Raw genomic sequence first — 72,089 nt, 5'->3', positions numbered from 1 at the left:
AGTTCACGTTTTTCGACGCAAAATGCGGGCTGCATTGTCTGAGGCAAACTGGAGAGAGCTGGAGCTATGGTGCATGAAATGGAGCATGCAAACTTAAGATTAACAGGCCCAACTACTGAAGATGAAAACATGGTGAGAGCTCCACTTCTCTGTCTCTTTGGTCTGACGAAAATGCATGCTGAAACAGTCTATAAAAGAGGAAAATTTGAGAGAAGAGTATTCAGCGTGATCTTATGCACGACTTCTCTCATCTTGTTTACCTTACTCTTGGTCCAATGAAGCCCGACTTGTACCCAAGCACTTGAGCGACTTTGGGGCAAGCAAAGGGTGAGGATATTGAAGACTTATGGACTGATATAGGCTGTAATAACCAGTCATAAACAGGGCAGCCCACTATTATGATCCATTTTTATGAGCAAACATGGGTTTTTTATGGTTGTAATGGAGGGAAATGACCTCTTTTCTTCAAGACATTGTTCATAGATGATCAAAAGTGCTTCTTCTTGAGTTTATGCACTCATTTTGAACTTGATTATGGGCTGGAATTTTCTGTTTTAAAACAGGGCTGAAGCTAAAATTATACTTTTTCAATTCATTTCATGTATCTTTGGCCCAAATCTTGGATACATTTGAATCTATCATCAATATCCTTGAACCAAAGGGCTGAAATCCATCTATGTACTTGAAATAAATGCCATTAGAGCTTGCATTTGACATTCATAAATGAATTGAGAATCTGAAAATATCCTTTATGATAAGATGTATGTATCTAGAGGCATTTGATGTAATCAAGTTAATCTTATTCCTTCTGTTCATGTATGCTAAGTACATAGTGAAAAGGCTTGAACTCTTCTTCTGTACCTAAATCATTTCTAAATCCCGGATCTTATTAAACTCCAACCCATTTTCCTTTCCCGAATCTTGAATCCTAAACTCTTCTTCTGCACTAAAAGCCCTGGTGGTAGACCTTCAACTCTTAATGTGACGACAGTGGTGAACCCGACGTGAAGGTCCGCTGTGGAAGAAGAAGTCCAATGGGAGAATCATCAAGTTCAGGAGGAGATGCTTTGCAACAGTTGGTTCGTCTCATGCAAGAGAGCCAACAACAACAACTGCAATTTCAGTAGTAGTTGCAATTGCAACAACAACGGAGACAAGAAGAAGAGCGGATTGATGCTGTTGCCATTAAGGCGCTAGAAGCAGTTGGGCATGAGCTCAAGCAATTTAATGGACAAAATGTGTCCTCTTTTATCCACCTCTACACTGACAAGATGGTCTTCTTTGGAGTTCCTCAACATGCCTGGAGCCGTTACTTTGCTCGCCTGGCTGTGCATGGTCTCCAGGACCGAATTCATGGTTTTTTTCTAAAAGATGCTGGATGGACTGTGTTCAAGAAGGCTCTTCGAGAATAATTTTTCCTTGAAGACTCTGGCCTTATGACAAAGAAAGTCTTCACCGAATGGGTCGAAAGGTCCAATAAGTGTCTAATCGCTGCTGCTCTTCATCGAGAATTTGAAAGCAAATTTGCCCAACTAGATCCTGATGACCAACAAGGTATGGAAAGTCAAAAGATTGAATTTTTTTTAAAGGCTACAGATTCTTCTCTTCAGGAGAAATTGACTGTCCGACTTGAAGACCCTAACTCTGAGTCCGGATTGAAGACTGCTTGGAGTGATATCACTGAAGCAGTTAATATGATTGCTCGAAGAAAGCGATTGCGTTTAAGATGGGGATCAACCCCCCCAACAACTGAATCTATGAAGGAGCCTGTTCCAGTTTCTCGTCCTCCTGTCTCTATGACCGAGCAATCAAGAAATTTTGCTGTTCCTTCTCCAAAGAAGGATGTCATGGACGAGCTAATTAAAAGCATGCGGGATCTCCATCTTAATTTGACAGAAATTAATTCTAAAGTAGAAAGGCTTGATGTAAAAGTAGAAGAAAGGGGTCGGTCAACTGCCCAAAGGCCTGCACGAGAAGGCTTCAAAAGACGCTGCATTTGGTGTGATAGCCTTCAGCATGACAAGAGGGAGTGCGGTGCATTCCGTGAAGCTGAAGCACAAAAATTAGTCCTTTGGAAGGATGGTAAAATTCATGCAATCGAAACCATGCTTCCTCTTGAGCCAAAATTCGGCAACGGTGGTATGAAGAGAAGATTGGAGGATTTGGCAACAAGAATGGCCTATGCAGCTGTTGATGCTGCAACTTATGGGTTGCAAATTGAGCCAATTAATGAAATTGTTAAAGCATGTAAAACTGTTGCAAAATCTAAAGTGTGAACGCAGGCCTTGGAACGCATGGAGCAAGGCAAGGCAATTAAGGATGATTTAACCACTGCCAGTCAATGTATTCGAGGAAGAACTAGATGGTTTGAGCCTGTGGATTCATTTTTAGATTTTGCCCGGTTAGCTGAAATTAATAATCAAGAAGCCATGATAGAAGAAAAGAGAAGAAGAGGTGAAGATGATGCCGGTCCTTCTTCTTCAGGACCGACTAAACGCATAACAAGAAGTAAACCAGACCAATAGAAGCCTGCTGGAAATCCGCCGCCACCAGAATATGACATGGGAGATGCCCCTCAAGCAAAGAAGACTGAAGGAAAAAGAAAAAGCAAACATCCCAGTTATAAGTTGCAGTCTGACATAGAGACCACAACGGATCTTAAACATATCCTAGAAGAAAGGATTCTTGGAAGTAGAATTGAATTTACATTAGGTGAAATTCTTGGTATTGCAAAACGAGGATTTCATGATGTGATAATTGATGTAATTAAACGAAAAAGACAATATGTTGGTGAGGAAACTGAAGAATCTGTACATGGTTTTTTGCAAGTACTTCATGTGTATTTGCAAGATGAAGAGAATTTGAAAACTCAAGGGATTTGATTGGAGGCAATCAAAGAATTGATTGCAGCCATAGAAGCCAAAGATGAAGACATTTATGAAGCAGAAATTGAAGAAGCCATAATGGTGGGAACTTCCCAATCTAAAGTACAGCCCATGCGTAAGAAAGAGACTCTTCTTCACAATATGCAAGAAGAAAGTAAAACTCACTTTATTCCTAGTAGTCACTATTCCCGTACCCATTGAGCAAGGGCGACTACTGAAACTGTTGTTAAAATCGGTGAGAAAGAAACTCCATGCATTGCCCTTATAGACCATGGATCGGAAATTAATGTTATGTCAAGAAGTCTCTACGAGAATGGTGGATGGCCCATTGATGTGGACCCAGGATGGTGTATGAAGGCAGCCAATAACTCTTCTGGCAATCTTTATGCAGCATGTCCTTATGTACAAGTTACTATTGTAATGTAAAAGATGAATTTCATTTCTTTGTTCAAGATTCCTGTAGTTATCCTATCATTCTTGGACAACCATTCATTTTCGAGTCTCGTTTAGAGACAAAGGCTCTTGATGATGGTTCATCATATGCTCGGATAAGAAGCAAGGATAATAATAAAGCTGTTCAATTCCTAACTGTCTGTGTTAATCACCATCGGAATAGGGATCGATTGAGAGATCATCCTATTCCTCCTAATGCCCGAGAATTTAAGGGTTTTCAGGTAGCGCTGCTATAAGTGGAGGCTATGGCAGTGCATCATGTCACAAAAAATTGCCTCCACATACGAAGGAGGCAAGGTCAAAAGCTGATTTGCTGGTTTTTTTAGCCAATGGTGTGGGCTGTTATAAACAGTTTTCAGCCATGAACAGGGCTGAAAGAAAGTATTTAAGTCATATGGAGCAAGAGCTGAAGAAAATTGATGTTTTACCTAAAGATGAAGGAATTTCAGGACTATTTTATGGGCTGAATTATAATGATACAATGGCTGAAATTTATACAGTCGTTCATGCAGAAAATCAAGCTGAAACTCAGTCCATACAGGTATGTACATTGGATATGTATGACATAATTCAAGAATTTGCAGATTATGAAGCTTTTGGACAGCCAAACAAGGATGAATCAAGAATAGAAACAAAGTATAAAATAGTTGATAAGAAGGTCAAGCCGGTAGCTACTCCTCTACCACCTGAAAGCGAAGGACTGGCAGAAAGGGTATCCAAACAACCAAGCCTTCGTGATCCTAAAGATATTGGTCACCAGTTTACAGCAGAAAGTCTACAAAAGCTGAAAATTGGTGAAGAATCTTTTCTCTTGTCGATTGAAAAGAAAATCTTCATGCAGATGTTAAAGAACCATGGTAAAGCCTTTTCATTTCAGCCACATGAAATTGGCTATGGATCCGAACATTGTGGCACCAATGGTAATTTTTACAGTCCCACATATGCATTGGAATGTTAAACCAATTCCGGTTCCAAGGGCTCATTTGCCTAAATTATTAGAGCTTTTAAATGAAAAGATAAAAATGAGAATATTGGAGCCATCTTCAGCTCCATATTCCAACCGATGGTTTACCATACCTAAGAAGAATGGATCTTTATGATTCATTCAAGATCTGCAACCCGTTAATAAAGTCACTATAAGATATGTTGGATCATGACCAATTGTGGATGAGTTTGCCAAAGCATTTGCAGGAAGGGCAATCTATTCCATGGGATACTTATATTCACGCTACGACCAATTTTAGCTTGCTTTGGAAAGCCGTGACATTACCATAATGAAGACGTCTCTTGGCCTAGTCCGCATGTGTACTCTACCTCAAGGGGCTACGAATTTAGTAGCTCACATGATGAATGCTAGGCATAAAGTATTGAGGGATTATATTCCTCAATTGACTCTTCCTTTTCTTGATGATGTTCCAATCAAAGGATGTGAAGTTCATGAGAAAAATGAAGGACTCAATGAACTTGGATGTCAAAAGTTTGTTTTTGATCATATTAATGATTGTGCTCAAATCTTGTCTAAATTAGAAGAAGTTCATCCTACTCTTTCAGGAGCTAAATCTGTTTTTGGAGTTGAAGAAGTCCTTGTGGGCGGACATATGTGTGGTCCATATGGCCCGAAGCCTTCTCCATCCAAAATAGATACTATCGGCAAAATGCAAGAAGAATATACAAATGTTTCAGAGGTGAGAAGATTTCTTGGTGCATGTGTCTTCTACCTTAATTGGATTCCACATTTTGCCCATGTTGCTGAAAGTCTTTATCAACTTCTGAGAAAGGGCCAAAGGTTTCTATGGACAAAAGAACACACTCAGGCTATTCGAAAACTCAAGAAAATGCTGATTTCAGCCCCCACTTTAAAGAGGGCTAACTACTCTAATGGATAGCCCATTATACTCACAGTGGACACAAGTCCTATTGGAATAGGATGGGCAGTTGGACAAGATGACCTTGAAGGCAACAGATATGTAATTCGTTTTGGAGCAAAGGTTCTTAATGAACGACAAAGAAGGTATGCTCAAATTAAAAGAGAGCTTTGGGGAGTAGTAACTGCATTAAAATGTGACAGGGAGTACTTCATGGGCGCACATGTTATAGTTGAGACAGATTGCCTTCCACTCTTGGGCATGATCGCCAACTGTTCCACTCCTGACATAGCCATGCTAAGATGGATAGCCTATATTAAATCCTTAAATCCTGATTTGAAACATATTGCAGGTAGAGATAATCCAGTTGCTGACATGCTTTCACGTGCGAGATATATGGATGAAGAAGAAATGATGGATGAAGAAGAATCAGAGTTTATAAATGATGTTGTTAATGCAGGTACAACAAAAATTACAGCAAGAACAACAGGTTCAGCTGTTAAAACAACTTTTACATCAGCAAGGAATGATGAATCAACCAAAGAAGGACAATGGATAGCTAGTAAACATCATATTCCATGTTTTGTTATGGTTTGTTCACACTTTAAAGAAGAATATTATGCAGATGATTGGCTAAAAATTGGCCAATTTTTGAGTACTATGACAAAGAAGGAAGGTTGGACTAATGAAGAGTTCAAGAGAATTAAGAGAAAAGCCTATGGTTTTTTTCTTAAAGATGGTTACCTTTGGAGGCATGCGAAAAAGAAAGGAAGGGCGCCTGTTCGTGTCTTAGGAGATAAAAAGACACAAAGACAGGTCATGCATGAATTCCATGAAAGCCTATTGGCTGGTCATAGAGGCATATGGGGTACTTTTGCTAAAATAAAAGAGAAATTTTGGTGGCAAAACATGTATAAAGACATTGAGCATTTTGTTGAGTATTGTCATGTTTGTCAAATGTATTCTATGGTAAAGCATAGAGATGGGCTTCAGCCTACCTATCCTTTATCCATCCACTATAGATGGGTTATTGATTTAAGTAACCATGCCTACAGGAATTTGGAACATGAGATATCTAGTACTTGCTAGAGAAGATCTCACAAATCAAGTGGAAGGAAAGGCCTTGACAACAAAATCCACTCATGCTGTTTGTAGATTTTTACTTGAAGAAGTATTTTGCAGGTATGGATGTGTTGCTAAAGTAACTGCTGATAGAGGAGAATTGGATGCCGATGAGGCTCGCCATTTCTTTGCTCAATTGGGAATTAAGCTATCTCTTACCTCAGCCTACAATCCTGAAGGCAATGGTAAGAGTGAAAGAGGTCATCAACCAATTCTTAAAGCTTTAGCAAAATCATGCAAAGGAAAGTTGAGGGAATGGCCTAAAATGCTACCATTCACATTATGGGATGATAGAACAACCCATAGTGCAGTGACACGATATATGCCAGCTGAACTCATGTATGGACAGCCACCTATTATGCCTATTGAGGAATCCATTGTCACATGGAGTAACTTGCCTTGGGATGAAGGCATGAACAGGGAAGAATTGCTGTCTTTATGCATAAGGCAACTTGAAAGAAGGCCAGAAGATGTTAAAATAGCCATTGAAAGGCTAAAAATAGCAAGATTAAAGAATAAGAAGAGGTTTGACAAGCACCATCGACTCCGTCCCAAGAGCTACTCAAGAGAATGACTGGGTTCTTGTTTATGATAGCAGCCTGGACAATCAACATACTGCTCATAGGAAGTTAGCCAAGCGATGGTTTGGACCATATGTTGTAAAAGTAGTACATCATAATGCTACTTACTCTTTGGCTGAAATGGATGGGACCATAATAAAGACTCCAATAGTTGGGAAACGAATCAAACTCTTCAGACGAAGAGAATCTTCAACTTATGAACTTGATGACTTAGATATAAGCCCTCTACTTGAAGACTTGCAGGAAGAAAAAGACCTAGAGAATGAAGATGATGAAGAAGACCCTCCTTAACTTGTAATCTTATGAAATGGCACATGCCGGAGGATGTGCAGGTTAGGAGGGGGTGAATGTCAAAGAGTTTACTATTCATGATATAAATCATGGGATTCTTATGAACACAAAAGAGTTTCACTGGAAGTTATATGAGATATTTGCATACAAAATTCAGGCATTATCCAATAACCACCTTAATTATACAAGTTCTTTTGTATTTAGCATATAATTTTCACTTATACCATGTACATTTATGAAAAATAAGTCTATGGGAACCTACAACTTGGACATCTGGAAGTAATTGACAGTCTGCAGGATAAATCACATTAATTCAGGTACAAAAATACGGTCAGAACCCAAGAATGATGCCAAAAACTGTCAAAAGTCCACTAGGTCCACATGGGACCAGAAGTAACTGACTTAAGTGACCAGGAAGTGACCTAGGCTGGTCAAAAAGTGACCAAGGACTGAGCAGAGAGCAGCCCACATTTTTTGGCGCAAAATGCGAGCTGCACTGTCTGAGGCAAACTGGAGAGAGCTGGAGCTATCATGCATGAAATGGAGTATGCAAACTGAAGATTAACAGGCCCAACTACTGAAGATGTAAACATGGTGAGAGCTCCACTTCTCTGCCTCTTTGGTCTGACAAAAATGTATGCTGAAATAGTCTATAAAAGAGAGAAATCTGAGAGAAGAGTATTCAGCCTGCTCTTATGCACGACTTCTCTCATCTTGTTTACCTTACTCTTGGTCCAATGAAGCCCGACTTGTACCCAAGTACTTGAGTGACTTTGGGGCAAGCAAAGGGTGAGGATATTGAAGACTTATGGACTGATATGGGTTGTAATAACCAGTCATAAAGAGGGCAGCCCACTGTTATGATCCATTTTTATGAGTAAACATGGGTTTTTTATGGTTGTAATGGAGGGAAATGGCCTCTTTTCTTCAGGACATTGTTCATAGATGATCAAAAGTGCTTCTTCTTGAGTTTATGCACTCATTTTGAACTTGATTATGGGCTGGAATTTTTTGTTTTAAAATAGGAATGAAGCTAAAATTATACTTTTTCAATTCATTTCATGTATCTTTGGCCCAAATCTTGGATGCATTTGAATCTATCATCAATATACTTGAATCAAAGGGCTGAAATCCATCTATGTACTTGAAATAAATGCCATTAGAGCTTGTATTTGATATTCATAAATGAATTGAGAATCTAAAAATATCCTTTATGATAAGATGTATGTATCTAGAGGCATTTGATGTAATCAAGTTAATCTTATTCCTTCTATTCATGTATGCTAAGTACATAGTGAAAAGGCTTGAACTCTTCTTCCGTACCTAAATCATTTCTAAATCCCAGATCTTATTAAACTCCAATCCATTTTCCTTTCCCGAATCTTGAATCCTAAACTCTTCTTCTACACTAAAAGCCCCGGTGGTAGACCTTCAACTCTTAACGCGACGACAACGCAGGTGGCCTCTAAAGCTAAGCCGGGGCCAAAAGCGTAATTTCAAATGAAAGGCACCTCAAAAACTCTAAAAACTCTTGTAAAAGAGCGCCAGGCTCCCTCTTGTGCCACTTGTAAAAGAATAGACGTGTATAGGCTTAGGGCATGAAGCAATAAGAGGGATTTAGAAAAAGGGACCTTGCCATAATGGCCGGTCATGTAAAAAGGGATGGGCATCCATGGGGTTTTAGGGTTTGTATATATAAAATTCAAAAAGTGAATGGAAGCTCATTCTTTGGAGTACAAGATGAACCTTGTGATGATGTTCAAGGAAACGCAGAAGAAGACAATAATGTGATTGTCGATGATATTGATGAAGTTATTGAGCAATATAGCAACACATCTGATAGCGGGATAGACTTATTTGTTTCGTTACCTCTTGGTAACATAGACCTAGAAGTAGATAGTTTAGCAAGGGCTGATCTCATTGAAGATGAGATGCATTCACTGTAACATACTTAATTTGCTTATTGATTCAATATATGTGTATTCCTAATTCTACACTTTTTATCATGCGCACACGTGCATAGTCAAGAATCGATAGTCAATTTTAAAGTAAGCATTGAATTTTCCATAATAAAAAGGAAGTATCTTTTATCATCTTCAAGTACATAGAGAAATTACGAGATACATATTGCAATGCTTGCTACTAATTGTAAGGTTTTTGTCGCTTGCCGCTAATTACTTATATCAGGCTTGTCAACTGGAGGAATTGCCATTCATTAGAAAGCAATGAAAAAGTAATTATTAACTCTATTTTTTTAATTCAATGATTCAATGTGTATTCTTAATTCTATGGGTTTTATCATGCACACATGTGCATACTCAAGAATCAATTTCAGGTGGTTAAATAATTATTAACTTTGGTTTTTCAATTATGTGAATTGCTAATTTTAGGTGGTTAAATAATTGTGCGTCTGCTAGCGTGTCTATATTAGTGTCTATTTGCGCGGATATATAGACGCAAAATTCGCATTTATTTACACGCAGGTTTACACACATTTATAGACGCTCTGATAGCTGCGCTCAACTTTGCACGTCTAACGTGTGCGTCTATGCCTCGTTTCTGTTGTAGTGTTCCCTTTTCACTCTCGCTTCTTTTCTCTCTTCCTTTCTCAAGTCCCTTCTTCTCTCTATTTCTTTCCCTCCCCACTCTCACTCTAACGCGTCTCATTACAATCAAAATCAAAGATAGAAAATCAAAAACTTATAAAACAAGGACATTGGAAGACCCTCTCTCCCCACCTCTCTTTGTGTCTCTCTTTCCCCTCCCCCTTTATTTTTCTATCATTCCATTCTCTCTAGTTCTATTATTGTTTCCATATTTCTCTCTCCCTCTCTCTCACTCTCTATTGGTTGTTCTCCATATCTCCCTTCCTTCATATCTCATTTCTTTCTTCCTCTCTTTCTTTGTTATCTTTCCCCCTTTCTCTCTCTCGTTCTCTCATTCTCTCCCTTCCTTCTTCTCCCTCCCTCATTTCCTCTCTTTCTCTCATTTTCAATACATTTCATTATAAAGAAGAAAAAAAAAGAAGGAAACACAAAAACAAAGCAAGATGAGGCAAGGCGCTTACCTCTAAGGCTCAAAGATGAAATCTTTTTTCCCTCCTCTTCGTGGTGTCCCTTCTTTCTCCCTTGCACACTTTTCCCTCTTCTTCACATAAGACGGCAGCGGATGTGGTGATGATGATTGTGAGGAGCTCTCCTTCTCTCTCTCACTCTCTCCCTCTCCCTCTCCCTCTCTCTCTCAAGGCCGCGATCTCTCCTGCTCTCTCTTTTGCTCTCTCACGAAAATGTTTGCCATGCTTAGGTTTTTGGCGTTTTTTTAATCAAACCAGTGTTACTATTTGTGACGCTATTAGTGTCGCTAATTTGAATCAGTGATGATAATAGAAACACAAATAGCAATGCCACTATTTCATGTCACAAGTCATTGTCGTCATGCTATTGCCCCATTCTCTTGTAGTGATATATGAAATGCATTATTATCACCATCATGAGAAAGCATCTCTTTGTTTATCTATTGGTCAAAGCTATTACCTACAATTTTATTTTCCAAGGTTCCTTTCTCTCAACAATTTGGGTTTGAATCCTCTTTCCTAAGTACAATCCTAACTTTTCTTTCCTCTCATAACTACATGTACTCATACTCATGATTTGTTTACAAATAGTGGTTTTCTTCTTTCTTATCTTTACTCATCGATCTTATGAGGTAAGTTTGAGGAAAAAAGCTTAATTCTCTCAAGTTTATAAAAAATTTATTATAAGCCTAAGAGATTTACAAAGGCTTTCGACATATAAGATCATGATGTCTCGTACCAAGGAAATTGGTGCATTACCATGCCATTGGATGCCTATAGACCATCTTAATTGCCACTCGATTGTTTGTAAATTGTTATCGTGTTTACGGATAGTCACTGTCACAAGTCACTATTTCGTGTCACAAGTCACTGTCGTCATGCTATTGCCCCATTCTCTTGTGGTGATATATGAAATGCATTATTATCACCATCATGAGAAAGCATCTCTTTGTTTATCTATTGGTCAAAGCTATTACCTACAAATTTTTTTTCCAAAGTTCCTTTCTATCATCAATTTGGGTTTGAATCCTCTTTCCTAAGTACAATCCTAACTTTTCTTTCCTCTCATAACTACATGTACTCATACTCATGATTTGTTTACAAATAGTGGTTTTCTTCTTTCTTATCTTTACTCATCAATCTTATGAGGTAAGTTTGAGGAAAAAGGCTTAATTCTCTCAAGTTTACCAAAAAAAATTTATAAGCCTAAGACATTTACAAAGCCTTAGTACAAAGGCTTTTGACATATAAGATCATGATGTCTCCTTCCAAGGAAATTGGTGCATTACCATGCCATTGGATGCCTATAGACCTTCTTAATTGCCACTGGATTGTTTGTAAATTGTTATCGTCTTTACGCATAGTCACTGTCATAAGTCACTATTTCGTGTCACAAGTCATTGTCGTCATGCTATTGCCCCATTCTCTTGTAGTGATGTATGAAATGCAGTATTATCACCATCATGAGAAAGCATCTATTTGTTTATCTAATAGTCAAAGCTATTACCTATAATGTTGTTTTCCAAGGTTCCTTTCTCGTATTAATTTGGGTTTAAATCCTCTTTCCTAAGTACAATCCTAACTTTTCTTTCCTCTCATAACTACATGTACTCATACTCATGATTTGTTTACAAATAGTGGTTTTCTTCTTTCTTATCTTTACTCATCGATCTTATGAGGTAAGTTTTAGGAAAAAAAATTAATTCTCTCCAGTTTATAAAAATTTTATTATAAGCCTAAGAGATTTACAAAGCCTTAGTACAAAGGCTTTCGACATATAAGATCATGATGTCTCCTACCAAGGAAATTGGTGCATTACCATGCCATTGGATGCCTATAGACCTTCTTAATTTCCACTCGATTGTTTGTAAATTGTTATCGTGTTTATGGATAGTCACTGTCACAAGTCACTATTTTGTGTGATGAGTCACTGTCGTCATGCTATTGCCCCATTCTCTTGTAGTGATATATGAAATGCATTATTATCACCATCATGAGAAAGCATCTCTTTGTTTATCTATTGGTCATAGCTATTACCTACAATTTTGTATTTCAAGGTTCCTTTCTCTCATCAGTTTGGGTTTGAATCCTCTTTCCTAAGTACAATCCTAACTTTTATTTCCTCTCATAACTACATGTAGTCATACTCATGATTTGTTTACAAATAGTGGTTTTCTTCTTTCTTATCTTTACTCATCGATCTTATGAGGTAAGTTTGAGGAAAAAAGCTTAATTCTCTCAAGTTTACCAAAATTTTATTATAAGCCTAAGACATTTACAAAGCCTTAGTACAAAGGCTTTCGACATATAAGATCATGATGTCTCCTACCAAGGAAATCGGTGCATTACCATGCCATTGGATGCCTATAGACCATCTTAATTGCCACTCGATTGTTTGTAAATTGTTATCGTGTTTACGCATAGTCACTGTCACAAGTCACTATTTCGTGTCACAAGTCATTGTCGTCATGCTATTGCCCCATTTTCTTGTAGTGATATATGAAATGCATTATTATCACCATCATGAGAAAGCATCTCTTTGTTTATCTATTGGTCAAAGCTATTACCTACAATTTTGTTTTCCAAGGTTCCTTTCGCTCATCAATTTGGGTTTGAATCCTCTTTCCTAATTACAATCCTAACTTTTCTTTCCTCTCATAACTACATGTACTCATACTCATGATTTGTTTACAAATAGTGGTTTTCTTCTTTCTTATCTTTACTCATCGATTTTCTGAGGTAAGTTTGAGGAAAAAGGCTTAATTCTCTCAAGTTTATAAAAATTTTATTATAAGCCTAAGAGATTTACAAAGCCTTAGTACAAAGGCTTTCGACATATAAGATCATGATGTCTCCTACCAAGGAAATTGGTGCATTACCATGCCATTGGATGCCTATAGACCTTCTTAACTGCCACTCGATTGTTTGTAAATTGTTATCATGTTTACAGATAGTCACTGTCACAAGTCACTATTTCGTGTCACAAGTCACTATCGTCATACTATTGCCCCATTCTCTTGTAGTGATATATGAAATGCATTATTATCACCATCATGAGAAAGCATCTCTTTGTTTATCTATTGGCCAAAGCTATTACCTACAATTTTGTTTTCCAAGGTTCGTTTCTCTCATTAATTTGGGTTTGAATCCTCTTTCCTAAGTACAATCCTAACTTTTATTTCCTCTCATAACTACATGTACTCATACTCATGATTTGTTTACAAATAGTGGTTTTCTTCTTTCTTATCTTTACTCATCGGTCTTATGAGGTAAGTTTGAGGAAAAAAGCTTAATTCTCTCAAGTTTATAAAAAATTTATTATAAGCCTAAGACATTTACAAAGCCTTAGTACAAAGTCTTTCGACATATAAGATCATGATGTCTCCTACCAAGGAAATTGATGCATTACCATGCCATTGGATGTCTATAGACCTTCTTAATTGCCACTCGATTGTTTGTAAATTGTTATCGTGTTTACGGATAGTATTTAAGAATAAAAGGATGCCTAACATATTGATGCCACCTACTAAGTTGGGAACAATCCCTCATGAGTCATTATTGACCAATGCTTATATTGATCACTACTCTCATTAATTGTAGTGGACCTCCTTTGATTCAAATGGCCCTTTTCTTCTCCAATCATATGGCATAATAGCCAACATTTATTTCAAAGTGTGAAAAGATTTTATTTAAATCTCAAAAGTAATAAACTCAAGTTTTTAAAAGAAAAGCTTACTTTTTAAAAAATGAGCCAAATTTATCTGTTTTGTTCATTGCCTCGCCATGAAGAAGGGCAAAAATCTACTTGGCTAGAGTCACCGCAGTGTTTCTCGGCCAACCAATGATTGGAAGGTGGTCCCCTATTTTTCCCATTGTGACTTTTAACTTTCCCATCGATTGACTAAACACCATCAAATGTTGCAAAATGATCCACCTAATGAATCCAACAACTCGAATACTAATTATAGACAATATTATGACACATAAAAGAATGGAAAAAGTTAATACATCTCGAAAAAACAACAAAAATCAATGTGAACGAGACCATTTTATGGCATTATATCATATTTAAAAAAGCATATTTTTTAATACCCTTTGAACGCAAGTTATATAGATAATTTCTTATAGGCACAACCCTTGATCAGCATTTGGCATTTGTGCACCTTTCTAGGAGAAGGGGGGGGGGGGATTGTAGAGGGGGCAAATTGCAAGACGTTAAATTCAAAGGAGGAATTGGATGGAAGATACAAGGTAAGGTAATTTACCCTATCTTAGAGATATTTTGGAATGAAAGTAACATTATATAGACCTCCCTCCACCTTGAAAAAATTTTTAAACTTTCTAGAGGCAATAACTTGGATTGTAGAAGTTTGAAATGGTCACAACCACCCCACACTACAAGCCTGTATCTAGCCCATAGCTTAGCTCACCTCAACCACAAAGTTACTTTCTAACTGTTGTCCATTGTTGATTATCTACTTGGGGGATGCTTGGAGGAGTTAAAGTGCCAAATATGCATGGCTCTTTGTTTCTTGTACATGGGACAAAATCACTCAAAGTGGTATCTCCTTTGCAGGCTATATCTCTTATATTGTGCACGAATTAGGGTGAGAACATGACATCTCACTGACTATTATAATCATGATTCACACCCTTATATTTGCCAAGGTTGATGCCTTCTTAGCACTTTGATCTTCCTATCACTCACTATTCTCTCTCCCATGACTACTTTTTGTTGTTGGACACAATATGCCCACATGGTTGCATCATTGGAATTGAATGGTGGCTATTCATGCCATCCTTAATGATTATGATGCAACCTAAACCTTGTGGGGAGTAAGGAAGACCAAAACATTATGTGAGCATAGGTTGATAGGGCATTTTCATCCTATAGCACTTGAGCTTGCTTATCCACAACCTCTAGGTAGCGACATGATAGTAAAGATAATATCTTTGTAGTGATGATCACGCATGTAATGCTTTTTATACACCTTATGTTCACATCGGAATTGCAAGAGTTTTCTCAAGTGTATTCGTCACTCTAGCAATTCAAGTCTACTATTTGAACGACGCAATAATCGGTAAAGTGCCAAAAGTGTCGACATTTCAAAACCTTATGCCGCTATACTCTCTCTTGTCGATGGGAGGTGAAGTCCGGTTGGTACCGCAAAACATACGGAGGTGGCCGTATGTTTTGGTGTCCCGAGGCTTCTTATGCAGTACTCCACTTTGCGGTAGAGAGAATGATGGTTCGAAAGGACAAAACAATGGAAAGACGATCAAGGCAGCGATAACCAATGGAGTCAGCTGAAAGGGTTGAGTAGAGACCCTGCAAAGGCGCACAAAGACAGAGACACAGACACAGAGAGAGAGCGCTACTACTCTAAAAGGGCAGGTGCTGGCTCATCCCTTCCCATTCGTTGGCTTAATACTCTCTCTCTCTCTCTCTCTCTCACTCTCTCTCTCTCTCTTTCTCTGTGTCTGTGCGCGCGCGTGCTATATCATGGCTAGCTTCTCTCGCTTCCCTACCATTGCCAGCGTTGGCGAGCTCAAGGTGGACTGGCTCGAGACGCGTCAGCACACCACATCAAGCTCGATGTACCAGGTGACCAGCAGAGCTCCATCTTGCACGTAGAGTCAATCTCAATGTACAATCAAAGTGTCATAGCTTCTTCAAGGTGATTCGATATTGTCACGAGCTAGAAGTGGTTCGAGGTGACTCAGATGATGTAAATCTCATTATGATTTGTTAAGCGATTTTACATGTGGAAATCTCCTCAATGAAGTAAGTAGATGGCAAACCTCATTGGTATTTTCCATGTGAAAATGATGTTCAATCATTGACTAGGGCTAGAGTAGCTTACACTCGCTGCTAAATTCTATAATCATTCAACATGAGAAAAATTTTCAACTACGACCACGTTTATATACTAGGCTTGTCAATTTTATGTACATAATGTGTAAGCTATATGTAATATTCCCACCCGTGAATATTGACTTCCCGCACACTGCGTAAACCTTGTGCAAAGGTTATCTCACATATTGAAATTGCCGGCAGTGTAACCTGTGACCTGCACGCAAGAAATCGGGACCTCCGCATTGGCAAGGCAAACCCGAGAGTTCAAACCATCAAATCACACGTAAACACCCTCTTGGGAGGGGCAAATTGAATATTATCAAGGCAAATTTTTTTATTTTTATCCCTTTTCCCCAGCCGATGCACGATTGGAGGAGAGGGAGTGTGGGGGGATGGGACGTAGTGGAGTCGTGGGCTGCATGGGGAAGGGGGAACCCATGCAAGGGGCCACGTGGTGGAGCCCTTCTCTCCCCCCCCATGCCTATATAAACACCCGCTAAGGTGTTGAAGGGGGAGGAGGAAAAGAAAAAGGGACTGTTGCCGTCGCCGTGCTGAGGAGGAGGAGAAGGATTGCGAAGAGGGGCCTGAGGTCGCCGCCTGCTCAAGCCGGCAGTCACCGTGCTGCATCCGAGGAGGGATAGGCTGTCGTGTTGACGAACGCCGCCGTGCTGCTAGGATATGCCATTGCTGCCACGAGCCGCCACCAAGTTGCCGATGCAGTCGCTGCCCTGCCTAGTTCATGAGCCGCCATCGACCTATCATAAACCCCCCACCTATCGTCGATAATACTCCCTTCCCTCAATCATTACCTTAATCCCACGTTATCTGAGAAGAACAGAAGCTTCTCTAAGAAGCTTCTAAGGGATAAGGCCTTTGGGTCTTGTTCCTGCATGCCTTCCCGGTTTTAAAACCGGACTTCTAAAAGCTCCATTCCCACAAGCCTTCCCATAAGCCCCAATCCCACAAGCTCCCGGGTTCTCAAAGATCTGCATTTCGGTGAAGGAATCTCCTGCGTACGAGGGAGAAGGCACATCTTGAGGCTGTTCGGAGAACGCATAGAAGCAAGTATAATCTGCGGAGTTCAAGTCATCAACGATGGCTCCCAAGAAGTCGCAAGGCGCACCTGCGGGAGGTTCTTCCCCGAACTTACACGTGGATATCACCGCGGATCCACAAATCTAGGTTCCGTGAATATATTTCCACATGAAGAGATGTTTTAAATACGCTTAATTCCATAGGGAAATTCATTCTACGTTATCATTAATTCATGGGTAGTGATAAAAGTACATTCGATAAATTATAGATAAAGGATCTGTGCATATCATGCATCTACAAAGTTATGAATGAAAAGCACTTACTCTCCCTATGAACTTAGTCGCAAATTGCCTTGTTGTGCATTTTCAAAGTGAAAGCCAATTGCCTTGCCGTGCATTTTCAAAGTGAAAGCCACATATGGCCTAGGGTTAAAGAGGAAATTGTTAAGTGCATTGGTCATGTAGGAAAGGAGTATTTTGCATTTAGTCAATAACTCCCTTCGTTATGATTCGCGTGAGAGATTTGTTAACTTCTGTTGCACGGCATGAAAAAGAACCCCGATCTTATAAGTTGCATGGAAAAAGATGCTTGGAAATGGACTAAATCAACACTTGCCTTAGTGTTGCATGAACTTCATTCACGATGTTGTTGTATCTAAGGGTCGCATTTACACATTCGCAAATTTCATTTCATCAAGTTGCATTTAGGAATGATTGCATGGCTTATAAAAGCATGAAATTCAATTACTTAGACAAAAGGTTGTAGGCGTTATTCCTCGATGTAAATCCTAGTAGGCCCTATGTAAGTTATTCTTCAAATTATCATGCTTTTGACTTTAGCAAAAAGGGATAGGGCTATTGCGGATCTTATGATGCGTAGAAGTAATGAATTGCATGTTTACATGTATTGTAACATTTTGCAACTATTTTTCTACTTTAGATCAAGTTTATCATCTCTAGGAAAGAATTGTCCTTGTCATAAGACAAGTAGGTCAATTTACCCAAGTCATTTGTGGTATCATGACTGTTAGGGTTCGTATAGGCATAACTAGCCGATTTAATAAAAACCTCAAGTACTAGCTAGGGCTTGGCACGTTGAAATGCAGCCAAGTATCGTACATGGACGCCAAGTCGAAGCCCTCAAACCCAAAGGTCCTACCCACATTCCCGGAATGTTGAGTCAATTGGATGCTCATGCAAATAATGATCTAGGGTTTCTACCCTAAGGATCATTCGACCTAATGCTAGAACTTGGATTGAGATGGAATCCCTAGGACCGAACGTTGTCGGCCTAGTGCAATTAGGATTGGGTTGGTTAAGAAGACACCCCAAACCCTACTTCTTGTCTAATCATAATTCCTTGACCAGAAAACACCGTTCAATGGGTGAAATGATCCCTTGGAATAGATGCGACACTTGTGCAACAAGTTGCAACGTCGCATGGCCTTGTGGTTTGTTCCCAAGAGAGTTTTGCCATTCCTTGGAATGAGGTTGGCAAGTTCTTGCGCAAGTTAACTTGCAAGAGGATGAGTAGTCATCCTGTTACATCACCCTTATTGGGAAAAATTGCCAAGTTAAGGGAAGTTAGGTATTTGCTTGGAAGCAAATGATCAATTAATGAATTGGAGCGACATGGTCGCCAGGATTTACTGTTAATAAAACCTAAGGTATTGGTTAAGTTGGGTTAACAGGGTATGGCCCTAACCCAAGGACAAAAGGGTGAATAAACAAACCCTTGGGGATCTTTCCAAGTCGCAATTAATCCCGGATCAAATGCTGGATGCATTCGGAGAGAAGGATTCACTCCTTAATAGTTGGCCAAATTAAACGACCATTGGAATTGATTGTGCTTGTAATAGTTTAAAAAGCACTGTTTGCATTGTTAGCTCAAGGAACTAAAGGATGAAAAGATATCTAAATGCTTCAGGTTGAAGGCCTGAAGGGAGTGGCAGCTTCAGTTACCCCCGACTGCCTGCCTGACCCTAACCAAGGGGGTTGTTGACCGCGCCGGGAACGTGGACCGAACCCGCCGCGAGAGGTCTTTCCATTGAGCTCTACTTGGAGCAGGAGGACGCTTGGGTGCTAGGGGGGGCTCTGGCCGTAAATCCCTCGCCTTCCGTGTCCTGCACAAGAGGCTAACGTGACTCGGGATTGGATCTCGAGGCCCGCATACTAGTCAACGGGCAGAAGCTTGGAATAGTGATCCCTAGCAGATTACTGGATAAGCCTTCGGGCAGATTATGGACAAGCCTACGAGCGGAACTCCTTGTATTTCAAAAATAAAATGACGAAATGATAATAAAGAAGTTGTTTGATATTGTTTTTCTATGTCACGTGATAAGATTACGTGAAGGAACCAGTGCTTAACAGGGTTAATTAAAGAAGCTGGTTGTTATATGTCAAATTAATGTGTTAGATAATTACATAACTAAAACAAACCGAGGAAAGTGCGGAGTATGGGCCATGGGTCCGTCCTACTGCTGGGTGGTCCCGGTTAGCCGGGAACTTTCCTCAAAAATCTCGAGGAACAGCGGGATGATCATCATCATTAGAACGAATAACGAGAACGATGACCTAGAGTTACATCTTACCCATATTTACGTTGTTTTAGGGGAACGGAATGGGACTATGCCTTATGGCAGAGAGGTTGAGCCTTGCATCCCTCTCGTTTCCCATTCTCTTTGAACCAAGTGCAGCGTGAATCCGCTTCGGACCTGGCGTTTCTGCGTAAAGTAGTTCGCTCGGGTCTGACGCTAGTTGCTGCTAGCTAATGACCAAACAGGAAAACCCAAACTTAGGTCGATCCTAAGTGGGAACGGCCAGGATACTTCCGCTACGTGGCAGACACGGGAAGACCTAGATTGCAAAACCCGTAACATTCCATGGGAGTGCCGGGCGGAGTTTTCTAGACATCCTTTCCGATGGACTGCTAAGACGTGTCCTGAATGATTCTAGTGGACACGTTACAGTTGGTATCAGAGCCGACCAACAACGGAAGTGTTTTTGTAAGATCTCAATAAAATAAAGTAAAGAAATTGTTGCTGTCCAAACATTTCCTCATCTTCAATACTGTCTTGCAGAACTATGAAGCGTGGAATAAGTTTTTGGTGTTCCGGATCATGTTTATGATTGCAATGCATTCTCCGCATTATAGGCAGAGAGTTGAAATGATGAACATCCTGGAACAGATTTATAATCCATCACCTTTATATATAGAACGAAGATGGACTGGGTGTTCAGGAATCTACTACATAGCTGCCCACCGGTTCGCTTATCTACAAACCAACCTAAAGAGGATCAAGTGGTTGGAAGACTTGAAAGTCGTGAAGCTGTTCATTTTTGTGGAAGCTCACGTAAATTCGACTTTGCATATTCAAGGTCGGAGGGTTGAATTGAACTCATATGTATATGAGGAAGTAACCCGTGTAATCCCAGCCGACAGGATTAAGGTGTTGGGCCGCCATGGGAAGTATGGATTTCAGCGGAAAGGATATCCTGAACTTCCAATGAATTATCGATTCCTAAAGATCCATGACCCAAAACCCTACTATTACACAGTTCCTGTAGACAAATGCAATACAACGTTGTTCTCCCCAAACTAAATGTAATGATTGGATTATCATCACACGAGATGTTGTATAAGGCTACGCCCATGTAAATATAAATAAGGACTCTTTTTTATGAATACCCGACTGTGCATCAGGGTTGTTACAAAAAGTTAAGTAGCTTCATGACTTACGAGATAGCTGAATTAAAGATAAGCTAATGTCAATTATCATACAATAACATTAAGAAAACTTTTACCCAGGCACAACCCCAGGTACAGGTTTCAAATTCGCCCCCTACATCAAGTACTGCTGTGATCCAGGAGAAGAAGTTCCTCCTCAAACAGATAAAGCCACCCGAGTTTGACGGGAGAGGCAGATTCGTCCAGTCTGATGCTGAAATTTGGATTGAATCTATGGAGGATTACTTCGAAGCAGCTGGTACTACACCTACCAATCAGGCCATGCTCGCCAAATTAAAACTCACCGGTGAAGCTAGACTATGGTGGAAACAATGGTGCAGGGATCAAGGGACTTCAGAGGGGTCCGTTACTTGGGAGAAGTTAAAGCAAGCCGTGCAGGGGAGATATTTGCCACCTGCATTTCGTACACAGAAAATGAATGAGTTCTATGAGCTAAAACAGTTAGGACTCACCCTTGACGCATACTACTCTAAATTTGTCTCACTCTTAAAGTATGCGCCACAAATGGACACGACGCAGCAAGTGTCCAAATTTTGCGCGGGCTTAAATCCACCTATAAATACCCGTCTCGAATCTATGCGACCATCAGATCTTCAGGATGCACTCATTCGAGCGGCACCTATAATTCGGGAAGTGCAAGCTAGACCAAGGGGTATTAAGAATTGGTCTTATAGTGACCCGAACAGAGGAACATGCAGACCCCAAGTGAAGAGAGTTCAAGGTCACAATCAGGGACAAAGGAAGAAAACAAGGACAAATAACGTCAACAACTTTGTTCCTACTCACAGTAATGGCCGAAACCTCCGATGTTTCCACTGCAACGAACTCGGTCACTTCAAAAGGCAATGTCCCAAGCTCAGCGAGGGACACCGTCAAGGTGCAGGCCGCGGTCAAGGAGCCGCCACCCATGGAAGAGGAAGAACTGCCTGCATTACCAATAGGCAAAGATGTGAAGTAGAAGAAGAGGAAGATCCGACTATGGAAGCGGAATTCAAAAGAGCGACAGTCCATGCCGCTTTACACAAGAAGGGGCCGAATCGCCAGTTCTCGGTGATTCAAACACCGTCGGACTATCAAGGTAAAGGTTTTAAAACCTTGATTGATTGTGGCAGTACACATTCCTTTATCTCACCAGCGTGTGCTAAAAGATTAGGAATAGCCACAGTAGAAGCACCTACCCTACTGGTGGAATTGGCAAACGGCCGTGAGGTAACTTGTACCAAGCAAACTGCTATGGAAGAGTTCCTTCTGGGAGGAAAGAAAACCTCAGTCAAATTCAGAGTCATGAATTTAGGTATCCATGAGTGTCTACTCGGGATGGATTGGCTTAAGCCTAATGACGCTCACATCCACTGTGGAAAGGGTTAAGTTTCCTTTCGAAACTCTGAAAGAGAGTTTGTTACAACTCAAGGTGAGGCGGGAGTGCCAAGAATCCAGTTAGCCAAAGTATCGCGGATCATAAAAGGGGTTAGAAAAGGATTACCTGTTTACCTGATCAAACTCAACAAATTAGATCAAAGGCAAGAGTCTCATGAGGGACCCTCTTGGCTAAAGGAATACGCTGACGTATTCCCTGAGGAATTAACTGAACTTCCACCTCCAAGAGAAGTTGATCATGAAATAAGGCTAATGCCTGGAGCTGCACCAATTGCAAAGAGACCTTATAGAATGTCCATACCGGAAGCTATTGAGTTGAAGGAACAACTCAAGCAACTGTTAGATCAGGGTTACATCTGGCCTAGCAACTCACCATGGGGTGCTCCAGTACTATTCCAGAAAAAGAAAGATGGGACACTTCGACTATGTATTGATTACCGTGGGTTGAATCAATCAACAGTCAAGAATAAGTATCCTATTCCTAGAATAGATGAGCTTCTTGATCGCCTTCAAGGTGCAAAGATCTTCTCCAAAATTGATCTCAAGTCAGGTTACTATCAAATAAGGATCAAGCAGCCAAAGTCAGAGATGTGCTTGAATGGCCAATACCAGTATCCGTCAAAGAAATACGTAGTTTTCTTGGCTTGACAGGATGGTATAGAGTCTTTATCAAAAACTATGCTTTGATTGCAGCACCTCTTACCGACTTACTAAAGAAGCAGACTTCTATTACATGGTCAACTCCCGAACAAAATAGCTTCGACCAATTGAAGCAATGTTTGGTATCAGCACCTATTCTAAAACTTCCTGACCTCAAGAAGGAGTTCGAGGTAGTAATTGATGCCAGCATTCTTGCCTTGGGGTGTGTACTTATGCAGGAAGGTCATCCAGTAGCATATTCTTCAAGGAAATTGAAGAGTCATGAAAAGAATTATGCCACGCATGATCTGGAGTTATTAGCTGTCATCCATGCTCTAAAGCTTTGGAGACACTACCTGTTGGGTAACAAGTTTACTCTAGTAACCGATCATAAGAGTCTCAAATGGATTTTTACCTAGAACGAGCTCAACATGAGGCAATGTCGATGGATTGAAGTATTGGACGAATATGATTTTGAAATCAAGTATCGACCAGGGAAAGAGAATGTAGTTGCCGATGCACTCAGTCGCAAGGCATTCCTAAATTCCCTAATCTTGCAGAATCCATCAACGGCCAGATCTCTGGCTACAAAGGTATCTATGCCGAGCAACCCTATACTCGAACTAGCTAGAGAGGAAGCATGCCATGATTTGGCCTACCAAACCATGATAAAAGAAATATCTACCAAGGAGCATAGTCTGAAGTCACAAGCTAAGTATCAGGAATTTTCCATTGATAATGGACTTATCTACTACAGAACAAGGCTGTGTATACCAACAAGCCAGTCACTTAAGCAGAAGATATTATGGGAAGCTCATGATTCCCCTTTCGCAGGACATCCTGGCTATGCAAAAACTCTTAATGCAGTTAGGAAGAGCTACCATTGGGAGAGGCTCAAAGGTGACGTTCTCAAATATGTCACTGAATGTTTGTCTTGCCAACGTATCAAGGCTGAACATGTCATGATGCCAGGGAAATTGCAACCACTTGACATTCCCCAAATGAAATGGGAATTCATCAGTATGGATTTTGTGGTGGGCTTACCCCAAGTCCAAGGAGGATACAACTCCATTATGGTTGTAGTTGACATGCTTACTAAGGTTGCACACCTGATTCCAGTAAAGACAAACTATAAAGCCTCCGACATTGCAAGAGTGTTTATCAAAGAGATATTCAAGCTACATGGGTTACCTAGAAGGATCATTAGCGATCGAGACTCTCTCTTCACTTCACACTTCTGGAGAGCTATCTTTGAAGCTATTGGAACTCAACTCTGTTTTAGCACTGCCTACCATCCCCAAACGGATGGACAAACAGAGCGAGTAAATCAAATCATTGAGGATATGCTTAGGGCATACTGCTGTCAAGAGCCGAAGAGATGGATTCAGTACTTGCCGTTAGTAGAATTTGCCTACAATGCTTCTTACCAGCAGAGCATTCAAATGACCCCTTTCCAGGCATTGTATGGTCATGATTGTCGAAGTCCCCTAAACTTTTCTGATCCAACCCTAAGAGTTGAAGCTTCAAGACAAATGTTGGAAGACATGGATGACCAAATAAGGTCAATAAGACAAGATATACAAGCAGCCAAAGATAGACAAAAGGCATATGCGGATTTGAAACGCCAAGAGAGGGTCTTCGGAGAAGGAGACATGGTCTTCATTCGTGTACGCCCTAAAAAGAGTTCTCTATCTCTAGGAGAATGCAAGAAGCTAAGTCCAAGGTATTGTGGGCCGTATAAAATCCTCAAATGCCTGGGACCCAATGCTTATAAATTGCAACTTCTGGATAACCTAAAAGTTCACAATGTATTCCATATTAGTCTCTTAAAAAAATATGTACCCAACCCTAATCATGTACTTGATGACCAACAAATTGTAATGCCTAGTCAAGGAGTCCTTGAACTAAGACCGGAAAAGATTTTAGATGTCAGGGAGAGACAGTTAAGATCTAGAACCTTGAAAGAATGCCTCGTCCAGTGGAAAGATTATCCCGAAGAGGATGCTACCTGGATGGATGAAAGCTCTCTCAATCTTCAATATCCTCAGTTTATCTCGAGATGAGGACATCTCGATTCTTCTAAGGGGGAGAGAATGTAATATTCCCACCCGTGAATATTGACTTCCCGCACACTGCGTAAACCTTGTGCAAAGGTTATCTCACATATTGAAATTGCCGGCAGTGTAACCTGTGACCTGCACGCAAGAAATCGCGACCTCCGCATTGGCAAGGCAAACCCGAGAGTTCAAACCCTCAAATCACACGTAAACACCCTCTTGGGAGGGGCAAATTGAATATTATCAAGGCAAATTTTTTTATTTTTATCCCTTTTCCCCAGCCGATGCACGGCTTGAGGAGAGCGAGTGTGGGGGGATGGGACGTAGTGGAGTCGTGGGCTGCATGGGGAAGGGGGAACCCATGCAAGGGGCCACGTGGTGGAGCCCTTCTCTCCCCCCCATGCCTATATAAACACCCGCTAAGGTGTTGAAGGGGGAGGAGGAAAAAAAAAGGGACTGCTGCCATCGCTATGCTGAGGAGGAGGAGAAGGATTGCGAAGAGGGGCCTGAGGTCGCCGCCTGCTCAAGCCGGCAGTCACCGTGCTACATCCGAGGAGGGATAGGCTGTCGTGTTGACGAACGCCGCCGTGCTGCTAGGATATGCCATTGCTGCCACGAGCCGCCACCAAGTTGCCGATGCAGTCGCTGCCCTGCCTAGTTCATGAGCCGCCATCGACCTATCATAAACCCCCCACCTATCGTCGATAATACTCCCTTCCCTCAATCATTACCTTAATCCCACGTTATCTGAGAAGAACAGAAGCTTCTCTAAGAAGCTTCTAAGGGATAAGACCTTTGGGTCTTGTTCCTGCATGCCTTCCCGGTTTTAAAACCGGACTTCTAAAAGCTCCATTCCCACAAGCCTTCCCATAAGCCCCAATCCCACAAGCTCCCGGGTTCTCAAAGATCTGCATTTCGGTGAAGGAATCTCCTGTGTACGAGGGAGAAGGCACATCTTGAGGTTGTTCGGAGAACGCATAGAAGCAAGTATAATCTGCGGAGTTCAAGTCATCAACGATGGCTCCCAAGAAGTCGCAAGGCGCACCTGCGGGAGGTTCTTCCCCAAACTTACACGTGGATATCACCACGGATCCACAAATCCAGGTTCCGTGAATATATTTCCACATGAAGAGATGTTTTAAATACGCTTAATTCCATAGGGAAATTCATTCTACGTTATCATTAATTCATGGGTAGTGATAAAAGTACATTCGATAAATTATAGATAAAGGATCTGTGCATATCATGCATCTACAAAGTTATGAATGAAAAGCACTTACTCTCCCTATGAACTTAGTCGCAAATTGCCTTGTCGTGCATTTTCAAGGTGAAAGCCAATTGCCTTGTCGTGCATTTTCAAAGTGAAAGCCACATATGGCCTAGGGTTAAAGAGGAAATTGTTAAGTGCATTGGTCATGTAGGAAAGGAGTATTTTGCATTTAGTCAATAACTCCCTTTGTTATGATTCGCGTGAGGGATTTGTTAACTTCTGTTGCACGGCATGAAAAAGAACCCCGATCTTATAAGTTACATGGAAAAAGATGCTTGGAAATGGATTAAATCAACACTTGCCTTAGTGTTGCATGAACTTCATTCACGATGTTGTTGTATCTAAGGGTCGCATTTACACATTCGAAAATTTCATTTCATCAAGTTGCATTTAGGAATGATTGCATGGCTTATAAAAGCATGAAATTCAATTACTTAGACAAAAGGTTGTAGGCGTTATTCCTCGATGTAAATCCTAGTAGGCCCTATGTAAGTTATTCTTCAAATTATCATGCTTTTGACTTTAGCAAAAAGGGATAGGGCTATTGCAGATCTTATGATGCGTAGAAGTAATGAATTGCATGTTTACATGTATTGTAACATTTTGCAACTATTTTTCTACTTTAGATCAAGTTTATCATCTCTAGGAAAGAATTGTCCTTGTCATAAGACAAGTAGGTCAATTTACCCAAGTCATTTGTGGTATCATGACTGTTAGGGTTCGTATAGGCATAACTAGCCGATTTAATAAAAACCTCAAGTACTAGCTAGGGCTTGGCACGTTGAAATGCAGCCAAGTATCGTACATGGACGCCAAGTCGAAGCCCTCAAACCCAAAGGTCCTACCCACATTCCCGGAATGTTGAGTCAATTGGATGCTCATGCAAATAATGATCTAGGGTTTCTACCCTAAGGATCATTCGACCTAATGCTAGAACTTGGATTGAGATGGAATCCCTAGGACCGAACGTTGTCGGCCTAGTGCAATTAGGATTGGGTTGGGAAAGAAGACACCCTAAACCCTACTTCTTGTCTAATCATAATTCCTTGACCAGAAAACACCGTTCAATGGGTGAAATGATCCCTTGGAATAGATGCAACACTTGTGCAACAAGTTGCAACGTCGCATGGCCTTGTGGTTTGTTCCGAAGAGAGTTTTGCCATTCCTTGGAATGAGGTTGGCAAGTTCTTGCGCAAGTTAACTTGCAAGAGGATGAGTAGTCATCCTGTTACATCACCCTTATTGGGAAAAATTGCCAAGTTAAGGGAAGTTAGGTATTTACTTGGAAGCAAATGATCAATTAATGAATTGGAGCGACATGGTCGCCAGGATTTACTGTTAATAAAACCTAAGGTATTGGTTAAGTTGGGTTAACAGGGTATGGCCCTAACCCAAGGACAAAAGGGTGAATAAACAAACCCTTGGGGATCTTTCCAAGTCGCAATTAATCCCGGATCGAATGTTGGATGCATTCGGAGAGAAGGATTCACTCCTTAACAGTTGGCCAAATTAAACGACCACTGGAATTGATTGTGCTTGTAATAGTTTAAAAAGCACTGTTTGCATTGTTTGCTCAAGGAACTAAAGGATGAAAAGATATCTAAATGCTTCAGGTTGAAGGCCTGAAGGGAGTGGCAGCTTCAGTTACCCCCGACTGCCTGCCTGACCCTAACCAAGGGGGTTGTTGACCGCGCCGGGAATGTGGACCGAAGCCGCCGCGAGAGGTCTTTCCGTTGAGCTCTACTTGGAGCAAGAGGACGCTTGGGTGCCAGGGGGGCTCTGGCCATAAATCCCTCGCCTTCCGGGTCCTGCACAAGAGGCTAACATGACTCGGGATTGGATCTCGAGGCCCGCATACTAGTCAACGGGCAGAAGCTTGGAATAGTGATCCCTAGCAGATTACTGGATAAGCCTTCGGGCGGATTATGGACAAGCCTACGGGCGGAACTCCTTGTATTTCAAAAATAAATTGACGAAATGATAATAAAGAAGTTGTTTGATATTGTTTTTCTATGTCACGTGATAAGATTACGTGAAGGAACCAGTGCTTAACAGGGTTAATTAAAGAAGCTGGTTGTTATATGTCAAATTAATGTGTTAGATAATTACATAACTAAAACAAACCGAGGAAAGTGCCGAGGATGGGCCATGGGTCCGTCCTACTGCTGGGTGGTCCCGGTTAGTCGGGAACTTTTCTCAAAAATCTCGAGGAACAGCGGGATGATCATCATCATTAGAACGAATAACGAGAACGATGACCTAGAGTTACATCTTACCCATATTTACGTTGTTTTAGGGGAACGGAATGGGACTATGCCTTATGGCAGAGAGGTTGAGCCTTGCATCCCTCTCGTTTCCCATTCTCTTTGAACCAAGTGCAGCGTGAATCCGCTTCGGACCTGGCGTTTCTGCGTAAAGTAGTTCGCTCGGGTCTGACGCTAGTTGCTGCTAGCTAATGGCCAAACAGGAAAACCCAAACTCAGGTCGATCCTAAGTGGGAACGGCCAGGATACTTCCGCTACGTGGCAGACACGGGAAGACCTAGATTGCAAAACCCGTAACATTCCATGGGAGTGCCGGGCGGAGTTTTCTAGACATCCTTTCCGATGGACTGCTAAGACGTGTCCTGGATGATTCTAGTGGACACATTACACTATACCTTAACTGTGCCACCTTCATATTAAAATAATCTGCCCAATTATAATGTCTTTCACTGGTAATAGGGTTCTTGGTGTATCAGCAATATCACCAACAATAAGCACATGAAGAAGTGTTTAAAATTGTGTTGTTTTTTGTAGGTCTGACTGAGGACGACATAAGCTTACAAGTGCTCCGTGGCAATGTGCTTCAAATTATTGGCATGCACATCAGTGAGAGCAAGAAAGGACTAGAGAGTATATGATTGAGCATATTATTGAGAGGCCTCAAGGTAGTTTTCTTCACCAATTCCACCTTCCAGACAACATTCTTATGGACAAAATAAGAGCCCAAGATGAAGATAGTGTTGTTACCATCACCATGCCCAAAAAGAAATCCATCATTAGGCAGATCCCCATGATGAGCAAATACTGAGAAAGTGTGATCTCTCTTTTGCATTAGCTCATAAAAAAGGCTTCATGGAAGATAGGCATGGCCGATCTACACTTTGAAAATTATAAGGCTTCATAAGTATCATATCTAATAGGTCATTACAAGTGTATCCCAGCCCCTCCCTTTTTTTTTTGAGAGAGAGTTGATAGGCTTTACATTATCTACTGAGACTGATCTCTCTCTCTCTCTCTCTCTCTCTCTCTCTCTCTCTCTCTCTCTCTCTCTCTCTCTCTCTCTCTCTCGTTTTGCTTCTTGAAAGAGGTTGATGTAATTGTCGAATTTCAAATTACTTTGAGTAAGAGGTTTGCAATCTTGTAGATATTGAGACATTTTTCTCGTGTGCTAATACATAATTATCCATAAATTGATATTTGGGCTCTCAAAATGGATTTTTAAACTTTTTTTTAAATATCTCAATTAGGTGTGTGTTACAATAGTTAAACATGAGAAAATCAATGAATGATGTGCGATTCATTATATAATTATGATACCCATAGTATACCATTGTCTCAACATGACAATTGTAGTTGCTAGTAGAGGGAAGGGAGTAACTGAAGGCACGTCTAGTGCTAGAAGGATGCAATAATCACAAGGGAGTTCAAGAAAGGGAGGCATAATCGATCCAAATCTCTCTCTCTTCATTCATTTATGCATAATCTTCAACTTCTAAAGTTGACAGGGCTACAACATGATGATACAAGTTGTCTAGCCATCCGGGTAGGCATGGTTCCATGCATGGATTGCCAACTTGATTGCGCAATGTGTTGTTACCAGGCCCATGCAATTAGCATGATTTCCTATAGTCTAATTGATCTTACCTTTTCCTACATGAAATAATGAAAGCATCAATGCCAACAACAAAAGACAACTAAGAAATCAGTGTAGCATAATGGTATTAGCAACTCTTATGCAAGTGTTCACACCATCTTTACTGTTTAGAAGGAGGAGAAGTTCAATAGGAGACATGAGAAATTGAAGCCATGAGAAGACGATGAAAATATCTCTTCATATTCCTTTCCTTTGTGTTATCTCAAAATTGAATCCATGAATCCTTACTACTAAAACTTCTAAAACTCCTTCCCTCAGTGGTGTACAGATGAGCATGAATTCTATCCTCTCTTCCTTGTTCTACCTTCTTCCCTAAACATGAATTATTTCATTTCTTCCTTTCCTCAATCCTATGACACTATCAATCCCCAGAAAAAGAAGGAAGAGAGATGTCTAGAGAGATATTACATCAAGATTAGAGAGAGGGCAAGGCTACAAGCAAGTGGGTTTTTTTTTTGTTTATAGTGCTTGTTTGTTCAAATATTGGCTTGTGTGACTAATGCTCAAAGTTCTACTTGGATTTTAACTTCCTCAAGGATTTCCGTTGGAAGTTGACCAGTGCAAATCTTCCTCCATCTTGCTTCTTTTTTTCTCCTCTACGGATTCGTGGCATGATGTGATTGTGTTTCAATATTGCTAGTGAACTGGATGTGCAAGCCACATCTAGATTATTAGCAAGATGGGAGAATTGCCTCTTTCTACAAGTGGATTTGATTCTAGTTTGATGAGTTGAAGTAGCTTCTACATACCTTTATTGCACACATGCAATAGTAGAAACAACATCAACATCAACAACAATACTACAATAGATGTAGCTTCAAGCTAATGATGTGCAATATGAGGTTGTGGCTATCAAGGCCATGGGAGTAATGAAAATTTGAAAGAAGCTCTTTGAAGGTCGCAATGTCTCAAGTTGTATGAAGCTTTATGAATTGAAGATGGAGTATGTTGGTGTACTTTTGCATATGATGAGCCTGTGCCCATGGACAATACGTGGTCTATCCATTTGTTTCCGTATGTGTCGCTATTGGCCATGGCTGTGGCATTGCTACTAGCAATTCGCTGACGATGAGGTAGCATGATTCAACGAGGTTCATCATTTGAGGTGAGGTTACAATTACATTATATTAAAATCTCAGTTCAAGTGAAATTAATCTATTAGGATTAGACTAGGTTATATTATACATTACATTAAGCTCTAAGTTTAAGTTAAATTAAGGTATTACAATTAGATTAGGTTGCAATTACATTATATTAAGGTCAAAGTTCTTAAATATATTGAGGATATTAAAGTCTATGTTCTAGGAAATAAGTTTATTTTGATTAAATTAATATATTATGATTAGATTAAGGTTCATCAATTAGATTAGGTTACGATTAGTTTAAGATTCATTGATTATGTTGATAACTAGATTATATGAATGTCTAAGTTGTAGATTATAATCGATTAAGTAAACAATTAGATGAGGTTATGACTAGATTATATTAGGTTATGATTAGATTATATTACGTAAGATTATGTTGCGTGATGATTGGATTATATTACATTATACTAAGGTCTAAGTTCTAGTAAAGAAGTTGAATTTGAATAGTTACGTATATCAAGCTCTACTAAATAAGCTTAATTTGATTAGTTAGTATAGTGCTTGTGTACATTAGCTTAATTTGATTCACTCAATAATTAGTTATTATAAATTATAAATTAAATTTCTTAATTCAATTAGTTAGGATAAATTAGATTAGTTGGTAAGTTCCATTTCTTAGTATAAATTAATTTAGTGATTGATTAGTTAGTATAAATTGATTTCCTTTATTATTTTGCTTGGAATTATAGTAATGTAATAATGTGTAATTCAATTATCATCATACATTAGATGAATTTGTAAATTCGATTTCTTAGTACAAATTAATTTGGTGGTTGATTAGTTGTTATAAATTAGTCTACTTGACTATTTTACTTGAAATTATAGTAATGTGATAATATATTATAATGTATCATTGTCATGTGTAGTCCCAATTGGTGGCCAAAAGTAGCATTCATAGATTGGTGGCTAAAGTGGCAACCAATGCTAAAAACAATGGTGCAATAATGAGAAGCAATGGTCTAGCCAATGATTGTGGTAGAAGGACTTTAAGACACCATAGGCAACCAAAGGCTATAAGTGCGATCATAGAGGAAGTGATGAGGATTCTGCATCCATATTTGTGACCCTCTACTTATCTTCATTTTATTGTTGCAAGTGTAGCCATGGTTATCTAGTCTATGCCTTGTGCTTCTCTGAGAGAATTGCCAAATATGCTCAATGCCCCACCCTCTTAAGGTAACACCAATTATCCATGGTGCTCCAACTTATAAGGCCTTCATTATTTATGAGGAGTAGGCATGTGTGAGCATGAACAATGGTTGGGTCTTGACTTGTGTGTCAAATGAGGTCTATGTGATCAGATGGCAAAAAGGTGACCTCAATGTTCCCTGCCAGGCTCTGCAAAGCCCTTAGGTTGCTCCATATAAATCTCATCATGCAAGTCCCCATGTAAGAAATCCATCTTGAAATCCAACTGATACAAGTCCAAGTCAAGTTGTGCAACCAAAGCCAAGACTAATCGTGGTGGTCATCTTAACCACAGGAGAGAAGATCTCATCAAAGTCAACACCATGCTTCTACTTAAAACCCTTTGCTACCATTCTAGCCTTGTATGCCAACCGAGGGTGTCCAAGGGTACTTTTCAACTTGTACACCCACTTGCAAGGCAAAGCCCTCTTACCACTAGGCAAGGAAACCAAATCCCATGTACTATTCTTATGCAATGAGTTAATCTCAGACTACATATCCCTATCCTAGGAGTGACTATCACCCCTGCCCATAGCCTCATCATAGGTGAGAGGCTCTCTAGCATCTAAAACCAAGACAAAATTTATGGAGGGATCATATTTGTGATGAGAAGGTCGTCTATCTCTAGTAGAATGCATCAATGCAGGCTGTGCTACCTATCCAATATCCTATCTTACATCCTGTGTAACATCCTGTCTAACATCGTTGCCATGAGAATCAACTGGTGTAGGCTGTCTAGATAACTGTGTGAGAATAGGGGGACCCCTCTTGAAAGATAGCCTTGTGTATCTCAACAACTTTCTCGGGCTGCACATGCATTTTGTCCTTATGGAGCACAATATCATGGCTGCAGATCACTTCCCATGCTTATGGATCCCAAGGATGATATCCTATCTCACCTACATCTCCATAGCCAAGGAAAATGCATTTCACACTTTTAGGATCTAGCTTATTGCATTTACCCTTAGGCACATGGCAAAAGGACTCACATCCAAAGACACGCTAATGAGCATATGAGGGAGGCTTTCCTATCCATTCCTCCTTTGCAACCTGGAAGTCAATACCACCACAATGTGACCTGTTAATAAGATACACGATATTAGAGACTGCATCAACCCAAAAATCCTGTGGTAATCCAACTTGGCTAAGCATACTGTGGACCCTCTCCTGGATTGTCCTATTCATACACTCAACTACCATTCTAGGGAGGGGTGTAAGGGGCGGTCAAGTGATGCTTAAAAAAACTCAAACGCACATGAGACATACTCACCCTCGTTATTTGTCCTTAAGGATTTCAGTCTATGCCTAGACTAGTTCTCGACTAAAGCAAGCCAACACTGAAATAGTGCCAAGACATCATACTTATGCTTTATGGGATAAACCCAAACCTTACGTGAAAATTCATCAATAAATGTAACGAATTACTTCGCACCCCCTAATGTTTTGAGTGACAAGGCATGGATCCACAAACATTAGAATGCACAAGAGCCAATGGCTCACCCATGCATGACATACCAAACTTGTTATGCGAGTTTCTAGTCTGCCTACCATATAATTAATGATCACATGACGCAAAGTTAGAAGATTCAAAAGGAGGGATATACCTCAAAGCACGAAGCATTTTCATTACTTTAAGAGACATATGCCCCAAACAAGCATGCTAGAGAGATACATGTGGGATAGAACACTGACAAAACATGATCAATAGTACTAGATACAACCAAGGGGTAGAGGCTACCAAACTTGGCAGCTCTTGCAAGAACAAGCCTGCCAAGAGTTATCTTCCATACAAAATCACCAAAGCATATATGATAACCTCCATCATCAAGCTATCCCCAACAAACATAAGGCTTTTAGTTAGTGCAAGTACATAACGTACATTATGCATAATAAAAGTGCTACCAGATGGAAACTCTAGAGTGACATCACCAATGCCAACAATAGCAAGAGATCAATCATCACCTAAGTGCACAGTACCACATATATGGTGATAGGTATAAAACCACTCACGTTAGGGGGTCACATGAAAAGACATACCCAAATCCAAGAGCCAACACTACGCATGAATAGACTGATGAGCCTCTATCCAGCTAAGAGGCATCACATGAAGAAGCTACTAAGATGTAGTCACCATCGGACTCCTTAGGCTACATGACATTTATCTCCTCAATCTTTATGCTGGACTTTGCAGGTATAATGTTGCTATCATTGGATTTCTCCCGCACTTTTTCTTTCCCTTTTTCTTTGTGCTTGTCATTGCACATCTTATGGCACTATGGCCGTATGTGTCCTACTTTCCCACAATAATGACATGTAATATCAGACTTATGTCTACGGGACTTATTGCGCCCATGTGACTTAGACTTGGACTTCTAAGAGTCCTTCCCATGAGACAATCATTATTTTTCTTGCCATTTCTACCACCTCTAATAGATAAAGCATGTGAACTACAAGAAGTATCATTGCTTTTCATGTTAATTTCTTTAGTCAAAAGAGCACTCTCTACATCTTGCAATTTCAGCCCATCAAGTTTATTGGTACAGATCGTAGTACGAAATACATCCCAAGACTCAGGTAAAGTGCCAAGAAAAAACAAAGGATGTAAATTATCTTGAAGCTCAATACCATGTTGAAGGAGATTAATCATGATAGAATGAAACTAGCTAAAGTGAGCACAGACCATGGGGTCCCCTCCTTGATGCGAAGATCCATCAATTGTTTAAGCTAATATATTTGTGAAGTAGAGCTCTGCTTTGCATAAAGTTCCTGAATCTTTACCCATAGATTCCATGCATTTTGATCTTCATCTTCAACAACATTATTATGGACCTCTTCAAAGAGTGATAAATGATAGTGGACTTGCATAGTGCATCTAAATCAACGCAGTCACCATCATCCATATTCTCAGGTTTAATACATTTATTTCTTAGTGGCTTAATCTGCAATTTATATACCAAAACCCACCATATTTGAGATTTCTAGTATCCATAGTTGGTGCCATCCAACTTGGCAATATTAAACAAAGCCGTATCTTTGAGATGACTAGCAATAATGAGGCAAACAGAGGCAGACTATGTAGAAGACGCCTTACTGTAATTAGCAAAAGTAAACAGGCCAAAACCATTATCAAAAGAAGCTAAAAATAAGAAATATCACTAGAATGACCAGCTTTCACCAAATAGTACCAAAATTACATCAAAAGGACATGATTAAGCTTAGTAAATACATCATAGTCCACATAAAACAACTTGCTATAATAAATGGCAACAGTAAGTAAATGAGAGCAAGTAGTTGTCAAGATTGTGGGAGAGAAGGAAGGAGTCTCGCTTGAAGCTTTCTTGCTTGCACAATGGGGGAAGACACACAAGGGTGGAGGCTGAAAACAGTTTTCCTCTTCTTAGTTGTGTAAGCCAAAAAAACTCAAGTACAAAGAAATAGAAGAACCCTCTATATGGGTCTCAAAACCAAACTCAACTAACTAAGGTGGCATACTAACTGAGCCACGAACTAGAGTAGATAAGGATAGCTATCATGTAGCTATTATTCATGGGCGGTGTACCAACCGCGTCTGCAACTGACAAGTCGGTGACATAAATACACAACGGTCACCCTGGCGTATCACGAATGGAGCTCGATATCTCAACACTCCCCCTCGAGCTCAATCCCAATTCCTGCACACCAAGCAGGTCTCTGAACTTGCGCAGCTTCTCTGCGCCCAATCCCTTCGTGAATATGTCAGCTACCTGATCCTCTGTGCTGACATAAACTAGATCAATAAGACCTAGTAAAACCCTCTCTCGCACATAGTGATAATGCACCTCAATGTGCTTTGTTCTAGCATGATAGACTGGGTTATTTGCCAAGTGTATACTACTCATGTTGTCACAATAAATGACAACTGGTCCATCTGTAGACTGATGCATATCATAAAGTAGCTTATGCAACCAAGCTACCTCACATGCAGCCATTGCTGCACCCCTGTACTTAGCCTCTGTGCTCGACAAGGCAACTGTAGGCTGTTTCTTGCTGCTCCAAGTGACTGCAGCACTCCCAAAAGAGAACACATATCCACTGGTAGATCGTCTATCAGAAATACTACCAGCCCAATCAGCATCCGTGTATCCATGCAACTGTATCTGAACCCCAGTCTCATAAAATAGTCCATACTGCAATGTGGACTTCACATACCTGAGTATGCGTCTAGCCGCATCCAAATGTGGTTTCCTTGGAGCCTGCATAAACTAACTTACCAATCCAACAGCATAGCTCAAATCTGGCCTGGTAATAGTCATATAAATCAAACTTCCTACTATGCGTCTGTACATAGTAGGGTCTTCTAGAAGCTCACCTGCATCTGTGCTCAGCTTCACATTTTGCTCCAAAGGAACTGAAATAGGCTTACAGCCTGTCATCCCATATTTGGACAGCATGTCCAATCCCTACTCCCTCTGCAAGAGCTGTATCCCACTTGGTGATCTAATCACCTCAATGCCCAAGAAATAACGCAGCTCTCCCAAATCCTTCATCTCAAACTTCTGCTTCAATAGCATTTTCACATGAAGGATATCTTCATCACTGTCACCTGTCATAATCAAATCATCAACATAAATGACAAGTAGCATAATACCTTTCTCTGTTTTTCTCACATAAAGTGAGAAATCTGCCTTGGAAATCTGAAAGCCAATAGTGACAAGATACTGTCCTATCTTGTCAGACCATGCTCTAGGTGCTTGCTTCAAGCCATACAAGGCTTTCTTCAACCTGCAAACAAACTCAGGATGAACAACATGCACATAACCTGGTGGCTGCTCCATATAGACCTCTTCTTGCAAATCACCATGGAAGAAGGCATTCTTTACATCCATCTGATGTAAAGACCATCCTTTTGATGCAGCCATAGCAATGACTGCTCTTACAGTTGCCATCCTTGCAACTGGACTGAATGTTTCTTCATAGTCAATGCCATATGTTTGTGCATACCCCTTCACTACTAATCTTGCCTTGTATCTGTTCACAGAACCATCTGCATTGTGCTTCACCTTATAAACCCACTTACAGCCAATTGCATTCTTAACTTTAGGCAAAGGTACTAACTCCCATGTAGCATTTGCTTCCAAGGCATCCATTTCTTCATCCATGGCTTTCTCCCATTTTTCTTTTCCCATGGCTTGCTCAAAAGATGTGGGTTCTGGTTCCTGTATCACTTTGACCATATATGCATAGTGAATGGTTGTAAATCAATCATATTTCAGCCTATCCATAGGATATCTAGCTCTCGTAGACCTGCGCAAAGTAGGTTCACTCCCAGGTGCTCTCAAAACATCCCTAGTCTTCCTTACTCCAGGTGTAACAATAGAAGAAATACCCAACTCATCATCAATGCTCTGTTCTGAGCCACTGGATTCACCATCCACATAAGAGTGACCTGCATTCACATCAAACATGGGCTGATCAACCTTCTCTTTTCCTTTTCGTGATACCTGCATACCACTATCTACATTGCTTTGAGAAGATTCTCCTGATCTCAATCTGCCTGTCCACGGTGAAGAATGTGAACCACTGCTAGAGGACGCTCCAGGTCCACTAATATTTTGTGACTGCTGCTGTGAATTCTATGCAGCATTACCATTTTGTGCATCTACATCATCAATCACATTTACTGGTTTATACCAGCTACTCATCTCATCAAAAACAACATCTCTGCTCACTGTAAACTTACGAGTAGAAGGGTTATAGCATCTATACCCTTTTTGCTGCAGAGAGTAACCAATAAAGATGCACTTCTCAGCTTTTGGATCCAACTTGGATCTCAACTCATCTGGCACATGTACATAGGCAATGCAACCAAAAAATTTTAAATGAGAAATATCTGGTTTCCTACCAGTATGCCTCTCCTCTGGAGTCATCCCATGTATTGCTGCAGTGGGAGTCCTATTCATTATATAGACTGCTGTAGCAACTGCTTCAGCCCAATAAAAATCTGGCAAGTCTTTTTCATTGAGCATGGCACGAGACACCTCTCCAATATGCCTGTTTTTCCTTTCTGTAATTCCATTTTGTTGTGGGGTATAACTGCATGAATATTGCTACTTTATGCCATGCTCCTGTAAGAACTTTGCAAACTCATTTGAGAAGTACTCTCCCCCTCCATCTGACCTTAGGCATTTTATTTGCAGACCTGTTTCTTTTTCAGCCATAGCTTTAAGGGTTTTGAAATGCCCAAAAACTTCACTTTTCTTTTTCATAAAATACACCCAAACTTTTCTGCTATAGTCATCAATAAAAGTGACAAAATAATGACAGCCTCCAAGAGATGCAGCTTTAGTAGTCCACACATCAGAGTGGATTAATTCCAATGGCTTCTCACTCTCTTGAACATGTCTAGGAAATGGTTTCCTTGCCTGTTTTCCAAACTAACAGGCTTCACATACCTTATGCATTTCTGCAACCTTGAATTTTGGCAATCCTGCAACAATATTTTGGGCCTGCATTGATTTAAGTCGCTGTACATTAACATGACCAATGCATTTATGCCAGATATCAATATCTGCAACTACATCGGTCCCATGTGCAAACATTGCTGCACTCAATTCAGACATGTCTGCATCCAACATAAACATTCTGCCCTTCTTCTTTCCTTTTGCTATCAGGCGACCTTTATTTTTCATATCCTCAACAAAGCATCCATGAGGATTAAATCTGACCTGCAAGCCCTGCTCAACCATTTGACCGACAGAAACCAGATTCTTGGTGATATTCGGGACATGAAATACATCGGACAGGTATTTCTTTTTCCCATCCTGTATAGACAAGGGAATTTTTCCAATCTGCACAATAGGATGTGCAGTATCATCACCAGTCTCCACAAATCCTGGTTTTTTCATTTTCCTTGCATCCTCCATCCATTCTGCATGACCTGTCATGTGGTTTGATGCACCTGAGTCAACATACCATACATCATTGCTTTCTTCTGCACTTGTCACAGAATTGTTCATGTGCTGCACCATGAACAAATGCTCATTTCTGTCATCACCCTGTCTGCTAGAAGATGCATAATTCCCTTGTTGCAGTTTTCCATTGATGATGTCATTCTGCTTTTTATAGCAGTCTTTAGCCATATGACCCATTTTACCACAGTAGTAGCATTCAACATTACTGTTTGCATTTTGACCTCTTTGCCATCCACCACGACCTCTTTGGCTCCCCTTGCCTCTAGAATTACCACGTCCTCCTCCATAGGACTGGTTTTCTTGAGTTTGCTGCATATTCTGATTTCTGCCACGGCCTCCAAATCAGCCTCCTCTACCTCTGCCTCTACCTCTTCCAGCATTTGAGTAGAAGACAGCTTCTTTTGAAGTTCCTCCTAAAGAAGATGCACCACCATTTCTCTGCTCCTCAGAAATTAGAAGAGCAATCAACTCCTCAAAATCAGGAAATCTTTCACGAACTGAAATGGATGTCCGAAACTGTGCATAATCCTTTCCTAGACCATTCAAGGTCACAGAAACTAAATCATCATCTTCCACTGGCGACCCAATGGAAGCAAGTGCATCTGCAATCTTCTTCACCTTCATGTGGTAGTCGTTGATGCTCATATTTTCTCTTTGCACATTATGCAACTCTTGCTTGAGCTGCATTTTCCTGGCTTGAGTATTTGTGCTGTACATTTTTGACAAAGTATCCCATGCCTCCTTTGGCGTACTTGCATCCTGAATATGCACAATCATAGACTCTGAAATACTGATAGACAGCCAGTACATAACTTTCCTGGCTCTCTCATGCCATGCTTTGAATGCCTGCATTTGCTGTTGATTGGGAACATCAGGAAGAACTGGTTCTTCTTCATTTCCTGCAACAAAATCCCAATATCCTTTTCCCATAAGGAAATTCGTCATTCTAAACTTCCATGCTTGGAAGTTGTTCTTGTCAAGCTTTTCAGTTACAATCTGTGAAAGAGAATCAGACGCCATTACAGAATACTGTAAAAAATTCTGTCACTGCAAAAAACACAGCTTCACCCTCACAAGGGCAAATCTGCAAAACTGGCGAAAGTGGTATTTGACCACACAGTCACTTCCTAGTGACGATTTTGCATAAACAGGAACCAAGGATGATTTTGTAACTCCCAATGTCTCTGCACACGAGCATACGATGCAATATCTGTGGTTACTTTTCACCGACCTGTAGAACAGTGGTCGCACAGCATAAAACAGGGCTTTTTCCTGAGTGCATGCAGAAAACTTCCGCCTCCAAAACAGGTCTCGAAATGGCCTCAAATCAAAAAAACAAGGTCGCCAAGAGCTAAAGCTCTTATCCGTAGCATATACTGCTCTCTTGCTTCACCGCGAAGGGCGTCTCAACCTGAGACAATGCACTCCTGCACTTTCCGGCTGTGCTACCTGCAGAGATCTGCTCCCAAAACAGAAAATGAAAGCAACACTACTCCTCTTACCAGAACACCGCGAGCTTGGCTTGCTTTCTTGAGCTCCTTACCACGAACAAGGCTCTCATACCATGTCAAGATTGTGGGAGAGAAGGAAGGAGTATCGCTTGAAGCTTTCTTGCTTGCACAATGGGGGAAGACACACAAGGGTGGACACTACAACACAATGCCGCCATACACGCGTCCATTACACGCGAAAAGTTACGGGCGCGTGTATGGTCGTTTATACTTACAGCAATATCGGGCGCGTGTATACATGCATGTAACAGCGCGTGTATAATTGCATGTGAGGGCGCGTGTATTTGCGCGTAAAAACTGTCATAATACACGCTCTGTTACACGCGACACAGAGCCTAACTACAGAAATCCATTTCTTTTCAAAACAGAAAACCATTAAGTTTTAAAAATGTCATTGTGCATTGCAGTGTTTACAAACCATTACAAAATCCCACTACATGCACTTACAACAACGTAATATATTGAAAAATATATCTTCATATGGTTATTGAAAGACAAAGTATACAATAGAAATGTCATGAATTTGGAACAATACAGTGATGGATTGGTTAGGGTTCGATCTCATCTTCAATAAGATCCATCCTTGCCAAACGATCAACATCAATATCCATTTGATCAATTTGTAAGGCTACAATTAAATTTATTCTACTATCGCTATTTTGCCCATTGATAATGGTACCGATGCCTTGATCATTCTCATCATCATCACCATCATCCTCAATGGAAGGGTCATCCTCATGATCGTGAGAAATGGCACGCTCATCCTCATTATCATGATCATCTACATTGGCATGTTCGACATCATCTTCTTTGCGGCTTGCCACATCCTCCATATGCTCCATATCAGTGAATGTATTATACATTACTTTGGAACGTGGTGCAATAGGGATGACATACCACCATTTACTGTCATGCACCATTGGCAGATAGATAACCTGCTCAAATACACATAATTCATTAATTAATTAGCATATCAAAAGTCAAGGGGTGCGCGAGCTTAGATATATATGTACATGAAACACATTTGTAAAAAAATGCATACCTGCTCACATTGTTGTGGCAATACGAGCCTATCTTTCTTTGTTTGCCAAAACTTTGTAGAGTCAATAGTTACATAGCCACTTGCATGGCGTTTTATCGTTGCGTTAGGCCCTTTTTCCACCACGTTCATTTGCCATTTGACATCCAAAACATACACAAAGAAGCGGCGAAAGTCAAGTCTGTATATGTCTTGGATTGTGCCACAATAATCATCAATTTTTCCATTGGCTCCCTCAAAGCTACTAATGACACCGCAATCTTGTGTATTCCTCTTTTCATCTATTCTTTGTGTTCGAAAATGCTTGCCTTCACACCATATAGCATTGAACATAGTGCACTGGACCAAAATATAAGCAATATCTATGTAAGCAATTAATGTGAATAAATATGAAAAGCCAATCACTTACAAAGAATGTAAATTTACATTTGTTCTATGTACCTTTAACATGCATCCTCGTGCATACTCCCATTCTTCCGCCGTGATATGCAGCCCCTCATCTCTCTCTGCTCTCTCCATTTCCTCATGCAACCAATCAACATGAATATCATTCGGAAGTGTTGCTAGATGCTTAGGGTACGCCTTACGAGAGCCATGTTGCCTCCGAAAGAGAGATCTGTCTGCTTGCCTTTTTGTCTTTGCATCCTCGTATCTTGTAACCCATCTGCTCATCACATCACTATTAAGGATGCAAGTGAAATTAAGATCATCAATCAATGTTCTCTCAATTACTTTGCTCTGTCCTTTTCCTTGAGGCACAATAGACGTCATCCTCAAGTCCTCTTCATTGCTCCATAGTCGCGGCAAAGAGCTATCCACCTGATCAAGAAATTCTGATATATATACAAGAGACTCTTGTATCAACCAACCCTCAGCCATGCTTCCTTCGGGCCTTGCACTTTGCCTCACAAAGTCTTTTAAGGTCTTCATGAAGCGCTCTAGGAAGAACATCCAACGGGCATGCACAGTGCCACATAAAGCAATTTCATCCACTAAATGCACAATGAGATGTAGTTGACTTGTGAGAATGGTTCGCGGAAAAGTCTCCTCTACCATACAAACCACCTCCACTGCCATAACACGCTCATCATCCAATGTGGCTGGATCAATTGCTTTGGAACTAACATATCTGAAAAATAAATGCACAGTACGTTATACCTCATGCACATTCATTTTGCAAGGTATAATGAAGGGTGATCTTACATGGGATTTACATACCTCACAAGCTCGCCCATCTTATAAATACATCTTTTCAAACTCCTGTCTGCACAATGGTCGATGCTAGTAGGTAGTATGAACTGCGCACATAAGAGCACATGTATATTTGAATTAGGGCATTACAAAATTTAATTTCAACCTACAATAATTGGAAAACACTTACTTGGAGCATCTTGTGCCAATCGTGGGACTTCAACCCATGTAGTTGCTCAACCCCTCTTTTCTTAGTGGTTGTAAACGCTCCCTTCAACGATCTCATGCATCCAGTGGGAGTACGCAAAGTGGTGATGGCTTGCTTTACCTGCTTCTCCTCCTTCTTTGATATAATCCAGGGAGCAGGCGGAAGACGAACATGCCCACCCTCCTCTCGTGGCCAAGCTTGACGCATACATCCTGCGACCTGCAAGTCCTCCCGTACGCTAACATTGTCTCTTTTACCAATAACATGTCCCCAAATACTAGATCCCACATTCTTGAAGATGTGCAAGGGATCAAGAAGATGGTTGATCTTGAGATGGGTCCAATATGGTAGCCGGAAAAAAATGGAGTACCTACACAAGGGATTGCAGACTGTCATCTTTATTCCAACTTTAGAGACTACACAAAACAAGATTGGAAACAATGGAGATGTACCTGTTCATGCCATCTGGAGGAAGAACATTTGAAGACTCCCAAATACGCTTCCAATCTTTTGCACGAAGTGTCTGTGGATGAATGTTCCTCTTACTAGGAGCATATTTAGGGTGATCTGATGGGAGAAATCGATGATGATTATCGAATATGGTCTTACACAAACCATCAGCATACTCATGTACCAATGAAGGGCCACATATAGGACATGCATGTTTACCCGATGTCCTCAAACCTGTTAAAATAAAAAAAAAGTTAGAATAATAAAGTCAATAGTTATAATTGATATAGCTAGTAGTATTAGAGTCGGGAGGTAGTTAGAATTCTTACCAGAACAATCGCTGTATCCTGGAAAGTCATGCATTGTCCACATCAACACTGCTTTTAAGTCGAAGTGTCGAGAGGAGGGAGGCCTACTAATGTCCACTACCGCAACACCTCTCCATAGTTCCTCCAACTCATCAATCAACGGTTCAAGATAAACATCCATATGCTTGACTTTATGTTTCCCTGGAATCAGAAGGGATAACATAAGATGTCCCTTCTTGATCGCCATTGATGGTGGAAGGTTGTAATTCACCAACACAACCGGCCACACGCTGTATGCGGTGCTCTTGAAACCAAACGGATTCACTCCATCCATACCTAGGCCAAGTCTCAAGTTTCTGGGCTCTGTTTTAAAGCTGGGCCACTCATCTTCAATATGCTTCCAAGCAGGAGTGTCTGCAGGAATTCTCCACATGCCATCATCCGATCGATGCGAGGAATGCCATGACATGAGCTCTGCTATGGATTTGCACTTGAACATGTGTTTGATGCGAGGAATTATAGGAAAGTGTCGCAAGACTTTACGAGGTACATCAAAACTCTTCACATCTGTTCTATACCTTGCTTCACCACAAGTGGGACACTGTCGAGCCTCCTTATGCATCCCACGAAAGAGAATGCAATCATTGATGCATGCATGTATGCGATCATAATCCAATCCTCCAAGAGATGTCACATAGCGCCTCGCTTTGTCTCTTGAGGTGGGTAGTCTATTCCCCTTTGGAAGCATGTTTGATAATAGCCTGCATCCAATATCATCAATTAGCCCATAACCCTAAACCCTATACTGTAAACCAAAAACCACTAACTCAAATTTGCAAGTTACAATGCTTACTTCAATAATGCGTCAAGACTTGCATTGCTCCATCCATAAACTGTTTGTATATTGAGCAGTTCAAGTGAAGCACGTAAAATAGAGAATGTGCACCCTTCAAAAACCGGTGTCGATGAAGCGTTGTAGAGATGCTCTTGTTCCATATCATTGTCGTCCACACCTTTGCGATCATCCCTAAAAAGATTCCGTACCATGTCATCAAACACTTCCTCTTCCACAACTTCGTGGGGTGCAGGGCTATTGTCATCCCTTTCCCACTCATCTCCGACAAGAGATCCTGAAGCTCCAGCATCATCTCGTCGACGCTTTGCATGCTCTCGCCGTGCGTATGGCACCATGTTAGGGTGTGGTACTGCATCCTGCTTCAATCACAGTATATATATTACAACGCGCTCCATTAATTTGCACACCATGAGTTATTTTAATACTTTCAATTCACATCTTCTCACATCTAAACCTGTTTGAATCCATTCTCCATACATCGAGATGTGATTCAATGTAATTCGACGCGCTCGTACAATGCACCCTTGACATCGATTACACGTACACTTGATCCTTTGTGCCAGCCACACGTCGCGATCACGATGACGCATTGTCTCATCCTCACTAGAACTGCTTGAAGAGGATGATGACATGCTATGTCCAAAATAACCAATACAGAAGTAGGATCAGTTTTTAGTGAAATCATACACATCCTATGCACAAAACAATGGATACACAAGAATAATCAGTTTTTAAAAAAAGTATAAACAGTCTCTGTGTCGCGTGTACAGGCGCGTCTACAATGTGTTCTGCTGCGCTTTTACACGCGCTTTTACACGCGTGCTTTTCGCGTTTACCTGCCGCGCGTATCGCTTTCTTTCTTTTAAAAGCGCGCCCTCTTTCAAAACACTTCTTATTTCTGCACCCGCTTTCTTTCTTTCAAAAGCCCTTTTTTTAAAACCGAACCTGCCTCTTCCAACCAGCCTTCTCCCTCTTGGACTACCCAAAAGAAGCAAAGGGTGCAGACAACATAGAAAGGGAGAGAGAAGCAAGAATCAACGAACTCACTTTTCAAAGACTTTTCAAAGAGGTTGGTTGTCGTTTGTTTGTTTTGGCAAATCTGTCGCTTTCTTTCTTTCCACCCATGCTATCTGTACTTGAAAGCGACAGAGGATAGAATTGTAAGAGATATTGTAAGAGATATGTTTATTTTCTAGAATGGTAGATATATGTTGTAGGTTATATATTGTAGGAGATATATTGAGGAGATATATTGTAGGAGATATGTTTATTTTTTATATGCATGTTTTGCTTGGTTCATTGAGGCGGAATTTCGACGCTTCGTAGATTCTTCATGGATCCAGGCTCTTCCTCCGATCCGTTGGCATACGCCACTTGGATGATGGAGATGATAAACCATTTTGGGTGCCATCCTAATCCAGTGGAGCTGACAGAGTATATGTATGCCCATCCTCCTCCTAGACTCCCAGGTCACACCGCGCCCCAAGTACACAAGCCTCTCCACTGCCGTCTACGCCTGCGAGTCCGGCGAGACGTACCCCTGCGCATACACGCTCACCGAGGAGACACACCCCTGCACGGACACACTCACGCACACCCTCCTCTGTACCGTCACGTGAGGGCTCACGGCCACCATCACGTGCTCCCTCACAGTCACAGTCACGTGCAGCCACCCCTAGTCATGGCTACTCCCGCAGTACAGATGAGAGCCGACGCCGCAGTAGGGAGAGCGGGAGTGGAGGATTATGCGGCGGGTGCTTTGGTGGGGGGGGTAGTAGGGCACGCGGTGAGAGAGGGCATGGAGGGAGGCATGTACGAGGAGACAGTGAGGAGTCGGAGGAGGCGAGAGAGGTGGAGGGAGAGATTTTCTACGATGTTACGGATAGGGGCGGGGTAGTCATGGATGCGAGAGGGAAAGAGGTGATGGAGTATATGCGGGGGGTAGTTTCAAACATGTATAGAAACTGTTTTGTAAAATTTAAAGATCAGGAGAGCCGGTTAGTTAGGGAGGTCCTAGATAGTGTACATAGTCGGTACCCCAATCCCCCACGAGTGACATTCTCGGATGTATGGGGAAGGACGCGAATAAGGGAGATCTTAAGTAATAAAAGATCTCACCTTAAGAAACTCGCGTACGATGATGGGGTGAATGTAGCTGCGGGTGGCTATCCTTGTGAGAAACCTGCCACTGCCCACAAACGCGAGTGGAAGGAGGCAAAGAAGCGCGCAGAGGGAGGCATGAAGAGCAGGCAGCATGTGGAGGCACGACGGATCCAGATGGAGACCATTGGATCGTCGCATTTCGGATCTGGCGGCGTCGAGTCGTGGGAGGCAGAGTTCGTAAGTAACTTGCCTCTTTATTTGATTGTTTGCCAAATTCATTGATTCTATGATTGTTTTGATCTTACAAACTATCTTGATTATGTTACAGCGACGGGTTATGGGGAGGAGGCCCACAGCCCACGAGACTGGGTATGCTCGCCGCAATAGCACACGTGACACGTGGGCCATCTTCAGAAACGAGGGACGTATTACGGATGCGCAGTTTGACGCGGCCATGAGACCATACGGTCGACAGGTACTTGAAAACTCTAAATGAATGATTTCGGTTTATTTAATTGCATATATATGTATACTTACATACGGTATATTTCTTGAACAGGCACAAGCTGCTGATGCTCCTGCCCCTGATGATCCAGTCGCCACTGCTAATGTTCATGCCACTGCTCCTGGTGGAGGCGAGCACCACTCATCGGAATATACCGATGCGAGCTCCTCTGATCATGGAGAGAGCACAGGGTCCTCATCATCCTCTGATTAGCTTTCAGAATACTGTAGGATGTGGTTGTACAAAAAAAATTTGTAACTGAAGCCATGGGATTTTTTGCACCTAGCTCCCTATTTGACTTTGTATATATTTGTTCCTAATTAAAGCCATGGGCTATTTTGACATATGGACTCCCTTGTACACAAATGTATCATGTATTGACAATGTATTGAATCGTGAGTCTTGAGTCGTGTATTAAGTTTTAGATAGTAATATTGAATCGTGTATTCATAGAGAGTGAGTCTCGTGTCTTGAAATCTAAATCGCTCTTTTTTTGTGGTGCAATGCACCAAAAAAAAAATCCAGAGAGTGCCTTTGGGTGCCTGGATGCTGGAACAGCATCCAGGCACCCAAAAGCACTCTCTGGATTTTTTTTTCCCCTCTGTGATCGCGTGTATAAGCGCGTGTCATCTGTCAAAATCGCGTATATTTACGCGGATAGTCTGTTAGATTCGCGTGTAAATTCGCAGCAAAACTGTCCAGAACGCGTGTATGGGGTCGTGTATTTGCGCGACTGGCTGTCACTGTACACGCGCTTTTACACGCATGTCTCTGGCCGCGATGATACACGCGCTATTACACGGGCCCGACACTTTTTTTCCCAAGTCATTTTGTGCGGCTAGGAGCGCGGGTATGAGCCCAATCCCTTGTAGTGGGAGGCTGAAAACAGTTTTCCTCTTCTTAGTTGTGTAAGCCAAAAAAACTCAAGTACAAAGAAATAGAAGAACCCTCTATATGGGTCTCAAAACCAAACTCAACTAACTAAGGTGGCATACTAACTGAGCCACGAACTAGAGTAGATAAGGATAGCTATCATGTAGCTATTATTCATGGGCGGTGTACCAACCGCGTCTGCAACTGACAAGTCAGTGACATAAATACACAACGGTCACCCTGGCGTATCACGAGTGGAGCTCGATATCTCAACAGTAGTGAGCTAATAGAGATCCAATGACAACAAAGACTGCCAAGTCCAATCCTGCATCAATCGGGCATAATAGAAGCACTATGACAGCCAATGAACATGAACCAAACACCCAAATGTGTCAAGAGAGTCAATCAGTACATTTAATATATCCCCAGTGGCAAGACTTGACAAAGGTCACTATATGCTCAATGAAGACGGATCAAATCAGCTCATAAGCATCCAAGAGTAGACGTGAAAGCATCTACCAAGCAAATATCATAGTCAAGGATGTGTAAGAGATCCCGGTGTCAAATCTCAAGTAATAGCTCAAATGCATAACCCGCAAGTTGTGGGTAAATCTAAGACCATAAGCATAAAGCTCCCACTGGCACAAAAGTCAATGGAAAATGAGCAACCACTACAACATATAGACCCAATAGCGACGTTTAAAGTGACGGAATTATTCATGGAAAAAATTATCCCCGTCATCACTATTCTCGTCGCTATTAGCGATGCGATCGATTCGTCGCTATTTACGTCCCTTTGTGCATTGCTATTAGCGTCGCTATTTGGGTCGCTAACCTAATAGCGACGCTAATAGCGACAATTGTAGAGTAAATTTGCGACGCAAAAAGCGACGGTTACAGAGGGGGGAAAAAATAGGTGGTAGGGCATACAGCCCTGCCACCCTTCTGGCTATATGCACTCAATATTCTTGCATAATTCATTTGCCAATGTCAGCTACATCTAATGTCTAAAAATTGTGTATCAGATTATTAAAAAAAACTGAATCCTTTGATTGCAAAAGCAAGATATAATTAATTCGAAAAGGTATTTCACAAGGAGCTTTTTCATCACTTACTTAGGCCTGAGAAAAAAAAGAGATTGTGATTACAAAAGCTAGATATAATCAATTCAAAAAAGTATTAATCAAGGAGCTTTTTTATCACTTGTTAGGCCCAAGAAGAAGAGCTTCACTTCAAGCTTTCATTATAGTCCCATTGAATAAGTCCCATTGATCTTCTGCTTACTCCAGCTTATTCCAACATTGTTCAAGTCTTTTTGGGAGAGCATTTGGACATCTGTAAGAGTTATACCATGGTGTTGGAGCCAGAAACCCTTATATAGGGAGTGGTAGTGTCTCTAAGCTCTACTTCTTCCTTTTTGTTTTTACCTACGTCTAAGTCATCTTCTATCTCTTCTTTCTTGTCTTCACCCACAATCTCAATGGATGGAGGTGTTTTAAGATCAAAAGAATCAAGCTCATCCTCCCCCTTCTCAAACTCCATTTTTTGAGCTCAGATTAGTTACTGTACTCCAAGTAGATCCATGAAACAAACAAATTTCTCTTTACCAAGTGATTTGGTAAAAATATCGGCTACCTGGTCTTGTGTCTTCACATGAAGTAGATCAATCTGTCGTACCATTTCTCTAATGAAATCATAATGAATCTCTATGTGTTTGGATCTAGCATGATAGACGGGGTTGCTAGCTAGTATCCATATACACCTCAGGTTGTATACATAACCCTCATGCTACCCCATATATACCTCTTCAAGCAAATCACCATTCATGAATGCATTTTTGACATCCACTTTTCATCATTTTCAGTCCTTAGAAGCCACTAATGCAATGACTATTCTCACCATTTCCATCTTAGCAACCAAGCTGAAAGTCTCCTCATAATCTAGGCTATATTGATGTGCATATCCCTTTGTAATGAGCCGGGCTTTATACCTTTCCAACAAACCATCTGACTTGCATTTCTCTTTATAAACCCATTTGCTTAAAGACATTGAGTACCTCATTCTTGTACTTCCGAATGTACAGCCATGTGTATCAGTTGAAATCATCTATCCAACCAACACTAGATTCTTGCAAATTTCGTTCTGTCATCTGTCCAATCGACAATAGATTTTTGGTAATAGAAGGTACATGTAGTACATCATGTAGGCTCTTCTTTCTATCGTCATAGCTGTAGCAGTCTACCTTCCTACTGGTGGGCTGTCTCACACTCGTGCCTGGTTTCCATCTCCTCTTCTTCTCTAGTGGTCGTTGTGCTCTATGGGGAGTAGCTATTGCTGCACTAGAGGAGGCTCGACCTTGTACTCCAGGTGGCGGGCTTTGGCATGAGGCCTCTCCATGGCCGAGAAACGAGGAGATGCTTGCTTAGTGCCTGTCATGCAAGCTCGAGGAGGCAAAGATGGAGAAGAGACAGAGGTTGGCTTCTCCTTTGTAGTTGTCCCCTCTTTTTTAATGGATGTGGTGGCAATGGTAGTGGCAATGGCAGCTTCTCTCTCTCTCTCTCTCTCCCTCTCTCTCAATCTCCCTTGTGTTGATCTGTCTCCCTTCTTCTCTCTATACATCTCTTCATCAACAAAAATAAAAAGAGAAGTAAATAAAAGAGAAAAACAAAGAGAGAAGATATAATATATTTACCTCAAAGCTTGAAGAAGAATCCTTTCGCGCTTCTCTCTTTCTTTTTCTTCTCCTTCACAGGTTCCCTCATTCTTCTTTGCATTTGTCCCCTCTATTTTTGTGGTGGATTGGCAGTGGCAGTGACCTCTCTCTCTCTCTCTCTCTCTCTCTCTCTCTCTCTCTCTCTCTCTCTCTCTCTCTCTCTCTCTCTCTCTCTCTCAATCTCCCTTGCACACATTGATCTCTCTCACTTTTTCTCTCTATACACTCTTTATCAAAAAAAAGAAAGAGAGAAGTAAAGAAAAGAGAAAAACAAAGAGAGAATAGATAATGCACTTACCTCAAAGCTTGAAGAAGAATCCCTTTGCGCTACTCTCCTTCTTCTTCTTCTCCTTCATGGGTTCCCTCCTTCTTCTTTGTAGTTGTCCCCTCTCTTCTTGTGGTGGATTGGTGGTGGCAGCGACCTCTCTCTCTCTCTCTCTCTCTCTCTCTCAATCTCCCTTGTGCACGATGATCTCTCTCACTTCTTCTCTCTATACACTCTTCATCAACATAAAGAAAGAGAGAATTAAAGAAAATAGAAAAAAAAAGAGAGAATAGATAATGTACTTACCTCAAAGCTTGAAGAAGAATCCCTTCGCACTACTCTTCTTCTTCTTCTTCTCCTTCACGGGTTCCCTCCTTCTTCTTTGTAGTTGTCCCCTCTCTTTTTGTGGTGGATTGGCGGTGGCAGCGACCTCTCTCTCTCTCTCTCTCTCTCTCTCTCTTTCTCTCTCTCTCTCTCTCTCTCTCTCTCTCTCTCTCTCAATCTCCCTTGCGCACGTTGATCTCTCTCACTTCTTCTCTCTATACACTCTTCATCAACAAAAAGAAAGAGAGAAGTAAAGAAAAGAGAAAAACAAAGAGAGAATAGATAATACACTTACCTCAAAGCTTGAAGAAGAATCCCTTCGTACTTCTCTCATTTTTTTCTCATTCGGGAGTTCCTTCCTTCTCCTTTACACTTGTCTCCTCCCTCTTCATGGATGGTGGCAGTGGCAACGGCCTCTCTCTCTTTCTCTTGCTTGTTTACAAACCTGTAAAATGCCATGCTCGGGTTTTGACAAATTTTTATGAAGCCCCTCTCTCTCCTGTTTTTTATTTCTCTCCATCTCTCTCTTCCTTCCCCCTTCTTCTCTCTATTTCTCTCCCCCCTTCCCTCCCCACTCTCACTCAACTCATCTCATTGCAAAGACAATCAAAGATAGAAAATAAAAAGCTTAAGAAACAAAGATATTGAAAGAAATGTCACCCCACCTCTCTTTATCTCTCTCTCCCCCTCTCCCTTTACTTTTCTTTATTAACCTTCTCTCTCATTCTCTCATTGTTTTCCTATTTCTCTCTCCCTCTCTTGCTCTCTCTGTTTTTTCTCTCTATCTCTCTTTCTTCCTCTCTCTCTCTCTTCTTTTCACTCTCCTTCCTCTCTTTAGCTCACCCTTCTTTTCTACGTCCTCCTCCTCTCTTCCTTCCCTCTCCCTCTCTCTATTTCTCTCCCTCTCCCATCTCCCTCTCTCTATTTCTCTCCCTCTCTCTTTATCTCTCTATTTCCCTTTCTTTGTTTCCTCTCTCTTTGTTTTTTCCCCTCTCTCTCTCGTTGTTTCTCTCACTCATCCTCTCCCCCTCCCTTCATCTCTCATTTCTCTCTTCCTCTTTCTCTTTATTTCCTTTCTCTACCTTTTTCTCTCTTTCTCTCCCTTCATTATTCTCCCTTTTTTCCTCCCTCCCTCTCTTTCCATGTATCTCTTTGCAAAGAAAAACAAAAAAAGAAAACAAGATAACACAAAAATAAAGCAAGAAGAGGCAATGTACCCATCTCAAAGGCCTGAAGATGAAACCCTTTGTACCTTCTCTTTGCACCTTCCCTCCCTTCTCTGTTGCACACTTCTCTTTCTTCTTCATATATAGTGGTAGCGGCATGGTGATGAGCTCCTCTCTCTCTCTCTCTCTCTCTCTCTCTCTCTCTCTCTCTCTCTCTCTCTCTCTCTCTCTCTCTCTCTCTCTCTCTCTCTCTCACAAAGCTTTAAGCTCTCTCGCTCTCTCTTTCATTCTTTCTCGCAAATGTTTTCTCGGTGAATGTTACGCTCGGGTTTCCAAAACTTTTTCCCCAGACCGGCGTCGCTATTTGCGTCGCTATATGCGTCGCTATTAGCGTCGCTATTTGCGTCGCTAAAAGCGTTGCTATATGCGTCACTATTTACGTCTCTATTTATGTCGCTATTAGCGTCTCTATTTACGTCGCTATTAGCGTCGCTATTTACGTCGCTATTAGCATCGTTACGATACAAATAACGACGCATGTAGCGACACTAATAGTGACGCAAATAGAGACGCATATAGCAACGCTTTTAGCGACACCGTTTTTTTGCGTCGCAAATGGCCGTCGCTATTGCCCCATTCCCTTGTAGTGAACCAAGCTCAGAGATAGCATCTAAATGCATAAGACATCTCATAGCCAAGACCGCACATCATGAGAGCACCAAGAGCATGTAAGCGGTCAAGCATCTGATAACATCCAAGTACATCATGTACAAACCCAAATCAATCTCTAACAAGCCAAGAAACATCCAAAAGAGGTTCCAAAGTATCCAAGTACAAGCCTAATTGAATCTCCAAGTGGCAAAGAAGCTCAAACAATGTAGGTAGCATGCATCACTAACATATGCTTCAAAGCATGTATCAACGGGTCATGCATAGACCATAGATATAACCTATGTCACAAAGCATACCAATGTAGACCAATGTTAACCAAGTGCTGACCAATACAGAGCTCAAAAAAGGCTCAAAATACTTTCGAGAACCAACCAAGACATTTTCCAACCTCCATTTAGATCCAAATAATCATAAGAAGAATTTGGGAAGCACCCGAGACCAATAGGCATAACATAACCTTAGTTAAATAGCTTCAGCCCTGCTCTATTACAGCAATAAATTCACTATCAAACTAACCATAAACATGGCCAAAATCAGCACCAAATCAATGGCATATCATATGCATAGCTTCCCATAAAATCTGGTCATAATTCGGGTACCAAGTGGTATCAATAGCTAGTACCAAGTAAGCATAAATATCAAATGTCATATCATACGTATAGCTTCCCATAAAATCAGGTCATGATTCGGGTACCAAATGGCATCAATAGATAGTACCAAGAAAGCATAAACATCAAATGCTAATGTAGCACTATTTGGGGCTGCTTGTGGACTATTATGAGAGCCTTGGACTAAATTATATCAAACCCAAATGTCAATGCCATGGTTGAAGCATGCTCCTATGCCTTAAATGAGACCTTTGTGTAGTGCCAATAGTCTGAAGAGGTGTTGGAGATGAAGGCCACATTTTTGGTAGGCTGAGAAAATGGGGCAACCTGTTGAAATCACATTTTTGATGTTTCTAAGGGAGTTGGGCATTACTTGATAGTTAGGGAGCTTTTATGGCTCCCAAAGAAGCTTTCCAAGAGGCCTCAATAGGCATAGAAGAGAGAGAGCTCAGTTCTAAACCTTCATGGACTGAGCCATGGCTGCCCTATTCTTCAAACCCTATGGACTGAAATAAAGAGTGGAATGAGAGCTCCAGTACTTGTTGATGAATGCCCTGAGGTCTCCCAAGAAGAGCCAATGCTTGCTTGAGAAGGCTCAAACTGACCGGAAGCTTGGAAGGTGTGCGTATCGCTGCCAAGAGTGAAGACAAGAGTGTAGGTATTCGAATGAATGCTGAGGGAGTGCCCGACAACATTCAAGACCTTGAAGAGCCAAGCTATGATACCAGTTGAAAGGTGAGAAGGATCGAGCAAGAGAACATGGAGGTGAGAGTTATGGCGGATGGAGCAAGAGCAAGAAAGAGAGAGACTCTAAATGTGGGAACTCCAACAATCACAATGTGTGACCGGACTTCCATTTATTCAAATGTCACTAAAAGAATAAAGAATGAAGTGATAGTGATGGGCATCCGCCACTTGTAGTGTCCAGGTGTGAGTATTGTTAGTGTAGTAATACATGGGTAGCTAGGTGCAGGCACCTTTACCCAACATTCACAAGGAAAAAAATGGCAAAAATACCAACAAAAAAAAATAAAAATTAATATGAAAAAATCCATGTATTGAAATGGAGAAAAATGAAAAGAGAAGATGTCAGGAGAATTAGTGGGACAGTTTTGTTAGGTCAAAATGGAGTTTCGATGGTGTTAGGGGGCATTCATATGGAAAAAAATAGAAAAAATAAGCATAAAAATTCACGAGAAATTTAATAAAAGAAAATAGATAGGCCAAATCAAGGTGGGGAAAAAGGAAATTCATGCAGGGCACGAAGTCGGATACTGTTGTCAAATCAAAACTGAATTCTGAGGTGGTAAAGGCAAGTTTACATGAAAAAACAGTAAAAAATGCACACGAGAGTTCTCAAAATTACAAAAAAATAATACTGAAAAAATTGGACATCAGAATGATGGGAAGTAAAAAGAAAAAATATCATGAGGAAGGTGTAGGTTAGGGCTCGCACATTAGATTGTTGTTCCAAAGCAAATAAGACACGTTCGCATGGAAACATGTTAAATGGACAAAAATTTGTTCAAAAATTAATAACTCATGCTCTGTACCTCGAAAAAATAGGGTACTCTAAAAAGAAAAACCATCTAGTTCAAAGAGACAAACAGAGCTGGAAGGTCAGATTGGAAGTTTGGTGAACGTAGGGTGCGTTCACATGAAAAAGTGGCAAAACAAAGAAAAAAGGCAAACAGACAAGGAACAATCCCAAGACGGGTTGAAAAGAGGATGGGTGGGAGGGGAAAGAACCCCATTAGGGCAGAAAGAGGACTTGGTATGCTCAAATAGTCTGAGAGGGATGTTTCCATGAGGATATGCATAGCGGACACCCAAGGACACATCCCCACACTTAAGACCTTAATAGCTTAGATTATCAATGCAACAAGGACCTAACACATGATCATAACCCATATACATACATCCCCACACTTAAAGCATATTTGGCTCTTGAAATCAAAAGGGACAGGGTTATAAAAACTTGGCCCAATTTGCAAATGATCGAGGGAAAGCGTCACTGTCGCATGAAGGATTGTGGTCGTCGTTTGGTAGGAGCTACTAGGGCTTGCCACAGCACATTCATCCAGCATGGCAAGGACCATGCAATAGCACCTAGGGAGGTAGCTTTATTGTTGAAATATTGGTTAGTTTGTCTATACACAGCACTCAATCTCGACAGTCACTCATGTTGAAATGATAGATTAGTCACTTAATCCATGGCACATGTCACTCAAAGAATAATCATTAAAACCAGTAGCTCACATCTAATTTCACAATTGACAAAGGGAATAGTTCTAAGGAAGTATGGCAATGTGCAGAGTTGATGGTGTATCCGTGTGTCCCAACCCATGTGGCATATATGCAAGAAGGAAGGACAAGGAGCCTTATTGTGCAGTGTGTCAAAGAGAAGGAGGTGTAGAGTGATGGCAGAGAAGGTTTATTCCTTGTGTGCATCGAAAAATGAGAACGTACATGTCTGCAAGTGTTGAAGCATCCCTCAATCCTCACCTCTCACTTGATGAAGGGAAATCAATCACGCTCACAATCCTTGTCTATCTTACGCTCTGTTGATGATAATAGGAGGGCATCAAGAGTTCTTCATATCCTGTTGATTGAATCCTTACTAACACTTGTGCAAAGGTTGTATGACTTGTGCACAATTGATGGTGCAATGGTGCATCCCACCTTATTGTGCCAACATACGATGCAAGAAGGAAGGCCAAGGAGCCTTATAGTGCCGTGCATAGGAACAATTTTGTGCTTTGTGCATTGAGAGGCCCATCCTGTACGTGCAACTCTCCATTCACACATCTCACCTCTCTATTGGATATAAAGGCAAGGACTGGTCACTCACCCCACCCTTTGTATCATGCTCTATCAATGAATATAGAGGGCAACCCATACTCGCATCCCCATCTGGTTAGGATGAAAGCTCACATTGCTCAAGGTTTGTTGATGAAGATAAGCTTCATCTAGTTGATGATGTCAATGCAAATCGGTTGATGAAGAGGCATACCCAAGGAGATAGCCAACAAGTCTAGTACTTGGATTGCATATGAGAAATATTGTCCGTTGTTGGAGGAGTTAGCGCACCAAGGGAAGCGTCTTTGGAACTTCTACTGCAAGATTTCTACTAGAGATTTAGTTGTCCTAGACTATGGGGTGTTACAACCTTTTCCACAGCGTACTTCCCATCTAAGGGTGTGTGCCACCTTTCTTAGAATGAAGCCTATTATGATAGGGAATTTCTTCATTTTCTCCCATAACAATTTTGTTTTCATTTTTTTTTTCTTTTTATTGCTCTACTCCGAAGGGTGTTTTTACCCTTTTTTGAAAGAATAGGTCGGCATGACAGGGATGTAAGTCCTTTTCTCCCATAATCGATATATATTGATTTTTTTTTCTTTCTTTTCTTTGGAAAGAGGAGAATGGCAATAGTACCATGTATCAAAACCATCCTCGCCACCTCTCCTGGATCAGAAGAAAAAGAAGCCAAGAAGGATTGGAAGGTTGTTCTGAGGGGTCAATAGAAACGAAGCCACATCATCAGGATCAACAAGATGGTTATTAGGAGCATGAGGTAAAGTCATATCGACTGTCATACAAGGAATGAGGAAGCTATCGATGGTGATTTCCAAGATCCCCATGGAGGGTAATACATCTTGAGGTGATAGCCATTAATCATCAAGAAGGAATCATCCAAAGAATTGACTATCCAAAGAGCCATTAAGGTGACGAAAAGTACCTTATAAGGGCCCATCCATCATTGTTGAAGCTTGCCTCGAAATTTGGTCGAATTGTGAATCATAGGCTAGGACTAAGTCGCCTTCTTTGAACTGATCCTTCTACTTGATGAAGCTATCATGATAGGCCTTTCTACGAGCTTGCATGGCTTCCATGCATTGTAGAGCCTCCTACGAATCTCATCTAGACATTTTGGATGCAAGAGATGGCATTGTAGTGACTCCTCATCTCCCAAGCATTCTTTGATAGCCATGCACAAAGAGGGTAGCTCAAGTTCCACAGGAAATAACGCCTTATGTTCCATACACTTGTTGGAAAGGGGTTTGTCCTTGTAGCAACCTTATGGCATTAGGGGAGTTTTGAGGTCTCAAAGATGCCGTGTAAGTGATCCTAGAGAGAGAAAATATTTTTCGAAATAAAATTATTTTTTATTTTATTTTTTTAATATTTTGGTAAGTAAATTTATAAAAAATGGTTAATAAGTCATTGTCATGATATTCTCGTGGGGTCACATCAAACCTAGAAATCTAGGCCGCCATAAAGGTGACAAAGATTGTCATAATCAAGATCTTACTCATCCTCATTAAAGTGAAAACTAATATTCAATTTGAATTTTTTTCGACATTTGATTACTTCCCTCCATTATCACTCTCTTCTTTCTTTCCCATTCTTACTACTTTCTTCTTCGTTTTCCTTCTTATTTCTAATTCGCATACTTTTTCAATCCAATCTTCTAATCACATCCGTAGCTAAGGATCAATCATCCAATGATCTCGATAGCTCTAGTAAAAGGCATCTCTATCATCTTTATATTGAGTTGGATAGTGAGTATGAACCAATAAGGAAGAGAACAAAACCCATTACCATTACAGAGTTTATGAAACATATACTCAGGTTTGAAGGAAAGAAGAATCTTGATCTTTAGTTAGATGGCAGGCTATATCCCAAAGATCCTAGCAAAAATAGCACTTCGTCTTTCTATAATAGCTCTTCATTGTTGAGATTCATTGGTGATGGTTAGAATGTGTTTCTAGGCTATACACTTAACTTGGTTGTAGAAAAGAATGTCCTCAAATTGGAGAACCATCTTTTATCAAAACATAACAATGAGTTAGTGCAGAAGCTAGAAGGCTATCAATAAAGGATTCATTTGTTGGAGAAACACATCAAATCTTATCAATGAAAGCAAACTATTTTAGGACTTTGCAATCGACAAAATGCTCTTAGAAATTAATTTGAGAGTCTCAGACGAGGAGGAGGTTGTTGTAGTAAAAGAATCCAGTAACAATGTACATTTTTGTTCCACTTTAAAAATATGAAATATGACTTTGTTTATAATTAAATGTATTGATTTATGATGTTGATTTTGTTTAGGTCTCTTCTTCAACCGAATGCAAGTGAAAGAGATTCTTTCAAAGCATCTCACTTTATCATCATCTTCTTCCTTCAGTAGCTTCAAAAGATATTTTGGAGAAGAAGAAATTTAAAAAGGCAAAGAAACAATACTTTGAGTCATTTATAAAGGATCTCTCTTTGGATATTGAGTTAGTGTAGAAGACACTAGATAATATTGGTATCATTCGAGATGCTTATATACAACTTTTCCAACTTTTACAGCCAAATATGAAGCAAGGACAAGTACTAATTGCATACTTCCAAGGCCATTTGTGATTAGAACTATTAGACAGAGAGTGAATAACAAGGTAATGGAGATTCTGGGTGAGCCTTTCCATATCAAGACTAGCTTCAAGGGCAAGAAAAAGGAAGTTCTATTCAATGAATTTAACAATATTTTCCTTGACTTTCCCACCCTACAATGCTAAATGATTAGATTCTATGACCTGCTAGAAGAGGCACAAGGAGTGGCTAGATTTGTGGTCAAACTTGATGAAAGTGAGATTCTAAAATGTACAAAACTAGAGAGGGTCTCTATTACCTTGATGAATAGAGCACTTTCATCAGATGATTACAACCACTCAATGCCATTTAGTGTTCAATCGGAACACAATATCTAGTGGCTAAGAGCATTCGAAGTAGATACATAGGATTTTGATATATTGTATTGGGTTTTTCATCGAACACCAATACATGATGTTATTAAGAGACAACAAGCAGAACAAGAGATATTTGTTGAAGGATTTGGAAACTATAAGATTGAGTGGCACATTGCTGGTGACTTAAAGACACTTAAATGTATGTGCAATGTATCAAAGGGAGCCAAATCTAGATCTCCTTGCCTATATTGCATGTCCCTAGTTGGAGAGTTGAACTCAAGCAATTGAAATAGATCTCCCTCTAGGAACAACAAGGATCCACATTTTAATCCAATCCTAGATATTCCTTTAGTGATCCACATTTTAATCCAATCCTAGATATTCCTTTAGTGAATGCCAATATTTGTACACTTCATATGCTTTGTAGGATAATTGAAAAGCTTGTTCATCTTTATATAGGATTCGCATGGAAGCTAAAGCCATTATCAGCTAACCAGATCTTGAAAACTCTAAGGATGGCAATTGTGTCCCCAAAAAGCCATCTATTGGTGGAGTGAAGTTTAGAAGGTTCCTAGACTTTCATGGGAGACTTGGTAAGATAAACTCTAAGAATGGTGGCTCAACTATTAGATACAATCAATGGAAGTGCCTACATAATGCAGTTAAGGATCATGCTGATAATGGACAAGCTCGGAATAGAAAAGCCAATGTTTGAGAAACACTAGACAAAGTATTCTTTGATTGTGATAAAACAGAGTGGAATGATAATGATCTCAAAGACTTCAAAAACCAATTGAACCTTTTTAAAAAGGCAATGACAAAAGCTTGGGGTAATCAATACTTCACTCACTATATGGTAATAAGTTTGCATATGTATGTCTCTTTATTGTTTGACTCATATAGGGTTTTCTAATTGAATTTCTTTATTTGTTAACTATACAGGATATTTTATACAAATATGCTCCATATTTTATTAAGAAATATGGATCTCTATCTATTTGGTCAACCCAAGGTATAGAAAAATCACATTATCAAGCAAGAACAAAATACTTTAGACACACAAGACATGGAGTGGAAGATATAAAGTAAGTTTACTAGCGGTATTTCAATGGTTCTACAGACAAATTTGGCACAAATTCAAGCTCAAAGACACAATCGCATCATGTAATACATCATCTTTGGCAAGGACTATATCGATTATTACCCAAAGAAGAAAAGAGGGATATTTAAACTCGTGGGCAAAGCAAAGATATTCTGAATGGTTACAAAATAGACAAAGAAATGGAAAAAGATGGATTTCAAGAAACCCTTAACATCTTTTAGTCTGACTCTATTGCAAAAGAGTCTTTAGTTTCAAGGAATTCACTGGGTCCTCTAAGGGAATATTTTGTTTCATCCCACTCAATGAGACCTCTACATTTCAGGAACTCTTATTTTCTATAGCCTAGAAGGAGCTTCAAATTATTGGCATCTCCTACATGGGAGAGCAAATAAGAGGCAAGAACTCTAAAGTATCCTACCCTAGATCCACTATATCCAGGCATGATGCCAAAAACTCTTACAGCTTCTTCCTTCTTGAAAGGGAGCAACGGATCGAAGGCTCGACTTGAGAGCTATAGCGGGAGAGCAAGAGCAAGAAAGGGAGAGACTAGAAATGGGAACTCCAATAGTCACAATTTGTGACCGGGCCTTCCTTTATTCAAACTGTCACTAAAAGAATAAAGAATAAAGTGACGGGTGGGCGCTTGCCACCTGCAATGTGCAGTGGCGGTGACTGTCAGTGTAGTAATAGATGGGCGGCTAGGCAGTGGCGCTTTTACCCCCAACAACCTCCCACTTAAAGGCGAATCTGTCCCAGTGAGGAGTGAAAAGAAAAAGAAAAAAGACAGTACAACATGTACACATGTACAACAGGATGAGGAAAGATGTCATCTCATCCCACGCCCATCAACCTCCTGAGGAAGGAAAAGCACTCTATAGAGAGGCTTTTCGTGAGCAGATCTGCAGGATTCTGGTTAGTCAAGATCTTGACAAGATCAATAGACTTGCCCTCAATGACCCCACGTATGAAGTGATACCTCACCTCAATGTGTTTTGTCTTCACATGGAAGACCGGATTCTTGGCTAACTCAATAGCACTCATAGAATCCGAATGTAGTGTAGGGATAGCATCAATACAAAGGTCAGCAACTAAACGACCCAACCAAATGGCCTCCTTGCAAGCCTCTGTGGCTGCAACACACTCGGCCTCTGTAGTAGAAAGGGACGTGTATTTCTGCACCCTGGACATCCAAGAAAGAGCACCTCCAGCATAGGTGAATACATAGCCGGAAGTGGACTTCCTACTATCAGCATGTCTTGCATAATCAGAGTCAGTGTGCCCCACGACTCCTATATCCTGGCTGCCATAGCATATATGCATATCTTCAGTGTCCTTCAGGTACCTCATGATACCCTTCACAACATCCCAATGCTTCTTGCCAGGTGTAGCCATATAGCGTGCCACAACACCAACTACAAAGACAATATATGGATGAGTGGCTATCATGGCATACATAAGACTGCCCACTATGGATGCATAGGGAATCTTCGCCATCTCGGCCCTCTGCTCATCTGACTGTGAACAATCAGCTTGTGATACCTTCACATAAGAAGGGAATGGACAGTCAATAGGCTTTATGTCCTGCATGCGGAAGCGTTCAAGGACTTTATGAATGTATTCCCTCTGTGACAAGTAGAGGAGTCCCTAATGCCTGTCACATCTAATGCACATACCAAGTATATGAGCAGCATGTCCCAGATCTTTCATCTCAAAGCTCTTCTTGAGCTGAGCCTTAAGAGCATCTAGCTCATCTTGAGCTTTCCCTGCTATCAGCATATCATCCACATAGAGTACCAAAATCAATTAAAAACCATCACAGGCTTTCTTTGTGTAAAGACACGAATCCATAGCACTCTTGCTATAGCCATGTGACTGCATAAAGGCATCAAACTTATGATACCACTCCCTACGTGCCTGTTTCAAGCCATAAAGACTTTTCTTCAATTTGCACACTAGGTGCTCCTTGCCAGGTTCTGCAAAGCCCTTAGGCTACTCCATATAAATCTCATCATACAAGTCCCCATGTAAGAAAGCCTTCTTGACATCCATCTAGTATAAATCCAAGTCAAGTTGAGCAACCAAAGCCAAGACTAAGAGCAGGGTGGTCATCTTAACCACAAGAGAAAAGACCTCATCAAAGTCCACACCATGCTTCTGCTTAAAACCCTTTGCTACCAATCTAGCCTTGTATTCCGGCTTGGGGTGTCCAGGGGTGCTTTTTAGCTTCTACACCCACTTACATGGCAAAGCCTTCTTGCCTGTAGGCAAGAAAACCAAATTCCAAGTGTCATTCTTATGCAGGGAGTCTATCTTAGTCTGCATAGCCCTCTCCCAGGAGTGACTGTCACCCCTGCGCATAGCCTCATCATAAGTGAAAATCTCTCCTGCATTTGTAACCAAGACATAATGCATCGAGGGTTGAAATATATCTGGTAGACGTCTATCTCTAGTAGACCGTCTCATGGTAGGCTCTGCTGCCTGCCTAGCTGCCTGTCCAACGCCCTGACCATGAGCATCTACTGCAGCTGTAGGCTGTCCAACTGGCTGTGCGGGAGCTCTCAACTCCTCCTGAAATATGACCCTGTGGATCTCAATAACTCTCTTAGGCTACCTATGCATCTTATCTTCATGGAAGACTACATCATGACTGCAGATGCTTTCCGTGCGTGCGGATCCCAGAGACGGTAACCCATCTCGCCTACATCCCCATAACCAAGGAAAATGCATTTGACACTCTTGGGATCCAGTTTACTTCTCTTGTCCCTGGGCACATGGCAAAATGCCTCACATCCAAAGACACGGAGATGCGGATAAGAGGGGGGTTTTCCAGTCCATACCTCCTCTGCAACCTGGAAATCCAAACCACTAGAAGGTGATCTATTTATGACATGCACAGCTGTACTAACTGCCTCAACCCAAAAGCTCTGTGGTAGGCCTGCATGACTAAGCATACTACGTACACACTCCTAGATGGTTCTATTCATACGCTCAGCCAAACCATTCTAGGAGGGGGGTGTAGGGGGCGGTCAACTGCGCTTAATAATACCCCTCTCATCACATAACTGCTCAAAAGCGCATGAGACATACTCATCCCCATTATCTGTCCTTAGGCATTTTAGCCTATACCCAGAATGGTTCTCAACAAATGCAAGCCATCTCTAAAACACAGCCAAGACATTGGATTTCAGCTTAATGAGATAAGCCCAAACTTTCCGTGAAAAATCATCTATGAACGTAACAAAATACTTTGCACCACCCATAGACTGTCAAGGCATGGGCCCACAGACATCCAAATGTACCAATGCCAAGGGCTCACTCATGCCTGGCCTACCAGACTTCTTATGCATAGACCTAGTTTCCCTGCCATAAAGACAATGCTCACATGAATCAAAACATGCATAATCAAGGGGCAGTAAGTACTACAAACCAGAAAGCATTTTCATTCCCTTCAAAGATAGATGGCCCAAACAAGCATGCCAAAGAGATACATGTGGGATAGAACCCACAGACAAAACATGATACATGTGGGATAGAACCCAAACAAGCATGCCAAAGAGATACATGTGGGATAGAACCCACAGACAAAACATGATCAAGGGAAGAAGTTGATAGAATCAAGGGATAGAGGCTGCCAGCCTTGGCACCTCTCGCAATCACAAGTCTGCCACGAGTGATCTTCCATGCAGAGTCTCCAAAACATACATGATATCTTGCGTCATCAAGCTATCCAGCTGACATGAGACTGTGTGTCAAACATCTGCTAGTGAGTAGGCACACCCCCCAGTCAACGGGGCAAAGTGTTCCTACCACTACCAAAACTTGACACAAGTAGGTGTCAGTTCACAAAGATAGGGATCCAAAATTGAGACTTAGCTCATAAGCATATAGTGAACCAAGACATATGATGTATCATCCCAAAAGGTAAGAAGTCCCACAGTCTCAAGTGTCTATAACTGCTCAATGGCATGCAACGGCTCAATGCATAAAAGTACCACCTCCTCAATGTCTGATAAGCATTCAAGAATGCTCCCATTGGCACAAAATCTATATATACGAGCTCAAGAGCTCAAGCCAAGGCAAGACACAATGCCAATGACATAAGTCCATGACAATACATCAATAGTACATCCCAAACATGTAGGCGTTAGAGCATCCGTATGTAGCATCCGTAAGCATGTAAGACATCAAATACATCCCAATCCAAACTCTGACAAGCCAAGTAACATCCAAGACTACTCGAGATAATCCAAAATGCATCCAAGGTGGAGCTTCAATGAGCACTCAAGCTCAATGTATGCATAGGGTAATCAACCGTGACATGAGCATCAAGCCGTAGGCAACGGGTATGCATAAACCCAAGAAGCATCACTGTCAAAGCATATACCAATGTCAATAAGTGCGGGCTGAAATAAGCTCAAGCTTCCAAAAGCATCTGGATTCAATGACATACCCAAAGTCGTCCCTCGATGATTAATACATCATAGCATAACCCAAGACATACATCCGGAACCAATAGGCATATGTCAAAGCATGAAAGATAGCTTCAGCCCAAGAGTATTCAGAATGCATTTACTGTTATAAACTGTGTATTTCCAGCCCCAAAATCAGGCCAAAATCATAGCATTACATGTAGCTTCAATCCCCCAATCAATCGGGATGCAATAGGCATCAAACCGGTTATATAGTCATGCCCAAACAAGCATAGGCATACAAATACATACTATCTCAGACCTGAAATCTATTGTAAAATATTTCTTCATCAGAATTTGGCAAATCTGACATCACCATCACGTCCGAAGCATGCCAGAACCCCAAGTTAGACTCTTACCTTGCCTGAATCGGGTTCCGAATGCCCGAGATATGACAAAAAGTGTGATTTGTGGGCCAGATTTTGAAACAGGCATAAAAAAAACATGAGCTGGCTAGGGGGGTCTACTGTTCCATGTGTCAACAATGGGGCCCAAAGGGGACACAAATGAGGGCCAAAGAAGGCCTACACCAAGCCTCAGCAAGCCTTGATAGGCTGGAAGTAAGATCCAAGTGAAGGAAGCTCCAAGAGGTGTGAGCTATGGCTGCCCACAACTTGTTTACAACCTGTGAGACCTGAGAACTAAAGTAAACCCTGAAGAAAATGATCAAATACCTCTGATGTAATGCCCTGAAGGTGCCCAACAATGCCAGGAAGGTGCTCGGGAAGCCGGGGAGTGATGGGAGCTCGAAGGAGTCAGATATCGCTGCCGGGAAGGAGACCCAATGCAAGTAGGGAGTCGATGGGATGTTGAGAATGCCATGAACCAAGCTTAAGAGTCAAAAACCAAAGCTCTGATACTAGTTGAAAGGGAGTGACGGATCGAAGGTTGGACTCCAGAGCTATGGCGAGAGAGCAAAAGCAAGAAAGGGAGAAACTAGAAATGGGAGCTCCAACAGTCACAATGTGTGATCGGGCCTTCTTTTATTCAAACTGTCACTAAAAGAATAAAGAATAAAGTGACGGTGACGGACATCCGCCACCTGCAGTGTGCAGTGGCGGTGACTGTCAATGTAGTAATACACGGGCGGCTAGGAAGAGGTGCCTTTACCCCCAACACTTCTCTACCAAAATTATATTATCTCAACCTCTATTGAAAGCTTTCAAAGTCATTATTGGTAAGCTTGGAGAGCTTAACAACCTACTATGATAAATTGTAACTATTTGATTATTTAAGCTTCCAATATAATGACCAAGGCCTTGACTTTTGCCAAGCTTCAATGGCCTTGAGCCCTTGGCTCTTCCAAGAAAGTTGTCTGCATCTTCAATTTCTATCTGCACAATAAACCACAATAGCATAAGATATCAATAGATAAATATCCAAAAATATTTGTGTATAATGCCTAACATACTCTATTATAAATCACAATGGATATCTTAGAATTATCTTTCATACCTTAGGGTTTTCATATTCTTCAAGAAGACTATCATCATATAGATTTATTGAACTTTTTGGTTTCTCCTCTAATGGAGACTTCAGTTTCTCTTTATACCCCATGTCATCAATACCAAGTCTTTGTTGAATTTGTAAGTACTCTTCCTCTGAAGGTATCCATCCCTCCCTTTTCATATTCCACGATGTGATTAATACAAGAATGCAAGGCTACAAAATTGTCTTGAAAATTCTCTCCCTCTACATCAAGAGTTGCTAGCAATTCCTCTTCATAACCTATAAAATTATTATCATTTTGTCCCCATGCAACAAGGATTACCAAGCAGTAATCTTCTCTAAGATAAAAAAGGTGTTGAATATCATTTATCAATACATATCTCTTTTTGTTGATGAGATAGCTGGGAAATGTTGGGACACATTCAAGAGGACATGTTTCAATCTCTACACTCAACTCTATCTGTTTTTCCTCCACTTTTGTAATGTTCTCACTTTTAAACAAAGCAACATCAAATCCTTGCACTAATTGGTTCTCAATATCCTCCTGAAACATTTCACCCTTCTCTTCAACTTCTTTGTCTTTGCATGGAATATCCTCCATCTTCTTCTTTTGTGTTGTGTTTGAAGAACAACTATCTATATATTGAAGATATACAAGAAATCCAACATCCTTCTGTACAAGAAGACATTGTTGCTGATTCTGATGAAAAGGGCAATCTTCTTTCCACTTCTTGAATTCTTCATCAATAAGGCTAAACCTTGTTTGCAAAGTTATTCTAGTAGCATTAGAGGCTTTCGTTACATCACTATAATGGACAAATCTCTCAATCTCTAGGCCTTCCACATTTCTATCATAAAACACCTTAAACCCCTTCATTTTATCTTCAAGATCCTTCAAAAGCTCTTGCAAATCAACAGGAACATTGAGCATATCTCTGATGTAAATAAATCTTGATGAATTTCTAGTTGCATGAAGAAAATCAAATAGCTTTTCATCATCACAGGCGACCTCTTGATCCTCCTCCTCCATTCCCTCTAATGAAAACTTCCTTTTAGTCATCCTAATTACTCACAAAAAAAATCCAACAAAATAAGCCTCATAATATACAAATCCAAATTTGCTCATATGCAGTAGACTAAAGAAAGATTGCTAAGAAAATTTAGGAAATACAAGATGAAAGAAATGAATTAAAACTTTATGCAGTAGAGAAAGCATGAAATTCCAAGTCTTATCGATCAAACTTTGTTTAACATTTTCGACTCATGAAACATAAAAACAATGATTCAGACCGTCTGATAGTTCACAAAATCATGTTTCACGCGTCACTTATAAAAAAGAACTTGAGGAATTCGCGTTTTAAATGTACCAAAAACTTGAACAAAACAATGCCTCAAAAATATCAGAATCCCATCGTTTTACATGTTTACCATACCAATATTACAAGAAAAACAAAAAAAAACCATTACAAAATTTCTAAGTCCCTGATATATCTTTCTCCTTTTAAACCTATTAACATCTTCAATGCCTCGAAATTCATGATTGCAAAGAAAAATATTTTAAAAAGTGTAATACCTGATATTTGCAGGCCTTGCTCTTGAGAATAAATGGTTTCTTGTAAGCATATGCTTAGTTTGGCTTCTGATGCTTACAAGATAAAAAGCTGGTCAAAGACAAGACAAGATACATGAAAGAAATAATAACCAAGACACGAACCTGAGTGTTCATATATATATATATGCCAACGGTCACTGCACGTTTGATCAAAACATACACTACACTAATTCAGAGGACGTGCACTTAAAATGAAAAAGAAAAATGAAGAAACTTGAAAATCGGAACCATAAAAGCACTATCATACCGAAAAAGTAAGTGACACATGGCACAACTTCCCATGCAAAACAGTCTTTAGTCGCATGTGTGAAATTAACTACGCATTATAGCAGCCACACATGTAAACCAACATTGTTATAAACCCGATTTCTAAACCGCAAAATATTTTTTTCAAAGACAAAACCATCTCTATGCTCATCCATACCAACACAACGCTAATTTGATCGCAGTACAAAATTATTCTTCCGCGCAAGGGTACTAAAGAAGGTTTCATCTACAACATATGCACTCAACACTCAAGAATGTAAGTTTTTTTCTAAAATATGAGTAAGTTCTCAATCACTTCAACACTCCTACTAAATCATCCCCAAAAATGCTAAACGTATGAAACGCGATGGGTGCTAGGTTTCTCTTGTGTCCACATGAGGCCTCCTCGCATTTTATACAACTAAGGCCTGTAAGTTTCTGTTGTAACGTGGGTGCTAGGTAATAGAACTTTGAATCTATTTTAAGTTTCATAAATTATAGAACTTCAAGATTTAAGTAAATAACTAAGTTGAAATGCAAGAATCTCTTTTAATATTTCAAATGCATTTATGTCTATTGGAAAAACATTTACTACAAAGTCAAATTTAAAAAAAATATCAATCAAGAAGGATAAGGATGTTTAGGGTAAATAATTTTGTCCAAAAATTAGTCTAAAAGATGAGTTGATTCTCCTAGAACGTATGAAACACGAAAGTTGTTATGTTATTTTTTCTCAGTAAGGCCATATCGAGTTTCATCCGACTTCATCTTGCATTGTTCCTATTGTGCCGTATGAATCATGATATGGTGTTGAGTTCCCTCTATCTTCAAGGCCTATTTGTGTTTCATACGTCTTCATACTGTTTTATTGAAATTGGATTTAGACTTTGTGATTAGTGTTTGCCTGCTCCTTCATGATTGTAGATATATTGATATGAGAGATTAGGAGATCTTGCCTAATTTGTTAGTTTTTTTTTAATGTTTCCGATGGCTAGAACTAAGTCCACTGCAAGGGAACAAAAAGTTGATCCCAAAGGTCTTGCTTCAAAGATACATCAGTCCTCCAAGCCTTTCAAACTTTCAAGGAAATCAAAGCCAAGAAGAAGGTTCTCAGAGCATGTGAGGTGCCTTAAGGAGGTTAGAAGTGCAATAAAGGCTCTAAATAGTGCAATTTCAAAGTTGTATTTTCAAAGGCTTGTCAGAGAAATCTCTGACAAGCATAATCTACAGAGTTTTAGATGGACTAGGGCAAGTCTCAACTATATTCAAGAGGCTACAAAGGATTTTTTGATTGAGTTTATCAAGATTCTTATATCTATGCTGCTCATGCACATTTTTACCTACTACTGATATCACCAAGAGATCTGATATGGTATTTGTGGTCCATGATTGTGTTCAAATTCTCCAAAATAAAGTGAGAGAAGCTAGTGACTCGATTCTTCTTGTTGGGATGAGGTATAGTTTACCAAAATTTGTTTAAACTCACCAAATTTTTCTAGCAATAGACTTTCATGTTGATGCTTAATATCTCCATTCCTTTGCTAGGTGTGTAATGCATGAGCTCCCCTTCAATATACAACAAAAGAGTGAGGTTCTTGATCCATCCATCTCATACTATACGACGAGTGAGCTTGATGCAAGTGCCTTTGACCATTGGTTCAATTCAATTGACTTTGAATCTTTGGAGTTTCTTCGAATTCCATACAATGAAAAGTAAGTATTTTGATATTTTTTTAGATTTTATGAGATCTTGTTTTGCTAGGTTATTGAAATATTTTTGTTTTCAGTTCTCATTGGAGCCTAATTGGAATAGACTATGTGGAGAGGCAATGTTTTCTCATCAATTCTATAAAAGGAATCCATGGAAATGCTAAGTTGTGAATTATATAATCTAGGGTCTCCTTGATATTTTGATCTTTTGGTTGTAGCAGGTAATCTAAATATTTTGATCTTTCTTTTGTAATAATTCTAAATTTTATTGTCATTTCGGTATAGAGTTTGCAAAAGATTGATTGAAGTGCTAGAGAAAAGGCCTCCCATGCCTTTTGACTTGCTTACAACAATGCAATATAGACAAGTTGCAGTAAGTTCTTGGTTAATATGGTTAGAACGTACTAAGAAAGTTGATTGCAGTGTCCTCATCAGGATGATAGTTACTCTTGTGGTTGGAGGGTAATTGTAAATGCTAGAAGATTGGTTCAGTTTATTTATCTCAATGATGATAAACTTATAAAGGTAATGTGAAACATACTAAACTTTAAGATAGAGTTTTATTGCAAAATAGTCCATTGTAAAAAATAACAATGAACTAAAAATATTTTATTACAAATGTATGACAGTTTACAAGGGATTTCTATACAAGTGAGCATGTTTGGTATATAAGAGCAAAGCTCTTGAAATACATAATGACCAATTGTATACAACCCACAAGAAGTGGGGGCTTGGACATTGAAGGAGAGGAGGTGCATGTAGCTACAGCAGGTGAAGCTATCCCTTCAATAAGCAAAGCATCAAAGATAGGTAAAAGGACTCCTAGAAAGGATATTCTTTCAAAAAAAAAGTAGCTTTGCCTCAAATTGTAAGCCCTTGTGTATAAGTCATGGAGATGGCTGACTAAAATTTGTACATGTATTTTATATTGAAAGTAAAGAGATCTTTTCTTCAATATCCTTATATTGTATATTCTTCTCTCTCCTCATTGATATCTGTTAAAAAAAATATATTACAAATGTTTATTAATCAGGAAGTGAAATCAAATATACACCTAAACGAATATAATATAAAATAAAAACTTATTCGTTTGTTATTAAATTGGAACACAAATGAGTATGGTAGTTCAATATCTTCATTCTGTAAATCCATCCTCACTTGATGTAGCATACATGATGATCTAACCTTTAGGATTGCAATAATTTCCTCATTGTATCAGACATCAAGATCCACTATAGGATCTTTGCTAAAATTATCAAGATTTTGGTCTAAAGCATCTAGACTATCGCCAATATAATGCCATCTACTATAATAAAATCTAAGGATGAAATTTTGAGTAGCAATCATATATTTACAAACTATAGAGTCTTGATCTATCTTACATATAATTTTTCCTTCTATCCTAGTGTCCCATCCAAAATCTCAGGCCCCAAATTAGACCGCCTGGAAATCAGACATGTCAAAATCAAACAAACAAAATTTGGATTTACTTGAACAAACGAAAATCGAATAAACAAAAAT

The 72,089-nt window shown here is 40.4% G+C and overlaps 1 protein-coding gene and 1 long non-coding RNA gene across 2 annotated transcripts; one reads left to right on the top strand and one right to left on the bottom strand.

Annotated features, from left to right (window-relative positions):
* Positions 1 to 45,009: 45,009 nt before the first annotated feature.
* On the bottom strand, positions 45,010 to 45,648 carry LOC148009301 (uncharacterized). Its single transcript, XM_087673548.1, has 2 exons — positions 45,463 to 45,648; positions 45,010 to 45,375 (listed from the first exon to the last, which is right to left on the bottom strand). The coding sequence occupies exons 1-2, from the start codon at positions 45,646 to 45,648 to the stop codon at positions 45,010 to 45,012; spliced, it is 552 nt and encodes a 183-aa protein (XP_087529674.1).
* Positions 45,649 to 47,566: 1,918 nt separating this feature from the next.
* LOC148009300 (uncharacterized) lies at positions 47,567 to 47,895 on the top strand. The gene is made up of 2 exons (XR_015689856.1): positions 47,567 to 47,594; positions 47,679 to 47,895. It is a non-coding gene; the product is annotated as an uncharacterized LOC148009300 (long non-coding RNA).
* The last annotated feature ends 24,194 nt before the right edge of the window (positions 47,896 to 72,089 follow it).

Source organism: Lygodium microphyllum, unplaced genomic scaffold (assembly GCF_053477565.2).
Source record: "Lygodium microphyllum isolate KBCC unplaced genomic scaffold, Lygodium_microphyllum_v1.1.10 scaffold_31, whole genome shotgun sequence".
NCBI lineage: Eukaryota > Viridiplantae > Streptophyta > Polypodiopsida > Schizaeales > Lygodiaceae > Lygodium > Lygodium microphyllum.
This window is presented reverse-complemented; position numbering and strand designations above follow the sequence as displayed.

Coding starts and splice junctions, on each gene's coding strand:
- LOC148009301 (XM_087673548.1), bottom strand. CDS start 45,648: ATGTCATCATCCTCTTCAAGCAGTTCTAGTGAGGATGAGACAATGCGT. Junction 45,376..45,462: donor GGATTCAAACAGGTTTAGAT/GTGAGAAGATGT, acceptor CTGTGATTGAAG/CAGGATGCAGTACCACACCC.